The sequence below is a fragment of the Hyaena hyaena genome, unplaced genomic scaffold, assembly GCF_003009895.1.
Source record: "Hyaena hyaena isolate Hyena2069 unplaced genomic scaffold, ASM300989v1 scaffold_251, whole genome shotgun sequence".
Taxonomy (NCBI): Eukaryota; Metazoa; Chordata; class Mammalia; order Carnivora; family Hyaenidae; genus Hyaena; species Hyaena hyaena.
The window spans coordinates 1,200,849-1,272,937 of record NW_024080883.1 but is presented as its reverse complement, the minus strand read 5'-3'; the positions used below and the strand labels follow the sequence as shown (position 1 = coordinate 1,272,937).

General features: G+C 37.8%; 1 protein-coding gene across 1 annotated transcript; it reads right to left on the bottom strand.

Annotated features, from left to right (window-relative positions):
• Positions 1-18,302: 18,302 nt before the first annotated feature.
• On the bottom strand, positions 18,303-71,648 carry IFT57 (intraflagellar transport 57). The gene is made up of 11 exons (XM_039244983.1): positions 71,340-71,648; positions 68,581-68,743; positions 67,677-67,795; positions 64,976-65,066; positions 60,277-60,345; positions 42,947-43,069; positions 23,624-23,695; positions 22,669-22,800; positions 21,250-21,312; positions 19,517-19,583; positions 18,303-18,501 (listed from the first exon to the last, which is right to left on the bottom strand). The coding sequence occupies exons 1-11, from the start codon at positions 71,549-71,551 to the stop codon at positions 18,323-18,325; spliced, it is 1,290 nt and encodes a 429-aa protein (XP_039100914.1). The 5' UTR covers positions 71,552-71,648; the 3' UTR covers positions 18,303-18,322.
• Positions 71,649-72,089: the final 441 nt, after the last annotated feature.

Below are 72,089 nucleotides of genomic sequence, written 5' to 3'. Positions count from 1 at the left end.
ATCCCCAAGCTGGGATAAGTGGGGCCCGCAGGATTCCCTGGAGGCATTTTGCCAGGGATGCTGGAGGTCAACTTGCTGCCAAGAACCCTTTTTATGTTAAGAACCTGTGACCTATAACAGGCATAAATGGTATCAAACTCTTTTAAACACCACTGAGGGACTGAGGAGGATCAGTGTGGGGAAACATCTAGCTGGGCAGTGGGAGGGACGAGTGAGACAGGAGGGACAGGAAGCACGTTGGTATGACTAGGAGCTGGTCTGGAATGTGAAACTCAACACAGAGCACACAGCACAGTGTCATCTCCAGATCTAAGGGGAATGAGAGTCTGAAAACCTGGAGTCAGGGGAAGAACAGGGGTGGGAAGAGATTAATTAACTCTTGTCAGGACTATTTTTGAAAAAACAAAAAAAAGAATTTTTGTTCAGAATGATCATTTTTGGAGGCTTTCTGAAGGAAAGGAGTTTATGGATAAGAATGAAGGTTAAAGGCTGTTGTGGGAGAGGTGAGGCTGGTGTGTCTAGCGGGGCAAGAAGTGGAGCCCTGTGGTTGCTCACTGAAGAAGTTCTCAGACAGTAGACTGAGCAGACGTGCAGGGCTCCGTCTGTGAGAGAACAGCAGCAGCAGCAGACTGCAATAGCCTTTATTTCATATTTCATTAGATAGAAGCATCAAAGACTATCAAAGCAAGGAAAGAGAACACAAAGGATCTTTAGACATTAGCCAGACATAAGTCTGGTGGCTACGTGAAGGCACGAAGGGAGTGCGTGTGGTTTCAAGGACTGTCAGGGAGTTACAGCAGGTGTTGTATCTTAACTGTCCTTTGGGGGATCATGGGGATCTGTGCTCATAGTGCTATCACGTTCGACAGCCTTGCAACCAGAACATTGCTGACATTTCAGCTATTACCCCATTCACCATTTAGGACTTACAATATACTCTCCAGAAATAACTCCACAGAGTCTGGGTCACCTCAGTTGCAAGCAGAGAAGCTGGTATATGTAACTAACAGCATGTAAATAAGGAATTTCTTAGCAAGAATGGGAAGTCTTCAGTGAGAGAAGGCAATAGCAATGGGGGAGATTTCATTAAGGTTTACAGATTAATGAATGATTTGAGAACAATGAACATAAATATGCTCATTTAACCTCAGAATATTAGATAAAAGGGGCATTTTGAAACCAAGAAGGAAATGCCTATAGGATAAACAAAGGGAATGATATTTTATTTAAATTCCACAAGTAAATATATGGAAGAGGCTTACAAAGAAAGTGTAATACTTAGCCTAAATTGGTAAAGAGGTTCAAGACAGGTTTGGATAGTTTAGTGAGTGGATATCCATCTCAAATTAATAGGGAAAGGTGTTTAAGATTTTCCTGTTCATTTTTTTCATTTTCATTTTCATTTGACTTAAATATTTAGAAAATGTAAAAGTCCATACAGTGAAAACTTGCTCTCTTGCACATGTCCCACATCCGTACAGTCCCTTCCTCTCCCAACAGGTAATCACTATTACGGGTTTCTTATATGTCTTTAAAAATATTTCGTAAAGTGCATATAAAAGCAAATACGAATGTCTTTTGATGGCAGGGAGTTTAGTCTGTTTTGTTCAGTGACTGTTGCCCCCCTCCTAGAAAAGTTCCGGGGATATCAAAGGTGTTCAATAAATATATGTTAAATAATCAAATATATTCACCCTCAGAGTTTTTAAACAATAGTAGAATCCTATACTCACTCATTTGTATCACATTTTGCTTTATTATGTCCTCAAGATCTTTCCTTATTGGTACATGAAGACCTCTTTCATCCTTTCTTTTAGAGCCTACTTACGTTCCACTGCATGGATGTACCATAATTTATTCAACCAGTCTCTTTTTAATGGCCACTTAGTCCCACGTTTTTGTTATTACAAACATTATGGTGATGAATAATCCTGTGTGATTTTTGCATTTGTAGGGTAAGTTCCCAGAAGTACAACACCAGTTTTTATGAAGTCATGTCCTCCCCCAAATGTCTCAGATATTAGTGACAAAATTCTCAATCAACTAGAACACTGACCTGCCTGAAAGCAGACATTTCTTCTGTTCTTTTCAGGGTCTCTGGGGTTTACTAATGCCAGGTATCTTTGGTCTGCTTTTTAAAAAACACAGACATTTGTAGAAAGAGAAATAGTGAGCTGTGTTGGAAGCAGTGAAATTGACACATGGATGCTCAGGATGGTGCTGAAAGATCATAGTGGGATCAAATCTAAAATCCTAGAAATCCCACACAAATCTTGTGTGGCCAGTGCTCTAAGCTGGCTGTTTTCACTGTGAGGCATAGGCTATTGTACAATAATACGCATCTGTGGTTTCAATATTCTTCTAAGGACATTTGAGGACCCAGGCCAATACATAATGGTTCTTTGCCAATCTTGCTTCATCATAGCCTTTCGTTTTCATCATAGCCTTGGGGCTTTGATTTTATTATTTTGGTCAGACTGTGACACTGGGGACATCAGGCTGAAATGACAGCTTCCCACTTGCTTTATCTCAGTGTTGTTTCTTACAGGGGAAGTCACTGCCGAATGGGACATGGATGATGGTGCTGTAAGAAAACAGTCTCTGAATCCTTAACCCAGGCACACATGGCTGCGCCTCTTTTCACTGCCATATTTCCATCTGAAATGTGAAGATAATGATAAGTGCCCTTTGAGAATGTGGTGGTGAATATTAATGAGATAAGCTTCAAAATACAGTTTGAGCTCTTCAGGCCTGAGGTCCTTGATAAAATTGGGTTATAGAATTAGGGAGATAAAGGGGCACAGTCCAACCATGACCATTTTTCATTATAGAGTACCTTGACATCTGCTCTATGCCTCTAACTCCAGTACAATACCTGGGAACTTCAGTACAGTGCATATGGATTTTTAATACTTTGCTTTATCTTCTTATGTACTAACTGCCAGGGGCTGTGGGTTGTTTATTCAAGCAGCAGATATGTTTCAAATGTTCACTGGATCCTGACGGAGGTGCCCATCTTGGGAAGAGCCCTGGGTTGTGGGCCAGGAGGCCTGCTTTGCTCAGACTCCACCCCACCCACCTGGATGTTGTGAGCAGCCCACCCCACCTGAGCCTCCATTGCCTTTTCATTAGAGCCAAGAGATGATCTCTGCCATGTTCATCTCTGTGTACAAATGGGAACATTCAGCTAGAATAGAAGTATAAGCTTGTTCAGTAGAATAAAGCCCTTTAAAGATGAGTATGATTATTAATGTCTATACAGGGTGCCTCCTGAAGTTGGAAAGAAAACAGATGTCAGGAAACAAAGACTGTGTCCTTTAAGCCGGAGCTTCCCATCTGCAACTGAACTATAAACCAAGAACATATCCACATTTTATACTGTGTTATTTCAAAATGATATGGGTCTACATATGTGTAAAAATATGTATGGAGGGTATTTGTAAGATATGCATATATGGATTATAAAATATAGAGCTATCAATTCTTCAGTTATGACAATAGCAAAAAGAATCTTTCTTTCAATTGGCTCACATTGAACTGGCCTATAAGGGGGGTTGGTCTTCTGTCCCCTGGAAGAACCAGGAAATGTCAGAGGGGCCAATGCCAAACTCAGAGCCCTGTTAGCATGCATTCCTGCCCTGGCAACATTCCCATGGCCTTGAGATGGCCTTAGGAGCCTGATACAGATTGTATTCCAACAGCTCCAGAGGCTCAGTCAGAGGAAAAATAGCTGTTGATTTTTTTTTTTTTTTCTGAAAGTGGATGGCTAAACGGAAGCTGCTGATGCTGGATGCTGGTGGATGTGTGGTGATTTGAGTCTAGAGGCAGCAAGAATTCATCGCTTCCACTTAAATGCCTGCTGAGCTAGGCGGGCAATGCAGACAAGGGAGGCAGGCAAGGTAAGAATTCTGATAATTCAGTAGCATTATATTTCATATTCAGAACTGCCTCATTTCAGGAATATAGTCGGGAATGGGGAGGACTGAAGTACAATGGAGAGCAACACTCCACTTGCTCTGATTGCCACAGGTGCTAATGCAGGCTTCGGGTTGGGGCATCTTCTACCTTTTGGTTAAGGTCTGTAGTCTGCATCTTTTTTTTTTTAATGTTTATTTTCTTTTTGAGAGAGACAGAGTATGAGCGGGGCAGGGGCAGAGAGAGGGACACACAGAATCTGAAGCAGGTTCTAGGCTTCAAGCTGTCATTACAGAGCTCTGTAAGGGGCTTGAACTCACGAGCTGTGAGATCATGACCTGAGCTAAAGTCGGATGCTCAACAGACTGAGCCATCCAGGCACCCCTATAGTCTGGATCTTTATGCAAAACTCTCATGAATTTTTGAATGTTGTACAGACATACACATACATCCACAGATCATTATGTGGTAGAAACTGGAGTGATCTCCCTGGGTGTCCTTGGAGGAGGAGAGGGGTTCGTCTCTAGAGCAGAGGGTGGTACCAGCCAGGAGGCGCAGACATGATTAGAACCTAGCACTGTGGCAACATTATCGTGTTCTCTCCTGGAGCTCAGCCTGACCACCAAGGTGGGGATGGATAGGCCACAGGGTAAACATCTATCACCTTCCTTAGGGACTGGCAGTTAAGGAAGGCCACTTTTGCACTGTTTTAGATTTCCCATTTGGTTGGTTAAAGTTCATGGGTGTCCCTGGCCATTAGGGAGTTAACATGTGGATCCTGGAACTATGCTCTACAAGCCATGTGAGTGTCTAAGATAAACTACAGGAGCCATATTACAGGAAAGGTGGATCCATGAAGCGGAACTAATGGTGACCCCTATAATCATAAACCAGGCTCCTTCTAATAAGGGGAAAAGGTAACAGGCTGATGATTATCATCTTTGCACTTGTAAAATGGCAGTGCTGAAATCTAATTGCTAAGCAATAGATTTCCTATAAGGTGATTCCTAGGAACTGGTTTCCTCCAGAAATGGAAGGATAAGGATATATAATGCCAAATGAGGGGCGCCTGGGTGGCTCACTCAGTTGAGTCCGACTCTTGGTTTCGGCTCAGGTCACGAGCTCACAGTTTTGTGAGTTGGAGCCCTATGCCGGTCTCTGCATTGATGGCATGGAGCCTGCTAGAGATTTTACCTCTTTCCCTGCCTCTCCCCAACTCACACTCTCTCTGTCTCTGTCTCTCTCTCTCAAAAAAAAAAAAAAAAAAAAAACAAAAAGGCCTTTCTAACAGCTGGGAAAAGAGTTTTTAAAAAATAATATTTTAAAAAATAATAATAATACCAAATGATTCATTTTCTTGCTTCTTTTGACTCCCTGGAATTTCCCAAATGCTAAGCAATGGGTGAGAAAGTGTCTGCCAGGGCATAGGATGCAACTATGAATTTGGAGAGAGCACTTCTGTTCAGCTGATTATTTCAGTTTTCTCTTCCATAAAAGCGGATGGCCAAAGAACACTTTTTCAATACTCTGCAAAAGCTGATTTGGAAACCAAAAGCTTTTTTTTTCTCTCATTGTTAAGCCTCTATGTAGAAATCAACCACATCTAATTTAATCACACGTGCTTTTATTTTGATGATAAGATCAAAGAATTTATAAGCTAAGGAGTAGAAGCCCAAGGAAGGAAGAAGACAGGCCAGAGGTGGTGAGTATGAGCACACATTGAGCACCTAGTAGGTGCACTCACCTACATTATCCCATTTGATACAACCTCCCCAGAGGGAGGAATCATTTACCATCATTGTAACATGGAGTGAGCTTTCTTTTTGAAGGTTTGTTCTAATTAAAAATCAGTGTGTAAAATAAAAGCCATACACAGGAAATGAAGGAGGAAGAGAAAAAGGGAAACATTGGAAAATTGTTCTCCTCACTTGCTTTTAATTTATTTGATTAATCCTTCTTAGTTTCCTTCCTTTGGCCAGTCCTCAAGGGTAAGCATTTCCAATCCTTCCCTTCCCCAGTCTCAGTTTCTAAAAGCTCTTAGCCTCTGCAGGCTTGAGGTACAGCCTCCTGGTAGATAATTCCCATCTCTGGTCCTGATTCTGCCCTACATTCTAGAGCTCTGTCAGCCTTACCCCCTCCCAGCTAGCCACCTGCCACGTAAATGAGTGGGGCTGACCTGCTTGTGGCCAACTGGCGTGTTTTGGGCCAGAGTCACTCCACTCTTGTCCAGAATCCTGGTGAGATTAGGACTAAATATCATCTCCTCAAACCAACAGATAAGAAATCTGACTGAAGGGAGTAGTTTTGGATCAGCAGCACCTTCTGGAAATAATGCTTGGAGGCTTCTGATGGGTTTCTGAAGTCCATGCAGTTTTCTGGTGTCTTGGACTTCGGGGATTCCCATCCAAGGTGTGATCACTGCAAAAAGGATCCCACCCAGTATCCCTACCTCCTTCCACTTTCCCTACCAGCCCAGGCCTGGGGAAGACCAGATTCTACTTTAACTCTCCATGACCTGCCATTACCTAGGTTAGCATTTGGTATCATACCAATTCTCTCTGATCCCTGGCCTGCAGCCCTGGATTGAAACTCCAAAACTGCTGCTTCCTGATTCCAAACTAGACTAAATCTTGACATCCCTGGGCAGACTTGGTCTTTCCTATCTTGGTCCCCTCCAAGAAAATGAGAGCTTGGTCCTTTTCTCATATTCCGTTTTAGTCTCTAGGCAGTTTCCTCCACCATCTCCCATTACAAAATATCCCATGCCAACTTCTGACTGACAGTATTTGCAGCTCTTGTTTTTAGGTTTCTTACTTATCTGAGAGAGATAGAGAGAATTTGTGAGTGGGGGAGGGATAGAAAGAGGGAGAGAGAGAATCCCAAATGGCTCCACAATATCAGCACAGACCTGATGTCACAAACCATGAGATCATGACCTGAGTGGAAATCAAGAGTTGGACGTTTAACCTACTGAGCCACCCAGGCACCCTCTACCAGCTGTCTATTTAAGTGTATCTACATGATGGTTTCTTTTTTTTAAAATTTTTAATGTTTTTAATTTATTTCTGAGAGACAAAGAGAGAGCATGAGCAGGGGAGGGTCAGAGAAAGAGGGAGACACAGAATCTGAAGCAGGCTCCAGGCTCTGAGCTAGCTGTCAGCATAGAGCCCAATGCAGGGCTCAAACCCAAGAACAGTGAGATCATGACCTGAGCCGAAGTTGGATGCTTAACATACTGAGCCACCCAGGCTCACCTCCACATGATGGTTTCAACATGCTTCAAATACAATAGGGTTCAGATCAGCTAGGGTCTCTGTCCTGATCTTGAATCTGGCTCCTCCTTCACATGTATTATGTAAGAAGGGTCAAAGGATGCAGGCACAGAATAATATAGTTGTCAACACCACCGTGCATTTCTCCACTGATGCTTCTCTGCAAAGTCATGCCTGCCATCTTCTCTCCCTGCATTCCTTAGCTCCCTCTGTGCTTTTTGTGTGGCAAGAATTACTAAGTTTGCTACTAACTGAGTCATTTTAGTCCGTTTTTTTCTTCAAGGCACTGTGATGATTTAATCATGTATTAAGTTCCTTGTGACATAGTAGCTGCTCAATACATGGTAATTGTGATTTAAAAAAATTATTACACTGTAACCACCTTGATTTACTATTGCCCTTCAATGTCATGTCAGGTATGGTTATATTTCTCAGATTGCAGGTTTATGGTATAGTGGGTTCAAATCCTGAGTCCACTAGTATGTGACTTTGGGCCTGTTACATGGCTTCTCTGGATCTCAGTTTCATATCTATAAAATGGAAATATTAACTCCCTCACTCAGGTACAAAATAAAATGTGATAATATAGATTAAATGCTTCGCACAGTGATTGGCATTCATAATGATAATGCTGGTCATCATCACTATCTTTGTGCCTTGGCTCATGTTAGCCCCTCTTCCTAGGATTCTGCTTCTCCTCCTTCCCATTTTACAAGATTCTGAAAGACCTGGTTGAAACATCCTTTCCTCTCAGTGGATTCTTGTCTCCTCAACTGTGTTGTACTATATCCAGGTCTATTATTATATTTTATTGTATTATGCCTACTTGATTTACCACTACTCCTGCTTGACTTCTTATCTTGGCATTCAAAGCCTTCCATTCTATCTTCCCATTTTTCCTCCCAGGGTACCTCTACTCCTTCCTCTCTGCTTCCTGATCCCCTAATACCCTTCTGCACTCCCTGACTTTGTGTCTTTCCCTCTTCCTGAAATGGCCATTCCTGTCTGTTTGTTTGTTTTCACATTTATTTATTTTTGAGAGACAGAGAGAGACAGTGTGGTCAGGGGAGGGGCAGAGAAAGAGAAGGAGACACAGAATCTGAAGCAGGCTCCAGGCTCTGAGCTGTCAGCACAGGGCCTGATGCGGGGCTCGAACCCATGAACCATGAGATCATGACCTGAGCTGAAGTTGGTCGTTTCACTGACTGAGCCACCCAGGCACCCCAAGCCATTCCTGTTTTAATTTGCTCCTGGCATCTTACTCATCCATCAAGGACCAACTCTATAAATTCTTCTGTGTTTCCTCCAACCTAGAATTACTTCTTCACCCAACTTCAGTACCATTCAGTGTACTTCTCTATTATGAGACTTACCAGTATAACATTTTAATTAATGCACAGATCTTTCCCATCAGATTGGGAGCTCTTGACGGGAGAGATTATGTCTGATTATTTGTTTCCTTCAGCACCTACTATTATGCCCAAAATATAGTAGTTATCCATTCCATTTTTGTTGTATTTGTATTCCATGAGTGTACTAAATAGCATCTGCCTAAACCAAGTGGTCAGAAATATGAACGAAGGGGGCACTTCCAGATCAGCAACACCTTCTGTAAATTTCAGGGATTGCTGAATGATTTCCGAGAGTCAAATGAATAGGTAGTTTAAAATCTGTCACAATCTATCTGAAATAAAATACCCAGTCATGAGCGTAAGTATAGGCTAACATTTAATGACTCGTGAAGCCCAGGAAGCAGAAGAGAAATCAGGTCATATGCAAGGGAAATATGTCAGTGAAACCAAGAAAACTGTAATAAACTCTGGCTACGATTTTTAGTCTCTGTGTATTATGTAGAATCATTATTGAAATTTATGGTTGTGGAAAACTGGCTAGTTTCAGTTTCAGCATGGTTGAGTCAGGGACATTTCCTGTTATCAATAGGAAGCTGCTATACAATTAAATGGATCAATGATGCAGTGAACTGAATTAGTTGTTTTTTTTATAGCAAGTAATTGGACTAGTTGTGCATTCTACGTTTTTTTTTTTCAGTTGTACAAGCATGATCTTTGAATCTATCGTGAGGGAGGATGCTTGGGCTGCTTTAGCCTATTGATTTGAGAGGCAGTAAAAGGAACTGGGTTTAGTTAGAAAGGCAGTAAAGTTACATCATTAAAATGGTACAGGGGATGCACATTTGACACACTGAGTGGCTTTATGGGGACTTAATGATTTTTTAGAACAATTTGCAAATCTGATCTAATTCAATTAGTACTATAATAATCTACCTTAAAATATGGTGGAACATTCTGTTATATATTTACTGCATTTGGTTCTGGTCTACAGAACATCATAATACTGCCTATCAGTGGTGTGCTGGTAAACCGGCTTTTTGTTTTGTTTTTGTCTTTAAGCCTTAATTTTTAGTGTTTTCCTATTTCCATGGTGTAAATACTCCCATTACGTGCTGGCTTTAAGCTACCAACAGTTTAACAACTGCTCTCAAAGTTTCTAAATATCTGACAATCAGCTCTTAGGAGTTGGTATACTGTTGCAAATTATTTAGTGTAGGAGAGCCTGCTAAAGGTTTAAAATCATGCCATTTTAGGACCAGAATCATTCAGAATATTCTAGTCCTATTCCTACCTTTCCAGGAAAAAAAAAAAAAAGGTATTGACACTGAGGATAAGTGATGTCCTACAAGTCATACAGAAAGGTACTAGCAGACTTGTGGTTGGAATCAAGGTATCTGGATTCCCCATCCAGTATTCTATGCAAAAGTCTTTATATAGGGACTAGAGAAAAACAGTCATTGGACATGAATGGAAATGTGACTGTATACTGTTGCTTTGGGATTCAGATGGAAGGCATTATGTGACAGGAGCTGTGAACATGAAGTTCCCACAGAGCTGCTCCAAGTTCATTGAGAACCGTTTAGGAAACTGAGGTTTGTAATTTTAGTTTGAAAATGGACAGGCCACATAACCTTTTTGGACATTGGTTTTATGATTTTTATAAGTGGCAGTTTTTAATATTCGTATGTCTCAAACTCTAGTATCTTTTAAATAATCTAAGGTACCTATTAAAAATCACCCCAGGCAGGGCTAATGTTAAGATCATCTACAGGCCAAACTTTAAGAAACACTAGTTTGGGGCGTCTGGGTGGCTCAGTTGGTTAAGCGTCAGGCTTCAGCTCAAGTCATGATCTCATAGCTCATGAGTTTGAGCCCTGCATTGGGCTCTCCCTTCTCAGCATAGAGCGTGCTTTGGATCCTCTGCCTCCCTCTCTCTCTGCCCCTCCCCAGCCTGCACGTGCGATCTCTCTCAAAAATAAACAGAAAAAAAAAAGAAACACTAGTTTAGATCTCTTTTAAAGAGCTCTTCACATCCAAGATGCTTTATCTGTTTACTTGCAGGCAGGGACAATTTCTGCAGTGATAGCTCCCCAAAGTGATTTTTCGATTAGCTGAATCAGAGTCATCTGAAGAGACTTGTCTTTTTCTTTTTCTTTAAGATGTTTATTTTTGAGAAAGAGAGAGAGAGAGAGAGAGGGAGAGAGAGAGAGAGAGAGAGAGAGAGCGAGCACAGGGGCAGAGAGAGGGAGTCCAGAAGATCTGAAGCTGACAGCTCACAGCCTGACGCGGGGCAGGAACTCATGAACCATGAGATCATGGTTCGGCCTGAGCCAAAGTTGGGCACTTAACCACAGAGCCACCCAGATGCCCCTCAGAATCTTCTGAGGAGCTTTTTAATATATCTGACTTCTCAGTCTCACCCAAGAACTATCAGGTAAGATTGAGAGGTAAGAAGGCTGAGAAAAAAAAATTAAGTTTGACTTTGATGTCCAAGTAGAGTTAGAAACTTCAGAGGTTGCTAGCCTCAAGAATGCTTTGCAGGGTAAGAAAGTGGTAATTAGCTGTTAACTGCTGATGCATAGAGATGGGGCTATGCTCAGGAGCTTGGAGCCTACCCAGTAGCATCTCAAGCAGGGGACGGGAGCAGGTGATGGATTCTGGGGTACTATCTGATGGGCAATTGGAAAGTGTCCTTGTAGTCCTGAGCAGTACAAGGACAAAGTATGGAGGGGCCCAACACAGTCCTGAAATAAGATGCTGATGGTGAGTCAGGGAATCACAAGTTTGAACTTTGCATGTCTGTATCAAATGGGTACCATTATGTAAATCTAACACTTGAGACGCATTTTTTAGGACACATTTAGATGAGCATGGTTCTTGTTCTCCTGTCTCCTGTATTTTAAAAAAGTCTTGTCAAAACAAATAAACAAACGAGTAAATCCAGACTTGTTTTTACTCTGTAAAATGCCATTTCTCCTTTTAAAATATAAAGTTTTAGGAGTTAGTCTTCGTTGTTAGGCACATTGTTTTAAAAAAGGTAAAGCTATGATAATGGTTACTATTTGACCACAAAATAGAGAAGTACATTCTAACTACTATAATTACATTAAAGACTGCTTTAAAGGAAAAAACAAAAAGCTGTTTTGGCCAGCATAGAAGAGTTTTAAGAAGAAAAGCATTTGGCCATGTAATCCTAGGTTCTCTATAAAGTCTCCCAAATCCTCAAAGTCTACTGACATTCAAAGAGCATTGCATGCATGTTGTCATCCACATAGGAGAGTTACGCACCAGGTGATATGGGTCTCCTCATCTTCCTAACAAAAGGTTGAAAATAATCTTAAATTTGTATACTGATTTTCACGTGTTCATTTACCTATATCTGCATTCTCAAAGAATGTTTTTGGATGAAAAGGTGCTTACATATTTAAAGAAAATAATGGAAATGTATTTGCTATTTGCAGATTCACAATGCAGATGAGAAGTTCTAAAGAAAAGTAAACTTTTTAATTTTTAAAATTTGCAAATTTACTAGTTACAGCAATTTGTTTTTGTGAAAGACTCATGGGAAATGCTGACCTAGATAAGCTAGAGGGCAGGAGAAAAAAAAAAAACTTCCTATGAATCAATGATTATAAAGATATAAGATGTGTTCAGTGGGCCATATAATTTTATTGGGGAGGTCATATTATGTTAAGAAGTTGATTTTCTATTTGATTCAGAGGGAGGCTAACCTCTATATAGAACATATAAATTCTAAGAATCATCATTTCTTAAGCTTTATATTTTGAAATAATTTGAAAAATTGGTAAAAAAAAATACAACGGAAAGGGGTTAATATCCAAAATATATAAAGAACTTAAACAACTCAACTTCATAATCCCCCCAATAATCTGATTAAAAATGGGAAGAGGACCTAAGTAGACATTTTTCCAAAGGAGACATACAGATGGCCAAAAGACACAAGAAGAGATGATTAACATCACTAATTACTAAAGAAATGCAAATGAGATAGATACCACCTTACAGCTGTCAGAATGACTAAAACCAAAAACACATGAAATAACAAGTGTCAGTGAGGATGTAGAGAAAAAGCAATACTCACGTACTGTTGGTGGGAATTCAAACTGGTGCAGCCACTGTGGAAAACAGTATGGATGATCCTCAAAAAATAAAGAACAGTATTACCATATGAGTCAGTAATTCCACTACTGGGTATTCACCCAAAGAATAGGAAAACACTAATTCAAAAAGATATATGATGAGGCACCTGGGTGACTTAGTCAGTTGGGCATCCAACTCTTGATTTTGGCTCAGGTCATGATCTCATGATTCTGGGATCATGCCCTGTGTTGGGCCCATGCTGGGCATGGAGCCTGCTTGAAATTCTCTCTCTCTCTCTCTCTCTCTTTCACTCTCTCTCTCTCTTGCTCAAGAAAAAAAAAAATATATGCACCCCTATGTTTACTGCAACACTATTTACAGTAAGCAAGGTATGGAAGCAACCCAAGTATCCATAGATAAATGAAGGGATAAAGACGACGTAGAATCTCTTTATATATCTATACACATACACACACACACACACACACACACACAGTGGTATATTACTCAGTCATAAGAAATAATGAGATCTGGCTATTTGCAACAACATAGATGGACCTAGAGGGTATTATGCTAAATGAAATAAGTCAGATACAGAAAGACAAATACCTAGGATTTAACTTATATGTGGAATTTAAGAAACAACAACAAAACAAATGAACAAAGAAGAAACTGACTAAAAAATAGTCTCTTAAATACAGAGAACAAACTGGTGGTTGCCACAGGGGGCATGAGAGAGGGGACAGATGAGATAGATAAATGGGATTGAGTACATTTATCTCCATGAGCACTGAGTAATGTGTAGAATTATTGAATCATATTCTACACCTGAAACTAATATAGCACTCTATGTTAATTATACTTCAATAGGGGTGCCTGGGTGGCTTAGTCGGTTAAGCGTCCGACTTTCACTTAGGTCATGGTCTCGCGGTTCGTGGGTTTGAGCCCCGCGTCGGGCTCTGTGCTGACTGCCAGCTCAGAGCCTGGAGCCTATTTCGGAGTCTGTGTCTCCCACTCTCTCTGACCCTCCCCTGCTCACGCTGCCTCTCTCTCTCTCTCTCTCCTAGAAATAGATAAAAATATTTAAAAAACAATTATACTTCAATAAAAAGCTACACCTCCTAAAAAAATACAGTGAATTTCTATATACCCTTCCCTCAGATTTCCAAAATGTTAACAATTCACCCATTTTCTTTATCACCCTCCTTCTATTCATGTGTATGTGAATATACAAATGCACACATAAATTTACACTTTTTTGTCTGAATCATTTGAGAGCAAGTTGCTGACATGATGCTCCTTTACCTCCAAATACTTGTATATATTGGTAAAAACAAGGATATTCCCTTACATAACCATAGTACAAATATAAAAAAATTAACATTAATTCTATTATCTACAAAGCTTATTCAAAATTTACCTGTCTCAATAGTGTTCTTTCCTAACAACACCAATAAAATGTTTTTCCTGGTCCAGGATCCAAATTGGAATCATTTGTTGATGAAAATATGTCTCTTTCTTCTCTAATTTGGAGGAGTTACTCAGTCTTTCTTGTTTGTCATGACCTTATCATTTTTGAATATAGCCAATTTTGTACAGTGTCCCCCCGACTCGATTCCTCTGGTGATTCCTCATGATTAGATTCAAGTTATGCATTTTCAGAAGGAAGTACATAAGTCTGTGCCCTTTTCAGGAGACACAGATGGAGCCAATAGTGATTCCACTACTACTACTGTTCCACTACTACAGATGTTAATTTTTGATCACTTAAAGTGGTGTCTGGTAGGGTTTTTCTTCTATAACGTTACCATATTTTCTCTTCATGGAATAGTTTGAGACTATGCAAATATTCAGATTTTCATTAAACTTTTACCTAGCAATTTTAGCATTTGTCATCTTAAATAAAGAGGTAAACTGAGGCAAACTCAAATAACCAGAAATTGAGTTTATTCAGGAATAGCAGGGGAACTACAATTCAGGACACACGCGCAAGCTACAGGTGAATCTGTTGAGAGTTCAAGGAGGGCTGTACTTTTGAACAGGGAGTGCACAGTGGGGAAGGCCAGAATCTGAGCAGTAAGTTCATTGGCTTAAGGACGGGGAGAGACTCTTGGCATATGTTCATTGCTCAGGAGATAAGACTGGGTCTTCTAAATTTTTTAATGTTTATTCGTTTCTGAGGGAGAGAGAGAGAGAGAGACAGCGCAAGCATGGGAGGGGCAGAGAAAGGAGACACAGAATGCGAAGCAGGCTCCAGGCTCTCAGCTTGTCGGCACAGAGCCTGATATGGGGCTCAAATCCACAAACCATGAGATCATGACCTGAGCCAAAGTTGGACGCTTAACCAACCGAGCCACCCAGGCACTCTAAACCTGGGTCTTCTATAAATCAGGCATTTAGGAGCAGTCAGTCTCTCAGTTCTTAAATTATGTTCTGAGGGTGCATAAGTGAGAGTCTAATTTCATATCCTCTGGTTTTATTTATTTATTCATTCATTCATTCATTCATTTGTTGAGAGTGCATGTGCATCAGTGGGGGAGGGGCCGAGAGAGGGAGAGAGAGTCCCAACCAGGCTCCATGCTATCAGTGCAGAGCCCAACATGGGGCTTGATTTCATCAACCTAAGATCACCACCTGAGCCAATACCAAGAGTCAGAAACTTAACTGACTGAGGCACCCAGCTTCCCCCTTCTGGTTCCATTTTAGATTGAAATCCTTTCACATATCCTTTGATGATTCTTGCCTGAAACAATTACTATGGTAATCGCCAGATGGCAATTTCTAAATGCAATATTCTTTTTACATTAGCTATCATTCTATTGTAAGGAAGACCTCTGTCTTCTTCAATTGATTCATTCATTTTGTCAACACTAAAAATAAAATACCCAGTTATATTACTAGAAAAATGAGTTTATTTGGAAATAGCAGTGGAATTGGGACACGTAAGCTATGGTGAACCACAGGCAAATGTGAAGAGGCAAAGGGAAAGTCAGCTTTTATTAGGCTTTAGGAGAAAGTTGGGGTTGTTTGGAACAAAAGTTCATTACAAAGGTCAAGAGTTTAAGGTTGTAGCAGTTTCTCACTGGCTGCAAACAATAGTTAGTGCTTTGTTCCTGGGCAGGGAAGGATCTTCCCTTTTTTTTTTCTTAAAAGAAGAAAATGAAATTCCTATGTGAAAAAAATATCTTTCCTTATCAAGATAATTCTTATCTTCCTTTTCTCTGCTGGTTATGCAGATTGCAACAGGTGGGATATGCATGAAAGCTCCAGGGCTTTCTGATTCCATTTTAAGTGAGGTTTCCTTCATTAATTTTCATAATTTCCATTTGAATGGACTCATGATTTCTTGTTTTATTACATGGGCCTAGAGTTCATTACTTCATTAATGTTCAACTGTCCCAGATTGGCTGGTGGGACACCCCTCAGTCTGTGTCCTTTAGCCATTTTCTCATCATTCTTTGGGCGCTTCTTTACTTTCTGGCAGAATGAGATATTCCTGGCTCATATTGTGCTTTCCCTGCCCCAGCCCAGGAATCTTAGTTTTTCTAAGAAGTCTGGATTTTTTTGTTTTGTTTTCAGCAGCAAATTTAAAAACCAAGATCTGAGTATGAGGCATTTTCACTGTTACTGAGCTGTCACTGATTCTAGGCCCTCTGAGAGACAGAAATAGTAAATACACTCATATATGTATACATTTGTTTCTATATATTTACATATTTCTGTTAGTCTGTATGTATTAAAAAACCATGAATCCATACTGATGCTTCCAACTCCAATCCAATACCACAGGGTTAAAAAAATTATTTACTGTTATATCTCAGAACTGTGTCAAAACTCATAGACTTGAAGTCATTAAGTTTGCCATGATGTAGAATAGGAATTATGAGACATTCTGGAACTGGGTAACGCCAGTCATCTACCTATTCCTTTATTAACTCCTGCTCTGTGTGCTAGGTCCTTGGGAATAATTATGGAAATGAAAAAGACTTTCTCCCTATCCTCATGCAGATCACTCTATTAGAGAGGGTAGAATAAAATAGATAATTACAATGCAATACAATCAATTCTGTATTATAGGTATTCAGTATTCTAGGGGAACAGGAGGGGTAACCAGCTCAAATTGAGTAAACTGGATTAGTTCAGAGAAGAAAATAAAAATAGGTTACTCACACTACTTATTGGAAGAGTTCTTAGATTACTGCATGTTTACAGAAAGTGAAGAGTGTACTTTGCCTCTGAGTAAAAGTACATTTTATGGAGAGCTCTGATTTATCCAGAAGGGTTCTCTGCATTGATTGAATTCATCAAAAAACTGTGCAGCCATGACAATACCTATGCAAATAAGTTCCAAAGGACTCAGTGTTAGCTTGTGGGACCAAAATTTGGGTTTCCCTCTTTCTTCTAGGCCCCACCCACTAACCATAAAATAAGGGAAGGAAAATTTTGGAGTTTTTCAAACTGCCCATTATCCCAAACTAAAAGAAATGACTTATTTGCCATTGTATTGATTATCACCCTCTTGAGTCATAGAATAGTTTATACATACTCATTTTCTTTCATCTAAACTTAAACTCCAGAAGAGTATGAAGGAAAGAAAAAGATTTGCGTGTGTGTGTTATCTACAAAGCAAAGACTAAGACAAAAAATTGGGGGGACAAAATATTAGGATAAAAACTGAGAAAGGGATTTTATTTTTATTGTCCTATACAAATATAGTATTATTCTTAAAATTCACCACTGGATTTTCTTTTCTTCCATTTAAAACATAAATGCAAGCTATCTTCTGTTTTGTGCTCTCCTCACCAGTTTCCCCCAGATGTTAAGTCTGGTCATGCTAATATTGCTTATTTTAGCAATTTAGCAGTCCCAGACTAGAATGTTCCTTGGTAAGACGTGTAAGGAAAAATCACCGACACTGGGAGGCTGATCTTCATGTCTTGCTGTCTCCTATTCTGCTATAAAATGATTCTTTAGTACAGCCGATACTGCAGAAAAAACTAGAACTGAAACATGAATATACCTTTTTGTCAGTACAGAGTCAAACGTGACTGAAATGTTTGTTTATTTGGTGGCCTTAGATCAGAGAAGATATAAAGTCATCTCAGTCATGAAATACTCGTGATAGTAAACTTCAAATGTTACTAATACACTTAAGTTTTTTCATATGCTTTTTAAAAGAAGTATAATTTTAGGTAACCATAAAGCTGAGGCAAGGGTAGTCTGGGTTCGTAGCAAGAACCCCCAGCGTCAGTAGCTGCTGCTGGGCGCAGAAGCACTTGTGGTCGCTGCAGAGGTGGACCAGACTGAAGGTGCCGGGCTCGTGTCAGAGGTCCATGTGGTGACGGCAGCAGCCGCCCTACAGAAGGCATGGGTCATGGACACTGGCTTACACAAGGAACAGTAAGAAAAACATGCCACCAGGCGGGGGCTTTAACATATGTAACGATTAGCGAAAGCTTCTTTCATAGTGAGAATCTTTAATCACTTTATTAGATACTATATTCAGTTTAAACGCTTTAAGCATCCATAATCACCATGATACAATAGGTATGTGTATATATGTAAAAAAAATACCCACTGAGCATGCTTTAAGAGGTATAACTGTGTTTTGAAAATCTATGCAAAGTGAAATATACTTTGATATAAAAAACAACTAATCAGAAGCATGAAAAACAGTATGTTTTAATAAGAGCCTATTGCAGATTCTGGAATGATTGTCGCATGCATGTCCCTAGTCATGTTGGACTTCTCTTTCAGTTTTGATTGGAGTAATATGTGTTCCACAACACCAATTCTGATGTCCATCTGAACAGTTTCTTGCTTCAGCTTCGTTAAACTCTGTTTAATCTTCACCAAGGGAGCTATAGAATGAAAATAACATGCAATAAAAATGTGTATTTAGAATATCAGTGTATTACAGAATTGTATGACATTTTCTTCACTTTATCTTAAGCCAAATATGGGGTTAAAAACACAGCCAACAATGTACTGACATTCACACAGTTTTGCGGTGGTATTTTAAACACCTGAGATTTTTAGGATGGGAAATGATGCAGCATTTGAGGTACTGAGGCTGAATTTCCTTTCCTTTCTAGGGGAAGAGTTGTTAAAAGGGTATTTGAGGATGTCTTTTAATATTTTTATGGCATAGAATATTTGAAGGAAAGCAGATAAAATGGGAGAAAAAAGAAAGGAACAATTACCTGTGAGATACAGAGAAAGAGTTATTCAAACGTAGCAAAATCTTCATACATCCCCTTCTGAAGGATCCCTCAGTAAATACCATTAGGGCTCCAGAAAATCTTTCTAGAGCACAGAAGGGCCTTAGGCAATCACCCAGGGCCATGTCAAAGTCACCAGCTCACGGTGGAGCATGATTACTAGAGGATTATTAATTCTTCTCTATTTGACCCTTGCCCAGTCAGGTCTACTGTTGGCAGGGGCGGGGGGGGGGGGGGGGGAAAAAAAAAAAGGTCGTCCCATCCCTGCCACTCTGCCATGTGGGCACACACTTAGTGCTCTTTTGCACATCAAATGGAATAATGAAGCTCATTTGATGAAAACAGAAAATATTATTTTCTAAAATCTGGAATAACAAAGTATATATTTAAATATTTCTCACTCTATCTCTAAATAAATGCAGTTTAAATTAAAAAATCTTAAATGAGAATTTTTAAAAATGATCACTCTTCTCAGCTGATTTGTAAGGAGAACAGTCCACTGATTCTCAGACACCATCTCTGCACCACATACTTACCTGTCCTCAAAATCACTTTAAAAAGCAGACTCCCTATTTACTAACACTATGTTGCTAAACAGATTACTTGAAGACATATTCTCCCCTTGCTCCTCTTCCCCTTCGGAGAGTGCACTCACCACCGTCAGTCATGCTGCTGCCTTTTTCTTCCATTTCTTGCTTTACCTTTTCTAGTTCTTCTGTAACCTTTAATTGAAAAAAGAAGTTTTCGAGGCTTCTGAATTTTAATATACTCTCCAAAATTACTGAAGGGGGTGTTAAGAACATTTAGATATAATACATCTGTAAAGGGATATAAAGATCTTAGGACTGTTCTGGACATGATTAGAATAATAAGATAAAGTATGCAGACACACTAGGCTTTTCATCTTCTGAGAGTGCTCCTAACATAAACTTCACCAAATGACTTTCTCAGGATGTCATGTGACAATGCAAATGGTCTCAGTTGTTTTAGGCATCAGGCACACATAAAGCTTGCCGTTATCTCCTTGCATCCTCCATGCCAGTCATTAGTAACCAGTTACTAATTAAAATAGTAAACACATCCTGAGAAGATTTTGGATTTTTGACGTTTACTAGGTATCTTAATATTATAGTTTTATAAGAGAAGATGCCACTTTTTCCTCTATAGGACACTAAAAATAATGTTTATACCATATGGCTGCATATAAAAATATTCTAACCGCTCTATCCAAACCAAGAACTCCAAGAGGCACATCATGCTGTCATTTGGCTCTTATCTGTACTCTACGTCATACTCAAAATTATACTACTATAACCGCTATTAGCAAAATTCTGTTCTAGCACATTATCTTTAAAAAAATCGAAAAACTTTTAAATGACTAGAACTAAACCATAATTATTGTAACTTAGCAGGCTTTATTTTTATCATACTGGTGAGTAAAAACTTCCCTGGGAATAAAGTGCTCATCCAAGTAAAGCAAATTAATTTTTTTTAGGCACCTGCAATGTTACAACTGGGGATAACTACCTCCTGCAAAAGAACTAAATGGTTCCCACGACTCCCTTCAAGTGTTAATTTACCTAACGTTAAGTGAGCACTTTACTTCTACATAACGTTTTATTTGCCTAGAAGCACCACAGGACTAGAGTCTAAATATTTCTAAAGTTATATTTTTAGTATTTTAAAATAACTATTTATCCCTCAAATAATCTCTATAGAAGAAGCTTAATTCTATTATACAGAAAAAGTCCATGACAATTACACTGAACTGTAACCAAAGATAATCCTGTACATTGGCTATTGATCGTAAGATTTTTTTCCCTCCCAGCTCTTCAGTAAAAAAATTGAAATATATATTAGATCTTACTCTCTTGCAAGATAATGAAAATAAATACAACAATATATGCAAATACTTCACAAGTTCCTAAAAGGAAAAGGTTACAAGCCACATCTAGTATGTGGGCAGAGAAATATTCAGGGTCACACACATCAGGAGCAATCACTAAAAACAAATCTATCTTGCAGACTAACATTAAAACTTAGTATAAGCCATTTAAGCCGATGCTTTACCTAGTCTTCTATATATTATAATTCTTATATTTTTAAAAAGATTAAGGAGGGTTATAAATATGCTAATATTATCAGCAGGTTCTATGTTGAAGCGAATAAAACAACTTCAGGCATTTTATGGAAACAAGCAGTACATAAATACATCATTGATTCATTGATAAGAAAACTAGGGATTTTCTCCTAAAAAAAGGACTTAAGACCACAGGAAGCAGTTACTGAAATAAACAACACACGGTTGTAGCAGTATTAAACCACTGATGGCTCTGAACAGCCAGGGCTCGGCTGACGGTGGGAAAAGGGCAAGGGCACAGTGTGTACCTCAGACAGGAGCCTGGTCCTCTCCGTTACTCCGCCATTACCCTGCTGGTATCGCTCCCTTGCCTAAGGGAGAAAACATTTTGTTTAATGACAAATTCAAAACAGAAGCAGATTACTTAAATACGACCTCTTTGTGTTTTCAATTTCTGCATATCATTTTATGACACCCCCTCCCATTTGTGAATACATTTATGAAAGTGACATTTAACTGTAGCTATTTTATGTCCCTAATAGGCACCGTGTATTTAAACTAAAGCACTTATAAAATGATGAACGACCTTAACCTTCATATACTGACTGTGTAACTCACATGGGCATGGTGCACAATAAAAACTGTCCGCAGCTATTTCTAAACAGTTTAGGAGAGCAGCTCTTGGTCGATCTAATTTGCATGCTATGCAGAGAAAACCAGTTCTAAAAAATCAATCATAATAGAGCATCAGGATGAGCAATTAATAAGGATTAACAAATGGTATGACAGTATGGAATATGTTCTTGGGAGCTAATCTAACAATTATTTAATATCAATGCTTGACAGATAACACAGTGGTTTTAATCAGAGACTTTTACAGCATTTTGAAAGTAAAAACATCCATGAGTAGATGTATATATGAGGGAATCATTTGTTAAATAACATAAAAAAAAGTGAAGATTATTTTCTGTTTGGCCTTTGAGAACTTCTGAAAGTACAGAAGTATCTCAAGTTTATTTCCATTTTTTTCTCCTTTTCTATCCTTATTTGCTGAAAGAAAAAAATGTCTTCAACTGACATTTGCAAGTATTCTTAGTAGTCCCCTTCAACAACAGAAAAGAGGGGCATAACTCCCAAGGAAAGCCTTTAGATCCCTACTGGGGTACCAAGAAATGCTGCTTTCAAAGGCTGAAGGTTTTATTTTATTTTTTTGGTGGAAATTCTAAAACCTTGAAAGGCTTAAAAAATTTGCTCATTAAATTAATTAAACTGCTTGTCTTTGAACGTGTCTTGCTTTCATATTCCTTATTATGTGGCTGTAAGCCATTAAGGCAAGGATGTCTTTTCCCTCTGACACATGTAAATGCATACTATTCTCCTTCCTCCTACTCATATGGTAAATTAACAGTAGATTTAGAAACAAAACCAGGTGTCCTGACACTCTGTTCCTGTTCTAAGCAATGTTCCCCAACAATACGTGCCTTCATTTATTTAAATCAAATGAAGAAACACATTTAAAGACTTCCAGGAGATAGTTTCTTTTTCACGTAACATGGAGATGACAAATTCTATTGCCTCACGTGGCCTCCTAAAGTAGGCAGAGAATCCATGTGTTGCTATTTGTGAAAAGCATTTCACGATTCTCAAATGAAAAGTGCTGCATCAAGTTTGGGAATCAGGGTCACCAACTGAAATAAATTCATGAGTATCTATCCTTCCTAAGTTACCTCACTCAGCTGGGCTTGAGCTGCACGATATTCTTGAACCAGATGCTCAAGTTGATTGTTGATGTACTTTTCTCGGCTGCCAATCTTTTCCAAGGTCCTACTAATTTCATTATGAAGTTTATCCAAAAATCCCTAGAAATTCCATAGGATTTTAGTAGATACAAAAAATCACAAATATATTTTTCAAAAACAGTATGAGACGGGCGAAGTCTCCTTCAATCCATCCCACAAATTCTCAACCACTTGTGAAAAACATAGTTTGGAATTTTCAATAGCAAAAGAAGTCTGTAATGAGAAATATTTTAGTCACACATGGCAGAATGTTAAAATAAAAAGGCACATGGTAGTGTTAGTCAATTCATTAGTCCTTACGTGTATCTAAATCATATGTGAGTGAAATCTGCTTTATAGTTCACAAAGTGGGTGATGGAATCACATGACTTTTTTATAGCACGGTTCAAAGATGACTAGAATGTTCCAGTTGGAGGTAGGTGATTAAATTTATAGCTCTAACTATATAACTTCTCATTCCAACTTTGCTTCTTTGTGGCATCCTCCAAAAAGTCCTTATTTCTGGCCAGAGCAGCCATAAATCTAGGGAAGTTGAGGGTTCTAAGCATTGCTGGCCTGGTATTCTGTTATCCCTTGGGATTCAGAGAGCAAAGAATGATGAAATGCTTTATATATGTACCATATATATGTGTGTGTGTGTGTGTGTGTGTTAGATATATCTCTAATATGTAATATAGTAGATATATATTTTACCTCTTTTACATAAAGTTACCTTTCTTTCTTTAGTTAGTTTAAGTGTTAGGGCTGTTGAAATGTAATATGGTAATCTGTAAGCTCCTCTAAGGCAAGGATTGTGTCTTTTTTTTTTCTTTCATGTTCTCCTTTAGTAAGTATTCAACAGATGATTAAATGTACATTGATTCACCTGAAGTAATTCACATACCTTGGTCTCCTTTAGAGCAGATTCAATTCCACTTTTATGTTGGTGCATTTGGTCAACATGAATCCTCCAATCCTATGGGCACAAAAGCAGAGTAAGAACAAGTAAAATATATATTTCCTTTTTTCCTCTAGTTTTTTTGTAGTCATATCCTTTATTTTAATTACTTTGGTTGTTGCCCTATTTCAGGTAGCAGAGTCCTATATATAACTTTCAATCAGATTATAAAGAAGTATGAGTAGAGCACTTTAGGATAAAAGGCTCTAAATAAATGTAAATTATTTTATGTGTTCACAGAGTGATGTCTGACAATTGGAATATAAATTATTCCTGCACTGCTGGTGGTTAATATTTATGACTACCCATCAAAATGGAAAAGAAAATCTAATTACTAGAAAAGAAATACTTGTTTAAATAGTAACAATTGCCAGAGGTAACTCTGGAACCAAGTATCATATATCAAGTATTAGTTTGTCCCCTGAAAATTAAGCGGGGGCCCTCTTCAGGAAGACTTTTCTTTCTTAAAAAAAGGAAATCTATAATGATTATTAGAATTCATATATTTTGAGATAGATCAGAGTAGTACTAGGCTGATCCAAATTAGTGTGCACATTTGAAATCTATGCCAGTATTTTAATTTCTTACAAGATATTTTCCAAATTTTTGGTTTACATTACTAAAGGTAATAATTTTAAGACTAGAGAAACACCCATGGTGAGAAAAAAAAATAATATTATGGTATAGGTTGAAATGATGGAACCAGGAAATTCCTCAATTACACATACCTGTTTGCATACCCTGATGCCCCACCTTGCTCTCTACCCTATTTTGTGAAGAGAAAAATATATTGTGAATTGCCCTATTCTACTGATTTCTTAACTTTCAAACATGGGCTAGTGACTGTAGGGTAAAAAAAATCTTTAAGGGTAAAAAAAATCTTTAGATACTTCACACATACCTATTACACAATTACAAAATGTTAGAAAACCTCAAAGAGAATCTAGTGTCACCTTGACCATGTCACAGATAAGCACAAAGAGTCCCAGTGACAGAAGGAGACACAGCCCAGGCCCCACAGGTAGTGGTGCTCCTGGATCAGAAGCCGATGCACTCATTCCCACACAACACATTTTGGCAGCTGAGTTAATAAAAAGGAGCAACTGGCTACTTGACACCAGTGAGGGTGCTAGAGCAGAGAACAAATCAGCACTCCTTTGTCCTGGAGCACTTTTCTATCTCATGAGCGAAATGTATCTCAGAATGTGAGAGCTGGAAAGAACCTTAAAGATCATCTACTCATCCATTTAACAGTCATCTGGTGCAACGTTTTCATTTTACAGTTGAGGGGACTGTTCATCACCCGTGACTATGACTAGTCAGATTTGGCTAGGAAACAGACCTCTCCAACTCGGCCAGTCAACAGTGGGTTGAACAGGGAGGGGAGGCACTGGCTGGCCTGCTGCACTGGACCAAATATGGCTAAGCCTCAAAATGGAAACCTGTTTAAGCCCAAACAAGAATCCTTATGAAAGAAAATGAACCTAAGAAGTGATTATATTAGTAATTTTTTCTAAAAAGGCACTCCTTCTGCCTGATTCCAAAAAAAAAAAAATTTCATAAACTTAATAAACACCAAGTTTAAGTATTCCTTCAGTCTTGGTAGATACATATATATATGGCTAAAAAACACATATCTACCTATACATACTTTACATATATAACTTTATTTATAGCAATTGATGTGTTTCATATAGTTTATATTTTGCTTTTTCTACTCAGTATTCTTTTTTTACCCAGAAAATGTAAAAACTATATTTTTTTTCCTGTTCTGACAAAGTATTTTGAGAGAAGCAAACATGCCTTGCTCATCGACGGAGAACTACGATGGCTTACATTGATGTTAAACTCCATAGAGGAGCTGGCATTTCAGTGGAACCCTGAAGCATGAATGAGTAGCATTTCAAATGGCGGGAAAGGAGTGGGAGAGGAAGGGTATTTTAGGTTGAGGGAGTAACAAGGACAAGAAAACACAGGAAAATAAATAGGGAACAAGTAACCCAGGCTGGCTAGAATATAAAACACAAAGTTCTTGGGGTGCGGTGGGGAGGATGAATCATGAGGAAGCAAAGCTGGAGAGGAGGCTAAGTTAGATGGAGGGCTTCAACTGACGAGTGTGGATTCTATCATGTGGACAGTGGAGAGTTGTTAAAGATTTCTGGTTTTAGTTTTAAAGAGAGGTTTGTGTTTTGAGAAGAAATTACAGAGGGAAGGACTGATTAGACAGGCAAGAGGCTGAAGGCAGGCAGGCAGCCAGGGAAGAGGCCATGTAATGGTCCCCACGACAGGTTAGCAGGGTTTGCGGTAAAACAGGGCCTGTTAGAAGGAAAGAGGAGGGATGAATTCATGGGACATCGTAGAGACAGAGCTAGCAGGACCTGAGGTCTCAGGGCAAGTGTGCGGTGGCTGAAGTGGGCGTGGGGTAGTAGACAGAACGTGTCTTTAAGCTTTCCAGCCTTAGGAACTAAGAGAATAGTAATAGCACAGTGTGACAAGAACAGAGTCGGTTTTAGGGAGTCAGAAATGCTTAGGAATTTACTTTTGGACTTTTTAATATGTAAGCCACTGGGGCATTTGTGTATTCTGCCTTTTAAAGTGGGAAGCTAGTAATGATTTGTATTATCTGCCACACAAATCTGAATGTCTGTTTTATTAAAATCTAGATGGACACATTTCCTGATGTACAGTTATAAAAAAAAAGCCTTAAAAATGTTCCAACCTTTTAACCCAGCAATTTCACCTCTAGAAATTATTCTCAAGGAAATAACTGGGGATACACACAAAGATGAATGTAGAAGTTCTTTGCAAAACAGCTCTCTAAATATTTAACTTTCTATATATTTGACAGTAGAAGTCATTTTAAACTAATTTTGTAATTTTTGTAAACTAAAACTCATACCATATGATACCATTTTTATAAAGCTCAACACGAAGCAAAGCTCAATGATACACTGTGTGGAGATATACACATATGTGAAAATACTTAAAAAAGGAAGAGGCAGAAGAAGAGCAAGCAGCAGCAGCAGCAGCTAATGACAATACACAAGACACAAGTTTGACGACCCTAGTTACATGAGGACACGTAGGAGGGAAAGGGCAGTAGCATAGTAGCACACAGGTGACTTCAAAGGCGTTATAACAGTCTTGTTCTCAAGCTGAGTAGTGGATTCATGAGTGTTTGATATATTGTTGGGCTTCATATTATATATGCAGCGTATACCAAAATGCTAAGTTCATGTTTTCAAAAAAATTTACTCAGCAAAAGTACATGCTAACAACATACAGTGAAGTGGAAAAACATTCCCCAAAGAATATACTATTAGGTGTCCAATTTAGTAAAAAGTAGTATTTGTGTATTTGTGTGTGTGTGTTAAGCCAGGAATCTGAATACTGATGTTTATGATTTCTTCTTTATCCTTCCAAAATTTTCCCAATTTCCTACAAGACAATTTTTAATCATCAGGGAAAAATAAAGTAAAAACCTCCTGGATACCCAAGTAGTTCTTGAAAGGAGTTTAATATAGCAGAAAATATAAGCGATTATACTTATAACATTTTAAAATCATGATTATAAAAAGACAAAATATGTAGCTTTTAAAAACCACAACTGTGATGGTTAAGTTCACAAAGGCTTGTGGTAAGAATGAAGACCTGATGGGTTTTAATGGTATATAGGGATTTGATCCCCAAGGAAACCGTTCAATAATGACAGCAATTCTTAGATTGGTAGCGAATCCATTAGGTCACAGTGCTCTTGTCTGTGCCTTTTCTTATTTGAGACTCACGCAGGTTTGGAGTGCTATGTAGACGTCTCATCCCTTCTTGTTCAATTCTACGCTTCCCTGTAAGAGGGTTCTGTGATCTGTTAGCTGGTTGTGGGAGGAGTATACCTCCCTGCTCCAGTGATCCTGGCCTTGGCCTTTTGATTCTTCAGCCAGTGTAACAGTGGTGGATGTGGCCTATGCCAGGACTGTGCAGATGCTATAAGAGCATCCATCAGCTCTCTTACCCTTTCTTTCAACCATGATAATAGACATGTCCCACAGAGGGGTTATACTTTCGGCTTAGGTCTGGGAATAACAAACACAGAACGCAGCAGGAGAACCACAGCTGAGCCACACGTGTGCAGACGTGCATCTTGAGTGACGGTAAATGTATTATTATTACTGTAAACCACTGTCACCTGAGCTTGTTTCTGATACTGACTATATATACATTTGTATAGGAGGAAACCCAAGAATCAGGTAAGTTAAACAACCTTTCTAAAGTTTCATGTCTGGAAACTGGAAAGCCCTCCCAAACCAGTGCATTTTCCACATACCATACATATGATGAGGGAAACAAAGGTGAGAAAAATGTAGTTTAAATTAAATCTCCTTACAGCATGCAGCTCACTGACAGAAACCAGAGACAGGCAGCGTGTAACATTCCTCAAGGAGTTTATGGCTGCCTTAATGCCTTAGTGTTTACATTTCATTAAAACTAAAAGCAGCCTTATCTTGACAATAGCTGCATCTCTAGGGTCCTGTAAGACCCTGCTTTCAGCATATAGAGATTCCTTAGAAAACTACTTGTTATCTTTATCCCCTTCCCTCCACAAACTTAAAAATACATAATCAGTCACTCCTCACAATCTTGCTGCAGCTCTTTCTGCCCATGGGTCCCGTTCCCGTGCTATAATAAAATCACTTTTGCAACAAAAACGTCTCAAGAATTCTTTCTTAGCCATGTGCTCAAAAACCCCACTTCAAATTTCATCACTATATACTGCTTTTATTTGTGATGAAATGAACTACAGAAGAGTATCTAAGGTAAACCAGTATTTCTTTTTGTTACATATCAAGTGGGACCACATGAGCTGCTGGAGTTTACTGGTCACCTGTTCCGAAGCGCTCTAAGTGTGTTCATTAAGTTCGTTCCTCTTCTCTATTGAAGCTGAGTTTTCACTAATCCAGCACATTTCCCCTCTCTGAGAAAATGAGAAGACTAATAATGCTGCAGTATATCATTTCTTTAGACTTTCTATTTTTTAAAATCCCTTCATATAAAATCTCGAACACTTCTACTCTTCTCACTTGTGAGGTAGACAGAACTATAACCTCCTCCCCACTCCAAATTCTTTCATGCCAAATTATACATCTCCCCTTTCAAAACCTGGAGAATTACGATGACATCCTTGCAGATGGCGAGTCATAGGATACCATAAAATCAAAATGTAGGAGATCTAGTTGCAGCCGCTAAGGTGACTGACAAGACTATATAGATCTCTGGGTTTCACTTCAACAGACAGCGCCTGAATGATTTCCTTCCCATACACACAGACATTTTGTTTCTTTGGGTCTCCAACTCCACGCGTAAAGCTCCTCTCTGAAATGGCTGCTGAGAGAGAACCGAACGAACCACCAGCTAGGGATGGCAAATGCATTTCACTAATTTACAACTTGTGAAATGCCAAACTCAGTTTTTTCCCCAAATTTGAGCTTCTCTGTGTGTGGAGAGGCAGAGTGCCAAAGGACTCTTGATACTAAAAAGCTGAGGAAGGCACCTTGATGTCTTTTCCTGGGTTGTGGAGAAGTCCACGCCCCAGCACAGCTGAGGCTCACATCCCAGGCTCTAGGGGCTTCCAACCGCTCCCCCCACCCCCGCCCCAGCTAGAGCAGGGCCCCAGGGCTCTGATGTATTCTGATTCGCTCTCCATCACAAAAACGTTACTTCTGCCATCTACCCACCCTCCTTTTTCCCTCTGTTCCCACTGGTTCTTCCTCAGTTCTGTTATGAATCATTACCAATGGAATCTTAATTTAATGTTCTGTTTTTCACTTTTGTTCTAGTAAATATAAAAATAGTTACGAGGGTTTTTATGGGTTTTTGCATATGCACAGACACTTTGGGCTCCCTCCATTTAAGATGCCTCACCGCATTTTTCTCATTAGGCCTCTGTTTCAACTCTGAATTCATTTTCTCTGTGGATTTTCGAGATCACTCTGGGGAAGAAATCCTGTACCTCCATTTCACAGATTGGATAACAAATTGATATTGTATGATTTTTACCATGTCAATTACAAAATGAATAGGAAACCAAATGTCCTTTCTCTCACTTACAGATTTTCCATTACACTGAGCTACTTCTTTCATTTCCTTGCTTTGTCACCCAATTTCAATAAGGAACACAAGAAACTGACAACTTTCAATCCAAGTTTGCACATAAAAATAAATGTTTCTTAGCTTGGTTGTTTTGCTAAAGCATATATGCTACAGGAGATTTCCTGCTTCTAATCTGCTATGGATGAACAGTCTATTTAACCAACCTTGTTAGGATAATCTCTGAAACATACTATATGTAAGTTCCAAAGAAAGATTTATCAGACTCTCCTATAAATAAATAGTTTTATGTGATTTCTATTTTGGCTACTTAGAAACCTTTTTCTACTTCCTTTGGAGTAGAGTAGTGGTTCCCCAATAGTCATATCTGGTCCAAGATCTTTTTATGTTCAATAGTAGCTTCAGCATTAACATTCAAGTAATATCTAGTATGTATCAGGCACTATGTTAATCACTATCCCTACATCATCACATATAACTCTCTTAAAAACTCTAGTAAGATGAGGAAATTGAGACGGAGCTACTTTAAAGTTGCTCACAGGCAAATCAGTGCTAGAGCCCAAACTTGCAAAGGCACTAGATCATCCCTTATCATTTCCCTGATGAAATGTAGTAAAGTAGAACTACAAACTTTTAAGGGGGTAATGGTGAAAGGAGACTTTAGCTTTACCTGTAATATTTTAATATCTCCAAGAATGTATTTATATATCAACTGTATAATGAGAAAATGAGCTTAAAATGGTTGTAGGGTAAACATATGCAACTGAAATCTTTTTCACAAAGAAATACCCAGATCCTGACAGCTTCGTCAGTGAATTTTCTCAGACATTTAAGGAATAACAACTTTATAGAAATACCAGAGAACAGGGGTGGTGGGAGGGGGAAGGGAGCAACTGCCCACTTGTTTTATGAGGCCTGCATAGCATGACACTAACACCTGACAAAGACATCTAAAAAACACGAAAAATTACAGATCAGTATCTTTTGTAAACATAAATATAAAAATTCTCAACAAAATATCAGCAAATCAAATCCAGTAATATATAAAAAGGATAATACATCATGATTCAATTGCTTTTAATCCAGAATGCAAGGTTAGTTTAATACTCAGAAATCAATGAATATAATCCACCATAACAAAAGAGGAAAAAAAGAGATAAATCCTATCATCTTCATAGGTGAAAAAAAAACTGAACATCCATGCATAATAACAACTCTCAGCAAACTAGGAATGAAAGGGAAATTCCTCAATCCAATAAAGGACAGTTATAAAAGTCAAAGTTAACAACATCATACTTACTGGTAACATGGAAATATTTAAAGTTTTCTCCCTGCTAATACCACTTATATCCAATATTATATCAGGCAAGATAAAAGAAATAAAAGGGATAAGCCTTGTAAAGAAAGAAATAAGATTGATGTTAATTGCCGATGATATAATTATATACACTGAAAATCCAAAACAGCCGATAGGCCTATTGTTAGAATAAATAAGTGATTGTAGCACATTTGCTGGAGATGTGTGTATATACATACATACACAGAATTATATTTTTATATACCAGCAACAGATAGAAAATAAAAAATAAAGGATACCATTTCCAATAGTATGAAAGAACAGATAAAACAGTGTCCAAATACAGACCTACACATACATGCTCACTTTTTATGACAAAGCAGTGCACTGGGGTCAGATGCATATATATATATATATATATATATGAAAACCAAATACATAATTGAGTTCTACTTCACGCCATACATTAAGAATCAATGCTAGGTGAATTGCAGATCTCAGTGCAAAATGTAAAATAATAAGGCTTCAGAAAGAAAACACAGAATACCTTCATAGCACTGGGGTAAGCAATGAGTCTTAAATAAAACCTAAGTGTTAGCCATACTCCCTTCTTCCAAAAAAGGATCATTTTGAGTATATTCAAATTAGGTCACTGTTTATCATCATACACCAATAAGAATGAAAAGGAAAGCTAAAAAGCACATATTTGTAATACAAACATCTGACAAAGGATTCATATCCAGAGTATAAAAATAATTTGTATAAGTCAAAAGAAAAAACAGATAACCCAATAGTAAAAGACAAAAGAGGATATCCAAATGCCAAGTAGACATATGGAAAAGGGCTTAACTTCAGCAGTCATTGGGGAAATGCAAATTAAAATGACAGTGAGCCCACAACATATCTACTATGACAAAAATGAAATAAACTCTATAGTGAATGTTGATAAAGATATGGAGCAACTGGAACTTTCACACACTGCTGGGAGGAATATAAATTTTTAGTAACTTTCAAACACTATTTGGCATAGATATGCACTGTGACCTAGCAATTCTACTCCTAGTGGAATTTCTACTGGAAATGTGCACATATGTTTACCAAATGACATTGTACAAGAGTTTTCAAAGCAGTATTATGTATAATACTATAAACAACTCACAGAAACCCAGATGTGGGATACTCTGGAAGGGCATGACCTGGGCTAGGCAGCCACGCTCTCTGTGGCTGAGCAGCAAGGCAATGCTTATAAGGGGATCTGGACATGTCACCTCTGTTTCCACCACGGGGAGAGATAGTTATTAACGTTATAACTGTAGCTGTAGAGGTTGAGAGAGGTAGGGCCAAGTCTGAGCGGCAGTCCAAAAGTGACTGGTCTCAAGATTTCAAAGTGGAGTAGTGAAGTTCCTGTGGCATGTTTAATACCCCATCTATGGCCAATGACTAAATTCTTTGGGAATGCAATGGCAGGAAACCATGTGACATGGAAAAGGCTTCACAGAGGTGGCTGCATATGCCTAAGTTCACTGTAGCAAATGTTGCTGGGGCGGGATGATAACTCATCATGCTTTCAAAGCAGGGATAAGAGCAGCAGATCTCCATCCTCCACCCAGAACACTCCCTTCCGTAATAACACAGCATTAACTAAATACTTTTTTTGCCACTTTGCACAAATAAGTTCGCAGTCTCTGCTTCTTGCTCTAATCATTAATTTTTCAGCTTCATCACAGCTCACATTTGTGTACGTATTTGTGTATGTGTGACAGAGAAAGAGAGAGACTGTCCATTAAATATTTTTTTTCATGAGACTCACTGACTTTCTTTTTAAATTCTTAAAAAATGTTTATTTTTGAGAGACGGGGTGAGGGGAAGTGAGCACAAGCTGGGGAGGGGCAGAGAGAGAAGGGGACAGAGGACCCCGGGTGGGCACTGAGCTGGGCACTGAGCTGACAGCCTGATGCAGGGCTTGAACTCACCAACTGGAAGATCATGACCTAAGCTGACACTGGACACTTAACCGCCTGAGCCACCCAGGCACCCCAAAACTGAATGAAAAATGTCCATCAGGTTGTGATTTTCTTAATACAAAATGCCGATCAGGTTGTGCGATAATTACAAAATGTAGCTTTGCTGAATTTTTAAATGTGCCATTTTTCTTTAACTCCCAGAGCTTCAAGTCTTCTGTGGTATACCCTTGTAGTATGAAAACATGCTTTTTCTTTATAAGTAGTCAAAGAACTAAACATAGGACTTAAGAGGAATGGAGTATGTATATATGGGATAGAAGTGGAGTATGTATGTATGGGATGTTGTACATGTATATTTGCTGCAGGGAGTGGGAATATTTCCACTATTGCTGGAAATATGTGTTTCCTCAGGAAAGTTCCTGCTTTCTAGATATTCCTCCTGTTGTAGAGAAAAGTAAGACAGGATACACAGAGGGTTAGTGAAGGTTATCATAACAGTCACTAGTATTCTCACACCTGCCTGTAATTGAACTGAAACTGGAGATCTATAATCTCTAAATAAAATACCTTGTTAAATAATTGCCTTTCTAATGTGTGCTCAGAGATTATTATCTGTACTGACTACCATCTGTTACTAAAGTGTTTTCATATGTTGAATCTGACTTATTTTTTCATGCTTATTCCGTCCTCACCCCTTTTAGATGACCATAAAAATCTCCTGAGTGAGGGTTTCCAGACTTGAGAAGGAGCTGGAAGGCCAAAGAAGAGATCTGGCAAGGCAGACTGGGAGTGAATGGGGCCCTTCTGAGAATACAGACAGACACACTCTTATGCCAAATCAGAATGTAATTATTTCATTGCGAGTAACACAATAGATAGCCAGAAGACATAACCTTGACAGTCCCTCTCAACTTCAAGGATCTACTGATCAAAAACTTTGATCCCCTATTATACTCAAAAAACAAAACAAAACAAAACAAAAAACCTGAAAAATAAATAGAGCCGTCTGCATATTTGTAGAACCAAGAAACATAAAAGATTGCCTTGGCTTAAGGAAGACAGAATCAAATGTAATGGGATAAAGACTATGGGAACAAAATGTTAGTGGTAGTGAGAACTACTCCAATATCATTGATTGGAAAAATGAATCAACCCAATTAAAAATTACATTTCATAGGGAGGTCCATATGACAAGTGGTTTCTGTTTCAATTCATATTCTACATTAAGTAATTTAAAGGAAACATTAAATCATACTTTGCAATAATGAAATATTTAGGAAGTCTAGAAATTTTAATTATAATCAATATGTATTAATTTACTGCTCTCAATCACAAATGCCTACTTGAGGTATACCTGCTGTGAGGCATTAGTAACTTTCCTCTGCAGTGTTTACATAACAAACAGTCTTTATTAGTTATTTCCTTAAAATCTGCTACCACTGTTGAAGCTCCTTAGTTAGAGCTGATGGTAATCTCTAAAGCATAAACATCTGTTCTCCTATTTCAACTTGTGATAAATGAAGCTTTTCTCCCGATCCGGTTGAAACATTTATCACACTGAGGGTAAATAGGAAGGAAGGCATCATCAACTATCTTTAAACAGAATATCCTGAACGTTCAACAAGACCATGACAGAAGCAGTTAAAAATCTCCAGTTGCTTAACGATGGCCGGGTTTTTCTCCACCCCTATGCAGTAGTTTTACATATATAATTTTAAGCACAGTATTCTTTTCCACAACCCTGATATCTGTCCGTGACCCATATGCTAAAAAGAAAAAAAAAAACATTTGATCAGCTTAAGGAAAAAAAAGAGAAATAGCAAAAACAACTTTACGTCCACAAAATAACACCATGTTTTAAAAATAACACAAAAATCCAAAGCAATATTCTGGGTTTTGGGGTTTTTTTTGTAGTCTCCTTTAAAGAAAGCCTGCCTGTAAAAGTCCATCAGTGAATATTCCCCCTCATTCTCTGAGACAACGTGGCAGTTGAGTAATCATGCAAGCTGCTCTAAAAATGTATGTGTCTAGTTAATTTAGGCAGTTTATTTTGATAGCATTCACCTCTTTTTGATTATAGCAGGTGTTTCAAGGATAAATTTGCTGAAAATTGTATTTTGTTTAAACAACAGCAGCATGTACATTTATGGCCTTACTATATTAAAAAGCATTTATTGTCTGGCAGCAACAGATACGATTACAAACATTTGTGACAGTAATTGGAGCTATTACTCCTGCATGGAGCCTCATGGAGACCAACTTATTGCCACCTGTATTTACATTTGTTACTGGTAAATGTAAAAGCTGGGTTTTTTTATTTGGTGCCTTATTTTTTTAAATTATGTGACTATTTCTCAATAAATGGTCTGTCTATCAGAAAATCTTTAAATTGTAAATTAATTTCTCTATTATTCAAATAACAGGCAGAACCTCATCTTAATGACTAATCTGTACATAAAATGTATTCTTGTATCCCAGCCCATAGAATATATTCTACCTGTGTGCTCATGGATCCAAGAAACCTATCAATACAGCCTTATCCAGCAACTAGAGTACAAGTTTTAAGAAATGCTCTTTATTTCCAAACTATAACAATTCATAAATCCCTGCAGGTCAGAAACATTTAGAAAGCTCAATTTTATTAACATTCTTCTTTTAGTGCATCCAAACACTGCACTGGCAGAGGTCAAAGCAAGTTACTCTCTCCACTGCTCTGGAATGAGAAAAATACCCCTCTTCTCTTGCTTCCAGATACAGATTCCTCTATAAGGGTAAAAAGAGAAAGCCTACTATTGTACATTTTCTGCAGGATTTGGCTTCCAATTTAAAGAGACTTAGATCTAATATAGTAATTCTGTGGTCCCTCCAGGTTCATTTAAATGGAATTCCACCTGCTGATTAATAAAGGCTCTCTCCTCCCTCTTAGGTTTTAGCTCTCACAATGACTAGAGAGCCCAAGGGCTCAAGACTATTGCAAGGATTCCATCCTTAGCACAATGACTCTTCCCGAAAGGTTTCTTGCTGTGAATTACCCAAGGCAACACCTTATGGTTTATTTACGTTAAAAGAAAATCCAATTGTTTGGAGTTGAAATTTAAAGTTTATGGTTTTTTGAGATTTTTTTGTTTGTTTTTTACAACTGTACTCTGGGAAAGTTAGACACTGAAAAACAGGTAAGGATGTAAAAAAGCAGTTCAGCAAATGAATCAAAGACTTGAAATAATTGGAAACACATGCTGTAGTACTTCCAAAGCCTTTCAAAAAATATATAATCTCTTTATCTAAATTCTTGTAAAGAACCTAAAGATTTACATAATCAGTAGGAGACATTTTGGAGGAATGAAGGGGGTACTTAGCCAACTATCTTTTAAAACAACAAAGTAGGAAACATTTAATTATAATTTGGAAAAAAATCAATTTAAGTCATTAAAATTTTAATTATAATATCCACAGGGCATTAAAGCATGATAGAACATTTGATCATTGCATTAAATACCTCATATTAAATCATTATAATATATAATTGTTTAGGAATAAATACCGTATAATTGAAGAAAAGGGCCTATGTAAGGTTTAACTGAAAACCGATTTCACACTTTCTGCTCTTCCTGATTTCTGGGGAACAGGAATAAATATTATTAATGTTTACTTGGTTTCTATTATGGTAAAAACCCTTGACTTGAACAAAGTCATTCTGATAAAGATAGAGAAGACTGATCACTAAAGCCATTTTCCCTCAGTTCAATGGATGACGCTGAGAAACTGAAAATACAAATGAACAACAGACAAAGGCCTGATTGTTATACTAAAGAGAGTTCTAGGGGCACCTGGGTGGCTCAATCGGTTAGGCTGCGACTTGGGCTCAGGTCATGATCTCGCAGTCCGTGGGTTTGAGCCCCGCATCGGGCTCTGTGCGACAGCTCAGAGCCTGGAGCCTTTTTCAGATTCTGTGTCTCCCTCTCTCTCTGCCCCTCCCCAGCTCGTGCTCTGTCTCTGTCTCAAAAATAAATAAACTTAAAAAAAAAAAAAAAAAGAGAGAGAGAGAGAGAGTTCTGACCCACATTCTGCAACGACTAGTCCAGGAAGTCAAACCATAACCTTCTTGTGAAATGAGTCTAAGGGGTCAGCTCTTAGTAGCGGCCAGCTTCTCAAATGTTTCTCCCCACCCACTTGCTTCCAATACAGGACCAACCAGACAAAGCCACACATCACCCTACCCAGTCACCTCGGAGGCTCTGCTTCTAGTTAGTCTGCCCCCAAATCTCCAGTCATATCTGAACGTTTCTGAAACCTTTCCTTTTTCCCACCGTATATCTTTTAAATTCTCCTGCCTGCCTTTAAGTCTCTGCCAAATGCAAGCGACGGTGGCTAACTCCCTTACCATATAAAGCTCTGAATAAACAGTCTTTGTTCTTGTTTAGATGGTCTGTTTATTTCCACAAAGTCACGTATGGGCTTGTACTTTATAATAACAAGAAGAAAACTAAAAAATGATAGGTGGATTGTCTTCAAGAAACAGCATTAAATACTGACTCAAAATTAATAATACAGAAAATGAATTTATATGAATATGCAACTACATCTTCTAATTCCCCAGAAATTATGGGACATGAAGAATTCTCTGGCAGTTCATTCTTAACGCTATTATTAGTCCACTCAGCAACTGTCAACTGATTCACTTAAAAGTTTTTTTTTAAAAATTACTATTATGGAATTAAAAATGTTTCAGTCATGAAGGAAAATACTATCCTTCAATAAATGTCACAAAGTGTTTCCACCTGCAATAACCACTTGTTTCTCTAAAATGGCTCACTGGCAGATTCAATTTCTTGCTATTGGTCAGTAATCTCATATCTCACAGTCCTTATGCTTGCCCATACTCTAACCATCAGCTTTGGCATGACTCTCTCTGGTCATTCCTCCACCCAGATCTTAGACCTGGCTGGACCCCAACCTGCTGGGCTTGGCCAAGCCATCTCTGCTACCTGCCACTCAGCTAAAGTTATGCTTATAATTTTAAAGGATGTTTGGAACTGCTCATGATATACCATTATGTTTTTAATAGGTATTATCTAAGGGCACCTGGGTGGCTCAGTTGGTTAAGCATCCGACTTCGGCTCAGGTCATGATCTTGTGGTCTGTGGGTCTGTGAGTTTGAACCCACATCAGGCTTTGTGCTGACAGCTCAGAGCATGGAGCCTGCTTCAGATTCTTAATCTCCCTCCCTCTCTGCCCCTCCCCCATTTATGCTCTGTCTCTCTCCATCTTTCAAAAATGAATAAAAGTTAAAAAAAATTTAAAGAAGGTATAATCTCAACTATATACATAAAAGCACATGGAAATAGTGGTCAATATATATTAAGTGAGTCTTTTGGCACCATTCTAAGTGCTTAAGATATGTTAATCTATTTAATCCTTTCGATAACTCTTTGAGGTATGTTTTATAATGAACTCTATTTTACAGATGAGGAAACTGAGGCACAGAGTGGTTGAAACTTGCCCACAGGGTCCAATAGATAGTAAGTATTAGAGCCAGGATTTGTACTCAAGCAACCTGGATTCAGAATTTGTGCTTTTAACCAGTATGCTATATTATCACTTATCGGACAGGTAAGAGCCTAGGTTGTAGGTTCAAATATCCCATGTGCGACTTACTAGACAAAGGCAAGTTAACCTCACTTCACTGTATATTAGTTCCTCCCCTAGAGTGAAAGGTACCTGTATCTAATAAGGCAGTGGAAAGGATTAAATGAGTTAATATATGTGAAATGTTAAGAATTGCACTTGGCACATGGTGAACACTTAGTAAATGTCAGTTATTATCATTTTATATTTAACTTTACTAAGGAAAAAAAAAAAAAACCCTGAAATTATTTACCGAAGTGACACTTAAATGAAACTGATTACATCCCCATGTAAGAATATAAGGCTGATGTTTTAAAATATTCCCTTACATGATGGAAGCATTAGTGCAGATATTTTGTAAATTCTTCCTGAATGCTGATATAGGAACTGAATACAAGACCAGCATGGCAGATCACAATAATATTATAACAATACTGTAATTTAATAATAATTAACATTTATTATTAGGCATTAATTTTGTCTCAGACACTGTTCTTGGTGCTTTACAACAGCTTTGTGAGTTGAGAAATATAATTAGTCCCATTTTAGCAATTAGGAAAAGGAGGGACAGAGAGGTTTAGTAGCTTGCCCTGGAACGCACATCTAATAAGCGGTAGAAATATGAATTCTAGGTGCCAAGGGAAGATGTGTGAGATAGGCTCTATCTTCTCGTATTCGTGGCTGCCATAGCTCCACTCAGCTTCTGAAACTTTGGCTCAGTAAATCAGGAATTGATAGTGAAACTGAACATGGGATTGCTAGCCTCTAATTCACAGCACACTGCCTAGGCCCTTTCCCCTTGAATTGTTCCCGTATTATTCTTATAATGAAAAACAAAAGTGTATTTGGAAAAGACTCAGTTTAAGACAATTCTTGACCAGTTACAGATTTAAATTTAGTCTGATTATAGTCACAGATGTTTGCTCTTAGTTTTAAATTCCACCGGAGTACTTATGTAACACGTGTGGTCACCACTACTGGGTCTAATAAAAAAAAATAAAAGAGATAAAAACACAGAAGAAGAAAGGGAAAGAGATATAAAGAGAAAACAACTATGGAGGGAAAGAACAAAAAGTACAGGATATACAGTCTTAGTGTACTAACAACACTCGTAGACAAGTTGGTTAGGTGGCACTGATGTCTCCTCTAGTCTGGCTGTCCTCACACTGCCCTTCTAAGGAATGGACTCCAGAGCCTTCCTCACCTGGTCATAACTGAGGCATTAACTAGAATGGAATGACTCAGGACCTGGTTGACTTTATTGACTTTCTTGGCAGAACTTCTGACCATGTCTTTAGACACATTATTCCGAGTTGGGGCAAATCTGATTTGGTCTCTGGGTATTGATTACTCTAGAATTAATCACCAGGAGCATTCTCTAAACCAACTCTAAAAGGGAACTACTAATATAGTCCATTCAAGTTAACATACGACAAAAGTCCTTCACCTTCAATTGTGGAACATACTATTTGCATTTTTGGCAACATTTATCTTCCCAGTTGTAATTTGTTTAAGCTAATATTAAAATTGGTTTGCATTCTTTGAAAACTGGCAATAGTAACAAGTGTGCCAGAAAAAAGAATCATCTAGTCTTGCAATAAAAATCTAATTTCAACATTATGGAGAATATAAAATAAATATTAGTATATGAGAGCATCTCATCAAAACAACAACAAAAAAAAGAAATCGAGATTTACTTTTTTCTGCGGGGGGTGGGGGGTAATTACCTGTTATCAGTAAACACATTGATAACTGTTAACAGTTATCAGTAAAACACATTGATCTGAAAACAGCTCATTTTCCCTTCAAACACAAAGTTGAAATCTCTCAATGTCCTCAATAGCCTGTGTTGAGTGAAAGGTAATTATTTTGGCCAAAAGTAAAGGGGAGGGTTTGGTTTCTGTCAAGTCAGGAGTGGAAGAAGAATGGGATGTACCATGAAGCTGGAGTCAACCTCTTCTGATAAGGAGGTTGGTGAGCAGAAGAAACCTCACACATGACCAGATTACTTTTATTTACGAGACATGAAAAATATCTTACTAGCCCTTTATTTTCTCAAATCAATTTATAATTTCATTTTTCTTAAGTAAGCTGAATAAATTGGCCCAAGACCCATATTTCCTATTTGATACCTCTGATATACTTAGAAGAGTTTGTGAAATACTAAGCACAAAGACCAAATGATCTGGCAAAGAATTCTGAAAAAACAATCAGATGTAACTTTAGGTCAGCATATTTTACCACAAAAATCTAAATTCAGGGGTGTGTGGGTGGCTCAGTCAGTTAAGCATCCAACTCTTGATTTTGGCTCAGGTCATGATCTCATGGTTCCTGAGATGGAGCCCCGTGAGCCCTGTATCAGACAGCATGAAGCCTGCTTGGGATTCTCTCTCTCCCTTCCTGCCCTTTCCCAGGTCATGCATATGCTCATGTTCTACTTCTCTCTGTCTCAAAATAAATAAATTAAATTAAAAATAAGATAAAACTACCAGTGCTATCGAACAGAAAAAAATGGAAGAAAATAAATTATTTTTAGAAAGTTTAAATTCAAAATGATATTCATTATCAAGAAAAAAAAACTCTCACAACTTTATCTATCTGACATTTTGGAATGTTGCTGGTAAAGTCTGACTTTTAATTTGCCACAATATATACTCAAAAGATCAAGGCTGGTTAATGTATGGCACTAGACTGAGTCCAACTTTCACCTAGTTCATTCTTCTCCAAATCAAGAGATCACTGACTCTCTAAGAACCCAGGATTCTGATTACTACAATATTGGTTTGTAGTAAAATTTGAACAGTACTTAGTTTTGCAAAACTGTATGTGTTAGCAGTTATATTTATATTCTTCCTTTATTCTGTTACTCCTGTTATGTAGAAATCAATGACCATGCTTTAAAAAACACTCCTGTGTGATCCTATTAGGTTCTAAATGAGATGCTGGATTTCAAGAGTTACTTAGCTTGAAAATTAAATAAATTAAATTGGTTTCCTTATGGGATTAAGATGTACCTGAAAGTTCCTAACTACACAGTTATTTTAACATGTCATTCTAACTAGAATCACAATAATAGTAATTTTTAATTGTATGAAGTCTGTTCTTATAAAACCAAAGAATTAGAAATTACATTTTTACCAAAAAAAATCACATTTTTGCAAATTGTGACTTTTAGCAGAGATCAAATCAGTGAAGAAATCTGATTCTTTGTTGGCATATCCCATATGTAAATACATATTAATACATATTTATATATGAGATATGCCAGCAAACAATTTGTCCCTAATGTAGTCAAATAATGGCTACATACTAATGTCTGGATAAATACATGATAAACAGGATGCACGATTTGCCCACTTTTCTTTAAGTTAGTTCCACAGCTGTTCAGTCTAGCAAAACCTTTACTGCCTTTGTCCTATTCTAGGACTATCCTAGGAGTCTAGGCTACCTCTTACCTTCTCCAGGACACAATTTTACAAGCCCAAATCCAGACAATCTAAGAATAAATTTGTTTCTAAGGCCCTCTGAAAACAGCAATCTTTGGGGGTAGATTCAGGTTCATATTCTCAGAGTAACAAGCTTCCCTAGAACCTTGTTTCATAATGCTGATGCTCTTCTCCTGCCTCCAGGGATGGAAACTCTTTAGTTTCTTTACCTAGATGTCTCTCTGCAGTCCTTTTGTAGACGTTATTATAGTACTAATGAGAACAGTATTGTCTAGTCACCCAATAGATTTTTCTGAAGTTCTCGTAAAAGGAACCAGAAATTTGATTAAATGGGCCGATTCATTCAACTGACCCAGTCTCTGAATCTTAATGCAAATGCTTTGATTATTTTCTTACTATCTGACTTTTAATCGTATGTACTGATCAGATTATGTAAGGCAACTTCCGGGATATCTTCCGTTCTGCCATCCAGCAGCTCCCAAACCATTTTCTAACTATAATCAGTTGCTACAGAGTAATGAAATTCTAATTTCATTCACTGTTTACCTAAACAAAATATGATTTCTAAGAAAATACATCAAAGTATATTATGAAAATACCCCTCAATCCCAGGGAAACATGATGTGTTCCAAATCACTTTAAAGATCTAGTCCTCTCCTTTTTCCTTCTTTAATATTATGTAATGTGTTCATTCAACAATTTACTAAATCTGTTAAGACAAAACACTGAAAACGGAATCCTACCCCCTTAAGTCATCTGTATGATGGGAGTGCCTCAGACCCTGAAACTGCCTTATGAAGATCCATATGAACCAAACGCGTTCTGTCTTCTGTACCTTATTGTCAGTCCTAATCGTGACTTTCAGTTGTGGTAGTACACGTTCCACTTCGAGACTCCATTCCGCAGCATCTGTTGTGGATTCCAAAATATCTTCTTGTTTGGCAGACTCGTTCATATCCTAAGAAAGGAAAGATATCACAAGATTGAGAGTTTATAAAAAGAAATGGTAAAATTTTGAGGCATTTTAGCAGGACTGCACAATTTATATCAAGCATGGTAGTGTTAAAATTACAGTGGCAGAAGAAGTTCTTATCTGTCCTCCTATCCATGATGAAAGAAAACAATGCCCAGACCTGGTAGAATAACAAAATAAGTATTTTCAGAAAGAAGCAAATATATAATTCAACCATTCTGACAAAAAACAATGCTTTTGAGATATCAGAGTCAACTCAAGGGGAATATTATCAAATCAACAAGTATGTTAATTGGTAACCATAAAAGAGATACAAACATTCACACGTTTGGTAAGAAAACATTGCCTCAGTTTGAATTTTTTTAAGCTTATTTATTTATTTTGAGAGAGAGCGCAACATGAGCAGGGGAGGGGCAGACACAGGGGCAAGAGAGAGGATCCCAAACAGGCTCCGTGCACTGTGGCACTCTGAGCCAGATGCGGGGCTTGATGCCGGGAACCAGGAGATCATGACCTGAGCTGAAGTCAACAGCCAGTACACTTAACCTGCTGAGCCACCCGGGCCCCGCTGTATCTTCCATACTGAAATATACACCCCAAATCTGAACGACAAAAAAGATAAGATCCCTGAAGCCAAGAGGTCCTTACTTAGAAATTTTTTTATTCATAATTAAAGTGATATTTTGGTTAGGTCAAACTACCATGTTGCTTAAAACTGTAACTTAATACAGATCTATTTGAACTCAGATAGGATGGGGCCACATTTCTGCATTTGGTTTCTGCTGTTGAGTGATAAAATCAATTCGTGTCGTTTTTGAATTACAAAAGGAAAGCTTTTTTTTTTCATTTTCCTAGGCTTTCACATTTCAGCATTAAGTATGTATAGATATGAAAACGTAAAGAATGTACAAATTAATGATTTAAAGATAAAACTTTGGGTGCCTGGGTGGCTCAGTCGGTTAAGCAACCAGCTCTTGATTTCAGCTCAGGTCATGATCTCACGGTTCATGGGATGATCGAGCCTTGCTTCGGGCTCCTGCACTGACAGTGAGGAACCTGGTTGTGATTCTCTATCTCCTCTGCCTCTGCGCCTTCCCTGCTCACGCACGCAAAGATAAAGCCTAACACATTAATTTTGGTAGCAACTTTTCCTTTAAGCTTCCTTGATAAGTTGTAAGAAAATGTAAGGGAAACATATAAAAATTTATTACCATAGGAAAAAAAAAAAAAGAGACCTGAGAGACATAAACAGCCAAATACAATGTATAAACCTTATATGGATTCTAGTTTGAACAATCTGTAAAAAGATGCTTTTGAGACAATCAGGGAAATCTGAACGTGGAAGAGTATTAGAGGATATAAAGAATTATTAGAGATTTTATAGGTATTATAATAGCATGATGGTTATGCTTAAAAACAAGGCCCTATAAATAGAGATAAATGCTTAACTATTTATAGGTAAGTGGACATGATGTCTGAAACTTACTTAAGATACTTTTGATAGGGACGCCTGGGTGGCTCAGTCGGATAAGCGTCCAGCTTCGGCTCAGGTCATGATCTCATGGTTTGTGGGTTCAAGCTCCGTGTCGGGCTCTGTGCTGACAGCCAGCTCAGAGCACGGAGCATGGAGCCTGCTTCAGATCCTGTACCTCCCTCTCTCTCTCTGATCTTCCCCTGTTCATGCTGTCTCTCTCTCTCTCTCAGAAATAAATAAAACATTTAAAAAAGTTTTTAAGATAGTTTTGATACTTATTAAGGGTAAAGGAAAAAAGGCGGGGGGGCTGTCATGGCTGACAAACTATTAACTGTGGAAGCTGGGTAATGTTACATAAGAGTTCACTATCTTGCACTTCTGTGTATGTTTGAAATTTCTCCTAATGCAAAACTTAAAAGTGAAAGATTATATAAATAACCTCATAGTGAAATTACATGCTTAATGTGAATTTATGTCACTTAAAGACATTTCTTAAAACGAAAGCTCATTAGACAAGTCTTTCCAATCCAGTCTAACACTAAGTATAAGAATAACCTTATATCAGGATTTGTATTTTGGTGGGAGATTGAGGTCTTTAGGGTCTTTGGAGTCCTGACTGAGTCTCTAGAGCACTGCTGGCATAAGAAAGTCTCTCTCTCCTTCCTCCTAGATCATGTTAGCAAGTCCTGAACAGATTCCGAGTCTTAAAAGGAGCATGTGTTGCTTTTTGTTCAGAAATTCAGGGGGCTATATGGTTCTAACCACACAACTAGAGGATGGATGACTAATACATGCTTTTACATTTTACAGTATATGGTATATTCTACTTAGAAAACCCAGAACTATAAAAAATATTAGCATTACTTTAGGTAAAATGTGGAAAGTGAAAAATGTTCAAGATTCTGTTTTAAACATTAGAGTGCTCACTTTAATACAGAAACATTGTATAATTTTGAGTACTAGCAGAATGCTACCTCCATCTACATAAATTGAACGTGGGTAGCACGAGAGCACCAGAGCTGGAGAGGGACTGGCAGCATTCACAAAGCAGACAGGTATGAAGTTTTCTCAGACTATGTGACAGCAGGAGCAGAGACACTGAGTCTCCCGGTTGAAACGTTAAGCCATGGGGAAGTTCTCCATCCTGTATCTCCACCCTAGCACCCACAGCAAGCATATACTCGGAGGAGCCAGGGGCTTGCTCACTCACTGGCATACCCCAGTGCCTGTGCCTGGCTCTAGGTAGACGGATGGGAATGGGGGTGGGGTGGGCGGATGTGTGCACCGCCAGTGGTGCATGAGCTCTGACGTTTGGGGTATGCGTGTGGTATATACACAGGCTCGCTCCTGCCAGGGCTATGGGTTCCCACATCCCAAGCCCAGTGAGCCAGGCTGAGCCAAAGGGGCATCACCTCTCAGCAGCAGTGTTGTATGATTCATAATAGAATGTAGATGTTCTGATCACTGATTTAAAAATAAGCCTGCTTTAAAGAACCACTATTTGGTGAACTGAAGCTGGGTACTCCTGATTAAATCCCAGAGCCAGTGTTCCTCAACTCAATTCCCCTCACTCTTCCTTCCCTTCCCTACAGGAGGGTGGAGTCCCAAATCACCAGACAAGGCTGGAGAAGGTACGCATCCATAGCCCCACTTTCTTCAAGCCTGAACTCAGAGGGTTATTCAAGTTGTCCATAACATACTCAAAAATGTTCCTCAAGGAAGGGCACATTTTTCTCATTTTAGCCAAGGTGAATGGGTGGCAGTGGCCCTGTCTGAATCAGACTGGAATCATAAGAGTTAGTAAGATACAGGGCTACACTTACAAACACTGCATTAAGGCATCCCAGTGCATAAACTACTATTTGCTTTATATTGAGCCCTTTAGAAAGTTGCATTTATTCTTAAGTTATTATTTGGTTCCCTTAAGCAATGATTTGCAAACTCCTACTTCCAAAATCTTAAAATTTTAATATAGCAGCTCAAATGTCTTCACTGCCTCCTAGGCCGCAGTTAATATATTGAGGGGAAATGGCCTAGTTACTAAATGAAGAAAGGGCAAAAAGAGAACATTAGGCTTGGTAGAGTGGCATTAACTTATTCAAACTATACAGTCTCCTTCTATTTCCATATTTGCACATCTATTTCATAACCTCATTCCTCAAATTTTCCTAATGCCTAATAAGTGGATACATTAACCGAGCAAGCCCTACATATGAAATAGAAATCATTTTAAAACTATACCATGCCTTTGTTAATAACTTGAGAAAAACTTTCCTTTCCAACTGTACTTCTATTTAACAAATGGTATTTTATGTGGAGATATTAGTAAAAAGAGAAATAAACTGTTTTCATTTAATCAAAATTTTATATCATCATGACAAATTTGCAATCCCTGTCTGAAAAACATTAACTAAGATAAAGCATACCTCTTGGGAAATTGCATTTTCTAGTTAATGCTGAAGAAATAATTAGAAGCTCAGTAAGACACAGGCTACCCAGAAATCTCATTTATAATTAATTAATTTACCAATAAGCCATTTGTAAAGCTCCTACAACAGGCAATGCAAGAATTCAGGTACTGTGTTTGGCGTGGGAAGATAAAAGGATTTAATCCCTGCCTACAAAGAGTTTACAGCCTGTTAGGGAGTCTCAGTCTAGTTTATAGAGGTAATAAATGGTCCCAAGGGAAAGAAAAACTTACAAAAATTGATCCTAAGACTGCCAATGGAAGAATTGAAGACATCAGTCCAAACCATCCTACAACATAAACTTGGGCTCCAAGAGTGGGCATATCACCAAAGTCAGTTCAAGGATCAAACATGCAATGTTAAAAGCCTGTTCAGAATCCTGTTCTAAGAAAGTAGTCTCTCCTTCCAATAATATTAATGGGATGGTTAAGCATCTGAAAAAATACTATATTCTGTATATCTATTTATATATAACCCTTATATATCAATGAGGGAGGGTAAAGAAAGCCTTTGCAGCCTGAGCTGCTGGATAACCTATGTAGTGCTGCAAAGCTGTTCTGTCACACTAGGTTAAGTGGAACACAAAAGTTGATATACCTTCAAAATATTTTCACCTTTTAATTAACCCTGGGGACTCCGGGTAGATAGACCCTAACAACCAGCATTGGAAGTAATGGATCTGATACTAACAGAGGGGGATGGGCCATTAACAAGTCTTTTTTTTTTTTTTTAATTTTTTTTTTAATGGTTTTTATTTATCTCTAGGAGAGAGAGAGAGAGACAGCGTGAGCAGGGGAGGGTCAGAGAGAGAGGGAGTCACAGACTGAAACAGGCTCCAGGCTCTGAGCTGGCAGTCAGCCCAGGGCCCGACGCGGGGCTCGAACCCACGAACCGCGAGATCATGACCTAAGCGAAAGTTGGTTGCTTAACCGACTAAGCCACCCAGGCGCCCCCATTAACAAGTCTTAATACAGAAAATGTTACAGGTGATACAGTAGAAGCACTGATTACATTTTTGGTATACCTAATGGATGAATTACGATCTTGAGCAAGGAACTTAAAAAAAATCTCTTCAGGGTGAAACTATTTCTAATATGTAGTGTATACTCATTATTGGAAACCCCTATAAAAGAAAGGGGACTAAACATTACTGGACAAAGCAATGTTGACTAGGATTTCCTGATTCCAGCAGCATATACCCATTCTTTTCATCTCTGCTATAGTAACAAAAATCTGGTAATATAGGATCTTTTTGATCGCAAGTGTCCAAATTAGGTTGGGCAGTTAGCTCTGGTTAAAACATTCTAATAGGAATGAAGAAGGAAGAAAACTATGAGTAGGGTAAAATAGAATTTCTAAAACTCGACTAATCATAGATACTCTACAGTACTTCCCTTAATCATTGACTAAGAAACACCTAGTCTAGTAAAGGGAACATATATGGCTGGACGGGCACATCCAAGAGTGAAACTCAAGACTCCAGCATCCATGAGATGTTTCCTTGGAAATGGAGACCCCGCATCAGTAGTTACAGAGAAACCATAAGTTCAGATGAGAGCCTGGCCAAGAGAACCTAGATCATGAGGGCCTGGGCAGAAACTGGATTCACAGACTTCCAGGTGAAAATGTGAGATAAAAAGGAGGGTCAGAAAATCCTAACATTTATCTAATGAAGCAAGAGCAAGTGGAGGCACGTGAATCTTCAAGGATCAAGCCCAAACCCCTACTTCTTATAAGAATGAGGCACCACTGTCAGACTGAATACTGGAGACTGGTAAATGCTGACATTTACTGACTGTAATTTCATCTTTTCATGATGCTTATTATATTAATTCTGTAATACAATGGTTCTCTCAGGGCTGAGAAAACTGGATATGACTGATCCTACATTAAATGACCCCAGATAGCTATAATTTTTGTATTCTAATGTCTGCTTTCAAAGTTCTCCCGTAGCCTCTCTTGTTATCAGATGCCAGTGATCACCTCTGGCTGTCTGCTTGATTGCCTATAGCACCTCTTCCTCCTCCTAAACTTCTGTAGACGTAGAAACCTAGCATCCAAGCATGTTAGAATCTAGGAAAAATAACAAAACAAGGAAATACGTGAGAGCTAGTGAGGGTGGTGGTAGTGGTGGTGAGGTTGGGACTCTTCATAGATTTTTTTTTTTAATGGAGGTGGTTAGAATTATTTTGGTTGCTCAGAGGCCTTCTTTGCAACCTAATTTGATGCTTTGATCCAGATAAGAAACAGTGGTGGTGGACAAGCTAAGTATTAAATATAATATTTATTATACATTATACATTATTATGTATTAAGCAAGGTTTCTCTTAAGGGTATTTAGTGTCCCTCTTTCTTTATCATTGATCAGTAAAAAGCTAGAGGGATAAATAAGGTATTTCAATCAAGAAAAGTGTTCCCTGGAAATCCAGTAATTTTAAGAAATCATACTTAAGGCATAGAGCTAAAACCTTTCATGTCCCTATAAGTCAATTCTTCTTCATGATTAAAGAAACATAAATCATGAGTCTGATTCACTATTTTCTGTTCAAATTAGGTTTTAAATGATTTAACACTATATTACTATGAAGAAAAATGTTTAATACCATACAAAAAGTATTTTCAGATTGTTCTGAATAACTAGATTAAACCTTGGCTGTAATCCATCAAAAGAAAGAGAGAGATGGTAGCCTCTGTCTTTAAATATATGTAGTTCATAAGAGTTTTCAATTCAATTTTAAGACTATCAAAAGAAACTTTACTCTGTTATAATGTGAACTGAAATTTGAATAAATTATGCTCACAAATCAAAAAAAGTTAAAAAGCTCCCTAAATATAAAAAAAAATCAATTTAACTTCCTAATAAGAAATCTGAAATTACTTTTGAATGAAAATGCAACTTCCAGTATTATTTCTGTTTAATATCTCAAATATCTGTCTTTGCTACTACCTTAGCTAGTTTAATGTTCACTAAGTGTGAGGGTAAAGTCATTCCTGATTTTTTATTTTCTCAAGATAAAACTGAAAGAAAGTACCCCAACAAGTATGTTAGGCAAAACTACCATAGACATTATAGTTGGTGTTATAGAGTATACCAAGGAAAGTCTAATTCTTTATGTAATGAATTTCTATAAGGCTTCTTTTCTCTGAGATGGCAACCTTATACATTTGAAGAGCTAAATTCATACATCTACTGAGAGGGGCGTGAAAGTCTAATTAACTGTCAAGGTTAAACAGTCTCAAGACCTAAGGAAAAGAAAGCTAAGATGTCTTGAGAATTGCCACAGTGTGGTATAAATAAATGTCAAGAGGATGGGTCTGGAATCCCATCTCTGCTCAAATCCTACCTCCACTGCTTCTTAGCTAGTGGTCAGATTGTAGAGCCTCTCTAAATCTCAGGGTTCTCATCTATAAGATGCGGTAATAGTACTCTCCTCATTGGAAGGGTTGCTGTGATGATTAAATTACATATTTAAAAAGGCTTGCACAATGCCTGGCACATAGTAAGCCTCAATATATTTTAGCAGTTACTATTACTATTATTATTATTATATGCCAAGCATGGCACTAGATGCCTTTACCAATTTAAATGCCCAATAATAGCACCATTAATCAAGGGAGGTTTATTCCCACTTTTGCAAATAAGATAAGGTATAGAGCAGTTAGCTAATTTCCCCAATGTCACATCATGTGTAGAGTGGCAGGGCCCAGGGAATGTTACTCTAGAGCACAAGCTCTTAGATACCTTACCAAATGTCTATCAATCCTTTTGTCATATAGGTTACAACTATGTTTCCCCAGTTTATCACTTGTCTTTTAACTTTATGGTGCTCCCCATCCCACCCTTTCATAAATAGCCTTTAATTTTTATGCATTCAGATTTATTAGTGCTTTTATGGTTTTTAGTGTTCTTACCAGGCTTTATCATGTCAATTTCAACCCGTGAGTATAACACTTGTCACTCCTGTTTTTGTACCTCATCATTTTCTAATGTGTGATCCATGTGGGGTTATTAGAGTGTATGATATAAGGAAAGAGCCCAAGTTTTTTCACCATATCCACAGCCTATTATTCTATCACCAGTTAACTGAACAGCCCATGTATTTATATTGTTTCCTATATTATTAATATCACCATATACTTGGATTATTTTATGAACTCTGTACATCAATCTATTTCTGAGTCAGTATGATTTTTTTAGACTTCCTGATAAATTATACAAATAGTACAAAGAATTCCCATATACCCTTCATCCAGATTCACCAAATACTAGCATCTGACATAACCTGAGGACAATTATGCATAAAGTGATACAGTGTTTATATCTGGATGCTAAGATTTGGGGATGTTTTCAAATATTCCACTGCACTTTTTTGTGCCTTCATTAAAACAAACAAACAAACAAACCCAAGGAATATATTTCACTTTTAAAAAGAATAAAGTGTTTTTAATAAAAGCAGGTAAAAATAATAAGTTTGATTAACTTCCAGAAACTAGCTGGTAGGTGTAAATGCTTTAGGAATTTGAATGAGAGAAAGAAGCATTTTAATAGAGATGATGAGATCTAAGTTTAACCTTATAAGGATGTATGGAATGCAAATAGGCAGAAAAGAGACAAGCCAAGTGTTTATAGTCAGGAAAGCATCATAAGCCAAGATACTGAAATAGAAATGCACATGGCTGTGAACATCACATCAAGAGCAACTGGGGACTTAGAAAGGCGAATACTGGGGAGCCAAAAAAAGAGTTAAATACTTTGTGAAAGACCTTAGAAGTGAGGCTGAGGAATATGAATTTTGTCCTCTCAGCCTGAAGGGAGGCCACAAAGAGTTACAAGCAAGGTAAAACAACTTTATTTATCCAACAAATCTTTTTTTTTAATGATTTTTTAAAAATGTTTATTTATTTTGAGAGAGAATGCATATGTGCATAAGTGCTAGTGGGGGGGGGGAGAGAGAGAGAGAGATTGAGAGAATCCCAAGCAGGCTCCGCTCTGTCAGTGTACAGTCCAACACGGGGTTCAGTCTCACAAACCTTGAGATCATGACCTGAGCAAAAATCAAGAGTCAGATGCTTAACCAACTGGACCACCTATATCCAACAAATCTTTGGCACCTACTATATGCCAGGTACTATTCTGTTTTCAGGGACAGTAATAAAATGGTAAAAATCCTCATGAAAGAATATTCTAGAATGTTCTAAATATATTTTATGAATAGTCATGGGTTGTAGATTTGTGGGCCATAGAATTGAATGGGACTGGGGTAATTGGTAAAGTTTCACTAAAAAGGCAGAATCTGAGCTGAACTTTGAAGGTTTAAGAGTCAGGTAGAGAGATGACAAGAAGGTATTTTAGATAGGAGTCAAAGACGAGAGCAGATATGCTCATGAGGTGTTTGAAAACCTATCAGAAGATCCATTTGCCTGGAAAAAGGTTATTCTGGCAGAAGAAAATAAGGTTGGCTATACGGACAGTTGTCAAACTGCTAAGAGTCTGGAAATCCAGACCAAAAATTATTGTTTTTATAATCTCTATAAATTGACCTAGAGGCACTGAAAAGCCATCAAGTTTCTGAACTCAAAATGACCTGATAAAAGTCGCTTAGGTAAGCAAGATGGAAGAGTAGGGCGAAAAAAATTTTGCAAAAGGGTGAGGGTGGGATTGAAGGATAAGGATCAAAGACAATTCAGGTCATTATTGTTACATAATCCAGACAGGAGATGAAGAGGACTTAGCCTCGAAGGAGAGCTGAAGGGGCACATATGAGGGAGATTTCAAAGACAGCACCTTGCAGGTCTTAGTGACTAACTAGATGTCCTGGGTAAAATGAAGCATTAGACGAACATCAAAGCACTAACACTGCTAGAGATGGATGGGTGGAGCTGGGTGGATTTAAAGAATATAGGTTTACAGAGGACTGAAAAAAGCACACATTCCTGGTACCCATCTAATATACTGAATTACATAATAAATATCTGCTACTGGCATTGACTCGGGAAATATAATCTCTCCATTTATAAAATGACAGCTCTCAAATGAATCCTGAAAAACATCCTATTACTTTTCATCAAATTCCCCTTAGTCATTTCTGTAGGGGAAACCTCGCGTGATAGAAGACTTAGTCTCATGGAACTAAATAAGAATCCATGTGACAGATTATGAAAATAAAGACATGACATCACCAAGGCTTCCCAATTTACAGAAAAATGCAAACTTCTTGGTAACTTATATCCTATGTAAGCTTCTTACTCAAAAATACTTGTGGTAATCTAGAAACTTATTTGTATTGAGAGATGGGGGATTTTTCTACTCTCCTATAGCACATAAGAATGTTGGTAATATGCCAATCTCTTAGTTCCAACCTCTAGGAAGGGTGAAAACTTATATAAAATAAGAAATGCATCCAGCTAGTTAGGTTGTATTAATCTCAAAACAACCCTGGGAAGAATTATGTCACCACTGCACAGATAAGAAAGCAGAGTCACAGGTTAATTACTAAGGCTATGTGTCTAGTGACATGTAGTCAGAATTTTTTTTTTTTTTTGAGAGCATGTGAGCGAGCAGTGGAGGGATGGGGAGGGAGGCAGAGAGACGGAGACAGAGAGACAGAGACAGAGAGAGAGACAGAGAGAGAGAGAGAGAGAGAGAGAGAGAGAGAATCTTAAGCAGGCTCCATGTCCAGCACAGAGCCCAATATGGGGCTTGATCTCACGACCTTGAGATCATGACCTGAGCCAAAATCAAGAGTCAGATGCTCAACGGATCTGCAGTCAGAATTTTAGCCAAGACTTATTTTTCACCATGGTGTCAACATTGAAGGTATGGACAACTTAGATCTCGAAAGGACCTTGAAAAGTCCTTGCTTCCTTTCTACTTCTTTTTAGGTTCACAATAAAACTAGGATGGAAGGAAGAATCTTTCCAATTCCAAGAGTGAATTCAAAAGCTACACTAAAGATCAAGGAAAACTCTGTTTTACACCCAGCAAGAACTGCCATTTGAGCTCCTTCTGAGCAGTGTGGAGTACAGCTTTTTTTTCTCTAACCTACATTTTCTATTCACTTCCAGATGTAAAGCTGATGGGGTGGTACAGGTTAGTTACCAGAGATATAAAAGCATTTACTCAGTCATAAGGCATTCCATCACGCTCAGACATGTGGTGCTCTAATTGTTTCTCCTGTGAAATACCAACCACAGACTTCTTACAGTCACAGCACAGAAGGACAAACACTCAAATGTTTTAGGAAAGGAGAAGAAAAACCATTTTCTTCAAGCAAGAATCAGAACCAGTGGAAACCCAGGGAGGCAAGTTATACTGCAGAACAATGCTCTTTTCCTATATTACTCAGAAGGGACATTGTTTCAAGAAGTGAAATGTAAATCCAATGTAAAATGAAGAAAATTTAAAGTATTTAAGATATTAACCAAAGTAGAACCATCTTCCTCCCTTTTTTGATTACAATATTGCAAGCTTGCCACAATGACACTCAAAAACTGAGATGACATTTTTATTCTAAGCCCAGATTTTTGCTTCCTTACAGCTTTTGCTTTTTAAGCTAAAAATTCTCTCATTCTTGGTACAATGAATTTTTTTGCTAAGTAATTAAAAACCAATTGTGTTTAAACCTTTTGAGATAGTTGGTTTTATGCTGTCTAACTCAGAATTTGGTTTCTAAAACCTCAAATTTAGCATCTCAAGGAAGAATGGTATCTATGGCATGTTTGAAAAACTGTTTTGAAATGAAGTGATGGACATTTAAAAATAGAACGCCGAGCGCACAGCTTCCCTCCCATCTTTTTTCCACTGGGGGAGGAGAATGACACATCTGCGTTATGCTGCCACAACACTGCTGCTATCACTCCACCGAGCTTCAGAATGGAGGGGAGCTACAAAGACCACTGGTAATTACAGTGTAGCTGCCACAATGGTCCAGGTGGTTTCCAATGAACACACTCGAGACAGAACTAGAAATGGCCTAAACACCTGCCTAACACCTTGCCCCCAGAGCCTTCCTTTCCTGCTCCCACCCCTCGCATCTCTGAAATTCTACTGTCCCCCTACCCAGCAGGGGCTCTGCCCACCGGTAAGATCTTTAATACAGCACCAGTGTCTTCCCTCATGACCACCCCCAAGGAGTTTTTGGCTAAATTTTGATTTCAAGACACTTCAGGAAATCAGAGGGACAGAGAGAATGTAGAACTTTATGGGCCAGCCTTGAAGACTAATATTTATCTAGATCTTTTTTTCTTCTAAGGAAACATACATATGTGGTGCCTGGGTGGCTCAGTCAGTTAAGTTTCCGACTTCAGCTCATGTCATGATCTCACGGTTTGTGGGTTTGAGCCTCGCGTCAGGCTCTGTGCTGACAGCTAGCTCAGAGCCTGGAGCCTGTATTCAGATTCTGTGTCTTCCTCTCTCTCTGACCCTCCCCTGCTCATGCTGTCTCTCTCTCTCTCAAAAAAAATCAAAACATTAAAAAACATTAAAAAAAAAGAAAAGCTATATCAAAATTCAAATAACTAACCTACAAATAAAACTTTGGAAGACAAGGTAATACCTTGCTAATTGCAAAAGTTATTTTCTTACAAAGTATTATATTTGGCAACATCATAAAGGGGGTAAGAGGACTAGAGGGGAGAGCACACAATAAAATGACTTTAAAATGTACATTCCATCCATGTTGCTACACATGAGGGGGTTATGCTGAGCGAAATAAGTCAGGCAGAGAAGGACAAATATCATATGTTTGCACGTATAGGAGGATTAGGAGGAACTTGACGGAGGAACAAGGGGGAGAAGAAGGGCGGAAATGGTGGGGGAAAGGGAGAGAGGCAAACCATGAGAGACTCTTGAATGCTGACAAAAACTGAGGACTGATGGGTGTGGGGGGGAGGGGGGGATGGGCATGGAGGAGGGCACTTTGGGGATGAGCACTGAGTGTTATGTAGAAACTAATTTGACAATAAACTATTTGTAAAAAAAAAAAAAAAATAAAATGTACATTCCAAACCTGAGAGAAAATAAATGTTCTGAAAAACAAGTGCTTCCAAAACAAACCAGCTTCATCACTGTAAGCGTTCACCATTGATAGGAGGAACCATTTTCTCAGAACACCATTTTCAGGGCTCATGAAACACTACAGCTATGTCATGATCCAAGTAGACACTTCAGAGTTTAGTCACTGGGCACATAGTATCACTCTATAAATTCTTCAAATTAGCAGCTGCAGGATTCAAATACTGTCATGGAGTCAGGAAGATGGACCACCAGGTCCCCTTTCAAGGAAAGACCTGCTGCAACGTGGCCGGCAGACAGCTTCCTGCCGTCAGCGGCCTCAGGCTGTCTGACCTGCAGAGAGCCACCTCGACCTGGCCTGGCAGTACGTCCTTCCCAGGCCAGCCTGCCTGGAGTGATGGGCCACGCAGGCAGCACTTGGTCCAGAGCTCTTCAGCAGGTCGCCCTGGGCTTGGTCAGGCCTGAATCATATCTAGGCTTCTCCCTAGCCCAAATTTCCCCCCTTCCTTTCACAATCAACATCTTGTACCCCAAACTCTGTCTCAGTGTCCACTTCCAGAGAACATCATCTGCAACATGTCTTTTCCATTTACATTCTCACTCCATTTAGCACAAATCTCAAGAAGATACTGTGTAGGCTCATCTCTTGCATTATCATGATACTTAAGAGCAAGCGCCCTTTTTAGGATCTAGATATCACTTTCTTTAGTGAAAGAAGGGAATATAAATAGATTTCTCCCTGCATTATCCCACCTGGTACATAGAAGGGGAAGTAATTATTATTGAGCAGTTCTTTTCTCTATGAAGATTAAACTATACCTTGCCTATAAAATTGTAAATGTAAAATAGCATTCATTCGGGCATGTATTCCTTCAATATTATTCAATACTGAGAAGTTTCTACACACCAGGCACAGGTGAAAAAGTACTAAAGAAAGTTCCCACTCAGAGGAGAGAGCATTCTAGTGACTGAGATAGACAAAAAATGGAAATCAGTATACTGCCAGGGTCTGTAAAGAAAAATAACGCAAAGTGAGAGAACAGAGAATGCCTGGAGAAGCATCTATTATTTCAAAACCACAGGTAGAGAGGATTGCTATAATCCATAAGTGGCTGGGGTGACACAGTCACATCTACATTTAGTATATCAATTTCCTAGAGAGTATATGTCATTTTTGTTCTAATAAAACTCATTATATGCAACTTTGCTAAAATAATATTTTCTCTGTATTGTGAGTCCACCTGCTGCAATGAAACATAAAATCTTCAATCTATGTTACTGACCTATATAGCAGGTCTGTCTTGGGGAAAGAGCAGCTAAGCCATCATAAGCTAGAGTCAGATACAGCTGTCTCAGGCAGATGGCTTTAGCGGGCAACACCATAAGCTTGCCAGATTTTTTAAAATATGAAAGGGTTTTCTGCCTCATTAGAACTTCGTGGCTGACCATCCACAAACACCTGGTGTCCAGACTTCTTCCTCTTGTGAAAATACAACCACACATAGCCTTAGCTTATGTTATATAATATTTGTCTAAAGAATCTAGTTCCTAGATAATTTACAAAGACACAGGTAGGGGAAAACTTATATACTTTAAAGTGAAAACCGAAATCTGGACAAACAGGAACTTAAAGTAGTGATAGAGGCAAATTAAATTTCTTCATCCCTTCCCAATTCTCAAACTACTTTATCCAGAGGGAATCCCAGGTGGCCTTTAGAAGTTCTATTTACACCATCAATGGAAGAATGAATAACACAAATGACAGTTTCGTTCTGATTATAACTATATGTTCATCACTTTTGGTTTCTTTCTCCTCATACTTTAGGAGAACTGTCGTCATCATCTTCAACTCATTTAGGAACATCAAACATAGTGTCCTTGCTGAAAGTAGGAATCAAACCATACCTACCTGCTGAATTCTTATAGGAGGTAAAGAGAAAAAAGTAATAGACTCGGGAATTTAGAACAAACTTAATTCAAATTCAGCTATTGCAATTTTATTAGTTTTTTAAAAGAGTAAACTGTCCCAAGATTATAAATTTCAGTTTTTGTATCTGTACAATGAGGATAACAACATCTACCCAAATGCTTCACAAGGCTAATAAAGGATGTATTTTAAAGTGCAGTTGAAAAAAAAAAATAAAGTGCAGTTGACCTTTGAACAATGCTAGAGTTAGGGGGCTGTTGACCCCTACATAACCAAAGATCTGGGTATATAACCTTTGACTCCTCAAAACCGTAACTTGTAATAGCCTACTATTGACTGGAAGCCTTACTGATGACATAGTCAATTCATGCACATTTTGTACGTTATATGCATTATATACTGCATTCTTATAATAAAGACAAAAGAAAATGCTATGGAGAAAATCATAAGGAAAATACACTTATGGTATTGCACTGTATTTATCCAGAAAAAAAATCCGTGTAAGTGCACCTGTGCAGTTCAAACCGGTGTTGTTCAAGGGTCAACTGTACTTTGAAACCTACAAAGTACTACAAATGGACTGTTACAACTGGAGTTTGTTTGGATTTAAATGTTAACATATTAATCTGATATACTGTATCAGAGTATATTATATTCTGAATTTTCAATTGAGCAATAAAAATACATTCATTTAAAAATCAATGAATGAATTCATGTTTTTGGCATCTTCTGTGTTATGGAGAATATAAAAATTGATAGTTTTCTCCTATAATCAAGGAGCTTATACAAATCAGATTTGAGAAGGGGAATGTGGGAAGAAGATGAGGTTTTGGTTTTTGCTAACACTTATTGAGCACTTTTATATGCCACACATCATGATAAATGCTGTACATGTAATAATTCTTTTATTCTTTAAAAACCCTATGAAAAAGATAACATTTTTATCCTCATTTTATAAATGAGAAAGAGAAGGTGCAAAAATTTTGGAAACCTGCTCAAGGTCAGATATCTAGTAAGCACTAAATGTATTAAAGTCAACTCACACAGGCAAGTTAGCTACAATGTTATACGTTTTATTGCATCTCAAGTTGAGCAGAGAACAACACACATACCTAATGATATAAGATAATAATAAATAATGCTGACTAATAGTACTAATGCAGTAAACAATAAATGAAGAGATCATCCTGGGGTGGGATGGCCAAGGAAGTTTCAAACTCATTTGTAGAATTTAGACAAGAAAAATTAAATAAAGGGCAAATAAGAATATTACATTCCAGGGGTGCCTGGGTGGCTCAGTTAGTTAAGTATCCAACTCTTGATTTCAGTTCAGGTTGTGATCTCATAGTTCGTGGGATTGAGATCTTCATTGGGCTCTATGCTGACAGCACATGGCCTGCTTGGGATTCTCTCTCTCCCTGTCCCTACCCTGCTCAGTCTGTTACTGTCTCTCTCAAAAATAAATAAACTTTAAAAAAAAGTTAAAACATTTAAAAAGAAAATTATATTCCATATATACCTTTGTGAGCAAGTAATTAAGTATAAAATTATTGAAATATACATATAGTAAAATATAAAAATCCTATATGTACTTTTGAAATAGCTCATTGAGGGGAGCCTGGGTGGCTTTGTCGGTTAAAGCCAACTTTGGCTCAGGTCGTGATCTCGTGGCTTGTGAATTAGAGCCCCAAGTCTGGCTCTGTGCTGACAGCTCAGAGCCTGAGGCCTGCCTTGGACTCTGTGTCTCCCTCTCTCTCTGCCCCTCTCCTGTTCCCGTGCGTGCTCACCCTCTCTCAAAACTAAACATTAAAAATTTTTTAAAAAACATTTCACTGAGGGTTCTCATTTATAGACTAGACTTCCTAATTAAAACAAGCCAACACTGACTTAAAACAATGTTTGACTACCTATCGATATACCAGTCTTACAATAACCCACTTTAATTTCAAAGAATTACCATTTAAGTATTTTCCTATAATCAAGACCATTCAATACTAGCCAGTTATAATGGAAAATAACTTGAAATCAAATAATGTCTTTCTTTAATAAAAAATGACAAATTATTTCCAGTTTATAAGAGAAGCAGTATGTTGATTTTCCATGGTACAGATAGGAGGCTGTCCCACTTGGCCCTCTGGATTTTTTATTTGCTCTAATTATAACATTTTATATATAGGAAACAACTTTTCAGAGCTACATTTCACAGGATGCACAAAACAATGGCAAACAATGGTTTCTACTTGTTTCAGCTTTCAGCAGAAAAAGTATACTGATTGCTTGCTGGTCCTGTGTGTATCCCATGTAACTTACCATGCGATATGTCTGGGCCTTTAAAACGTTGAGATCAATAAAGTTTTCTTCATTGTCTGTCTCCTCTTCCTTAGAAAAATAAAAGTTTTAAAAGTTAATAATTACAAAAAGTTACAATTTAAAAAATGTTACTTCCAGTTTTTACATACATAATATACTAAGCTGGATATAAAGACCAATGCAGAAAAGGGCATTTCAAAGTCTAGTAGTGTGTGTAATGTAGGGCGTAATGTTATTAGCAGCTCTTCTGTTCTTACAGGTTTTGACGGTGCCTTTTAAAATAGGGCCTTTTTATAGTCACTGAAAAAAGAAAAACAAAGGAGAAGGAAGAGCCATTGCTATAAAACTAAGGGTAAATAAACATATGAATAAAATAAGAAACCGTGCAGAGTGGCATGTATGAAATAGATAATGGAAGGAGTTAATGTCAATTTTGAGGAACATGACTAAAATGGGCAAAAATGAGGTTGATAAGACACAGAATATTCTCACCAGTTCTGGGGACCAATCCCGTTAATGCATATTTTTGACATCTCATCTCTTATATGTTTGAGTTTAATAAATTACTAAGTTTAGTCATCAGTACTCCTTGGCCCATGTATTTAAAGATATTAAAATATTAAATCTATTTAAAGATATAAATATGTATTTAAGATATTAACCTTGTATCTTAGATATTAAGGATCTTAAAGGATGGTGTATGTAAATTCAAAGTTGGTTCTGACCCCTGGGCCACTTGCTGTGGGCAGCAGGGTCAGAAGTGACCCTCTGTGAGGCAGTCTCTTTCCCAACAGTAACTATGGAGCCTGAGCAGCTTCTAAAGCATGTAGGTCAAAAAATTAGCTCCCCTTTCTCTTCAAATGTCTCTGTGGTGAAAGTGACATAATGGGTGAAGGAAATTTAACAACAATAGCCCAGGCTTAAGGACATGGTAATCTAGCAAACGGAGCTTGATCCTCAAAGGAAAAAAAAACCTGAAGTATGTGTCATTTGATGGACACTTCCACATGTACAGTTCTACAAAGCTGCAGTGGTAGATTTCAAAGATAATCCTGATCTTTAAGAATTTAGAAGGACGTGGGGTGCTCAGTCGGTTAAACGTCCGACTTCAGCTCAGGTCATGATCTCATGGTTTGTGAGTTCGAGCCCTGCATCAGATTCTGTGCTGACAGTAAAGGGCCTGGAGCCTGCTTCAGATTCTGTGTCTGCCTCTCTCTACTCCTTTCCTACTCACGCTCTGTCTCTCTCTCTCTCTCTCTCAAACATAAATAAACATTAAAAAATTTTAAAAAAGAATTTAGAAGGATGGAAGACAACGGTTCTCAAAATGTGGTTCTGAGACGCCAGCATCAGTATCACCTGGGAACTTGTTAGGATGCAAATTCTAAGGTCCCATCGCAGGTCTACTCTGAAACTCTGGAGGTGAGGCCACTAAGGTAAGCTATGAGAATTAATCTTTGGGGAATTGGAAAGATTTTTGTAAAATATGAAGCAATATAAGTGCAAAGTATAAATATACTAAAGTGACATTTACTTTATGTTTACATTTTTTTACATTTACTTTTTTAGGGAGGAGGAGCAGTGGAGCTTAGAGATGTACACAAAATTGATGTGACTGTTTACAGCTTAAATCCTAACCGTAAATGCAGATGCACACCTTTGAGATACGGCTCAGTTTATTCTGTGTTTGCACTAATGATGACCTATTTAACAACCAGAGTAAATGATTGAAACGCCAATGACTCGATGCCCATGGGAGAAGAGACAAGTTTATTATGCTTTTACAATAACCTAATCAGTCCAGTTTACATAGGGATCAATAAATACTTGTTGAATTAGTACTGGACTAAACACAAATAGGTAAGAAGCTTTAATAGTAGGCAGTCAAAAAAGGATTTAGGTTACTAAATATTAAGACAGCATTCAAAAGGAATTCAAATATAAAAGACTTACCAAAAAAAAAGCTTTAAAGTTGAGTATTCTGATTTTGGTTATTTAGAAGACACTCAACAATTGCGTACCACTTCTTTGCCTAACATGTACCCTTTTAATTATCTGTCAATTACTAAATATATGATTATATACAGCAGGTGAAAATATTGTTTTGTGACCAATACTTGTTTTACCTTTTTGTTTTAACAGGTATCAATGTGTCCTACCTTGATTTGACAAGTCTAAAACTGAAGGATTCTAGTTTCTACAGGACTATAGCAGAACTTTACTCTGTCAGAAATTATCTTTTCCATCCTTGAGCTGTCCCAAACTCTGGCAACAAAGTAATGTAACATCCCACTGTACAAATGCTTTTTGGCACTGATCTCCTTAACAAGAGGAATGAGAGAGGTAACTGAGGGTTCCTTAGAATATGATAACAGTAAGAAAGGAAGAAAAGGAAAAAATTCAAGAGACTTGACGTAAGGAAACAGCCTCAGGCCTTTGAAGAAGGCCTTCGGTTTGGTCTTATGACAGAAGAAGGACCTTACCTTATAGCTGGGAAGAAATGTGCAAAGAGGCTGCTTTCTAGTTTGTTTCTCTAATTTATATACCTAGTGATGCTGCTTTGGACTTTAAAGGGTTCTCAGAAAAAAAAAAATCAGCTATACTTTCTCTAAAAGTTACACAGCAATTTACTGACAGCTGATTTTGTAGTCAAATATTTAATGAACATCCACTTTGCACCAAACAATGCACAATAACCGAGATACAAAAAAACAAGTGTAAAATTGGTTTCCACCTTCACAGAGTTTTCTTTCTGGCTATTAGGTTTTTGTAACTTTTTTTTTCCTGACCGGTAGGTTTGAGTTATATCTCTGAAGCTAAATGTTGATGTGTGAGGACCAGGTTTCTGTTGATAAACCATTAACTAATAAACAGTTACTAAAAAGACAAGATGAGGAAAATACCTGAGTAAAGGGGTGAACAACTGGGAATATGTGAGAACTTAACATTTTCTGAGGCTGAATGAAAAGATCTGTTAGAAAGAATAAAGTCTAAACTCCTTAAAAATGGCCAAAATGATCTGGACTTGGTCTGTCTTCCTTGTTAATCTTAAACCACACACACACACAAACCCGCCTCATTTAGGAGGTATGCCCCCAGTGGTCTTCTCTCAGCTCCTTGATTAAGCTAGGCTACTGCCTGCCTCAGAGCTTTTGTACATACAGTTCCACCAGCGTCTTACCCAACAGGTGCTCAATAAAACACAAGCAGAATGAATGTATATTTACCTTAACTTTTTAAATGTATCATATTTAAAAAGAATGTATATTTACCTTAACTTTTTAAATGTATCATATTTAAAAAGATATCTATTAAATTGATTAGTTTTACAATGGTCTTTTTCCCCTCTATAAATAACCAAATGATCTTTTTTATATTCATATTTTAAAATATTTATACTCTGGGGTGCCTGGGTGGCTCAGTCAGTTAAGCGTCCGACTTCGGCTCAGGTCTTGATCTCACGGTTTGTAGGTTCGAGCCCTGCATCAGGCTCTGTGCTGACAGCCAGCTCAGAGCCTGGAGACTGCTTCAGATTCTGTGTCTCCCTCTCTCTCTGACCCTTCCCTGCTCATGTTCTCTCTTTCTCCCTCTCTCTCAGAAATAAATAAAACATTTAAAAAATAAAACAAAATAAAATATTTATACTCTGATAAAACACATTAAAACTTTAATACAAAGAAGCCTAGAAAAGAAAATAATCATCCATAATCTTTCTATCCATAGGTAACTAATGTTGACATATTGTTATTTTTTCTTTTTTGTATGTTACATGCTTGAATTTATGCATACAGCATAAGTTATCATCCCTATGTCAATAACATTTCTTTGTAAACAATCTTAATGGCTACATAACATTCTACTATTTGGATAGAGTCTAATTTATTTAGTGGTTATTTTCAACATTTGCTATAAAATGATGCAGTGATTAATATCTTTGTAGTATATAGTAGCATAATAAATTAAGCTGAAATATAGAATATATTATCTATTGATTTAGAAATTCATCTTGAAAACGTAATTGGTTTATGACAGTAAAGTACAGTTTAAAAAAGGGTTTTTTCCTGCTATTTCAATTTCAGATATTATACTTCCTAAAACACCATCATCAGTCTATCTCTAGTTACGAGAAAGTGTTCTCTGTTTCTACCATTTTAGTAGTCTAATCTGTTATAGACTTATTTAGTTTCACAATATGACCAGGATGTTGAGAATGGTAAAGGCCTAGATGCTGCCCAACAATTTAAATAATGTTGGTATTTATAAATACTTTTTAAAATTCCTAAAGGGTAGTACTTATTCTAATTTTAGAAGCATACAGAAATCCCTGAGAAATGAATACTGTTCTTATGGAGTAGAATATATTAATCCTAAACCCTACTGTTCTTTTTTAAGTTCTGTAGTATTTATGGCCCATTTAAAATCAAGAATGGTTAAAATATTTACTCATATAACTAGCAGTTCACTATTTCCTGTCTATAGTTTAAGAACCCTGACTGTAATTCAGAGCTCAGCCATTAGAAAACATGAGCATTAACTTAACCAAAGGTCGAAACAACTGATACTGGGTATGCTATTTAAAAGCTTTTCTTCTCTAGAAACAATGAAACAACATATATTCCTGAAAATGGAAATCTGGGGGAATTAACAGAAGGGAAAGAAACCCAAAGGATAAAAAAAAAAAGCTCAGCAACACACATACCACAAATTCTTCATCCACTTTATTTAACGTTAATTCTGCATCATCTTCTGGGACAGTTTCTTCTTCTAATTCTTCCACTGGGTATGTTGGTCTAAAATAATAAAGATTAGTATGAAAGGAGAGTTAAAAACAAAACATTTTAGCATGAAAAAGGTATAATATGAATACTAAGAATCCCCTCTATGCCAGATATTATTATCCTTTTCTGCCTTCCATAATCACCATGTTTGATGTATTCTGTCAGAAACTTTCTATGTAAAGAAGCAAAAATGTTTACCTCCAAATTTAAAAAATAAATTTACACAATTAGAATGATACCATGCATATTGTTACCCAATACACTTTTTCCCACTTACTAACATACCACATTTAAGTGCATATACATTTTTCTCTTTTTCCCCTCACCTGCACTATATTCCATTGAACTATTAAACAGAACCATAATTAATTTAATTAGCAACCTGTGGATGAACATTGAGGTGGTTTCTATTTTTTACCAATTTTACAAAGATCATCCTTGTACATTTATCATTATGTCTATCAATTATAATAAATTTATACAAGTAGAATAGGTGGGTCAACAACTTTGTACATTGTATTCTTTTGCTGTATATCACCAAAAACCAGCTTCCAAAATGTTACCCTAATTCACACTCCCAAAAACAGGGACTCCATTTTCACATATTCACCAATACTGTAAATAAACGTTAATCTTTGCCAATCATATACATGAAAAATCTCTTGTTTTATTGCATTTAATGCATTTATTGCATTTCTTTCACAGGAGAGTGATTAAACACTTTTTCAGGTTTTGATCGGTTATCGGTGTTTATTTTTCAGTAAAATGTCTATTTATGCCCTTTGCCCTTTTGTATATTAAGAAAATTGATGCTTTGCTTAATTTGTGTTAAAAAGATTTTTTCTAGTTTATTACTTATAATCTTGGCTATTCAGGATTGTACAATTCTTGTTACATAGACTTGGCAACCTTTTCTTGCATGGATCCTAGCTTTTTCCTGTATATGACACATCCCAACCACCTTTGACCTTTTAGTACTCCTATAGTCTCATTTTTCACATTTACATCTTTGATCAATCTGAAATTTATTTTGATGGAATAAGATGGGCTCCAGCTTTCCTATTTCCAAAATCTAATTAGTGGTCCTAACACTAAGTATTGAACAATTATTTCTCCATCAAGATTAATGACATGTATTTCCCATATTAAAAATACCCAAAAGTATTTAGGTTTATTTCTAGAAACTTATTTAAAAAATCTATACCTCGGACAGGTTAACAAAGTATAAAAATTAACATTTAAAAAATAAATGTCCAATGTTTTTATTAACTAGAATTAGATAATACCTAAAAAGCAATGTTCTTCTAGGATTTATTTTGACATATTTAATAAATAAAAGTCACCTACAAATATGTAACTTCTGTGTAAATTACACATTACATAGCTGAAATATTCTCTGATACCTATTTTCAATATTTTCCCCTTTTCTTTCCCCGTACATTTACAGTCCTTATAAATTATCAGAATCACAATACATGGCCAGGAATTAGATATGCCTATGAATAAAGGAAGTACAAAGTTGAATAATGGTTGAGAAACTGATCAGGTGAACTTAGAACACATTGGACAATAAATTTAGTAATGTTTAAAAATACCAAATGGAGTAGCACATCTCATAACTTTTGTTGGAGTCCAATAAAGAAGTAATCTCAGTCATATAGTTATTCCTTATAGTGCACTAACTCATAATATTTAGGTTGAAGCATAAAATTGCCCTTTTTTAGTTCAATGCTAGATGAATATCAGTAATTTCATATGGTTTAAAATGATGTGGTCATCTGTGCTATGCTAACTGCCATACAGAACATATGAAGAGTTCATAGTTCCTGGCAAGAAAGGCTGACCTGAAAACAAAGGAGTTTAAAACCAAGGGATAAATACAATCATAGAAATATAAATACATCACTGTCAAGTCAAATAATGAAGCAATGATGAAGAACTAAGAGTGTCAGGTGGCTTCTTCAGATAGCTATTATTCTTGTCCAGTATCTATAAGGGAAAATCCCATTTACTTTTTCTTAATTTTTAAAAATATTTTATTTATTTTTGAGACAGAGAGAGACAGAACACAAGCAGGGAGGGGCAAAGAGAGAGGGAGACACAGAATTGGAAGCAGTTTCCAGGCTCTGAAGTGTCTGCACAGAGCCTGACATGGGGCTCGAACTCACAAACCACAAGATCATGACCTGAGCCATAGTTGGACGCTTAACCAACTGAGCCACGCAGGTGACCCACAAAATCCCATTTTAAAGTATTATATTAATTTCCATTTTTTCCTTAAATCTACAGCTATCAGTTACCCCATGTATGTACCATCTTTGTATATATAAATAAAGAGACAGTAAAAAAATTTCCTACGTTGATAAAGATATTGAGTTACAGTTGAACGTTTAATAATTATTTAAATTTGAATTGGGCAGGAGCATGATAAAATCAGAACTGATTTTGAATATACCAGATATTCCAGTGTGTCTATACAGAAATTTTTAATCACTTGTGGCATTTTCAGTTTAGAATATTCAAGAGGAAATACTCCTTGTCAGTTCAGTTAAACAGCTCTGATCCCACAGAGGAAAAAGCCATCCACATAAAATTACTATTGTCAGGTTGGGTAATGTTTACCTTTTCCAGGTGAAACCAATATATTTTAATGCTTCTTCAGCTAGACAGTCAAGAACATAGCATACATGTTCTCCATATCCTGACTTTAATTTTGAAGGAGGAAAATCTGCAGTTCTACCCTAAAATACAAAAGACAGTGTCTTATTTGTTATTTATATTCCATATGTCAAAATATTTTAAGCAAAGTACTGCTGAATAAATGTATTACTTCTCTGTTTCAAATATGATTTAAAATAATGAATTATATTGCTTCTTAGAAATCCGTCTTTTCTATCCATTAATACATAAACTAAGGGAAAATGAAGATGTTTTATTGTCAAAGGTATCAGATTGAAAGGCAATAACCTCATAACAGAACAAGTAACTGATCCTGTAGGATGAAAAATACCAGTAAAACTACTAGCTTGGCATCCTATTGTTAAACAGCCATAGGAAGGACAAAGTGACTCACTTGTCAAAAGTTAATAACATTTATGCCAAAAATTCTTACTGGATGTCCCCCAGGACAAGTCAGAAATGAAAAGTACAGCTGCTATCATGGTCTATTAAATCAAAGTTCCCTTTCAAAATACAATGTTTTAGCTTCCTACTAGCATTTATTAGAAGGAGATCTAAGTATCCATAAATTTACCTCTGAGACATAACCAGATTAAGAAAAATATTATTACTTCGGGCTACAAAGAGTACACTGAACATTTTTAGAAGTGGCATTAACATTGTAATACCAACCATTCTGAGGTTTTATCTGAAAAAAATCCAGATTTAATTTTACATACGTAAGTATTGAGTGTGTATATTGTCATTCATAGACAATTCATCTAAAAGGGTAGCACCTATGTTGTTGAATTGCCAATATTAAAATTCATAACTTGACATCTGAAAGAAGACAGTTGTTCATACTTACCAATGATCGAAGCTCAGATAATATGTTAGATATAGTTGCATTAGGGTCATCATATTCTTGAGGTTGCTCAAAGGGGTGTCCTGCTTTGTTAATCAACCAAGCAGCAAGAGTGCAAAACATGTAGAACTGTTCACCAGGGTTGGTAGGCAGTGCGAAATAGTGTCTGTTTCAAAACAAGGGGGAAGGATGGAATATGAAATATTTTTAATGGCTTTAATTTTGATTTAACATTTTTAAATTTTAAAACCATTTTATTGCTTTAAAAATGGCTTTAAAATTTTTTAAAATTCTACAATTCACTCTTTGAAGTTTCCAGTAACTTCACTCATATTAAGGTTTCCACTCATATTAAAGTTTTTAATCAACAGGACTAGGGCAATTACTACTGTACACAAAATATTAGTCAAAGAACATACACCCAAGTAAATGCAGGCCACATTAAAAAACTAATCACGTGCAACTTTTGCCAAAATCATTTATATGTCAGGAATAATTACTAAGAGAGTATCTCTTGAAAAAGTGACACACAACCTAAAATCCTATTTAACTCGTAACAAACACAAGAGGAGACAAGCCGTAACAAGGTAAGAATGGTAATTTGGAATAAAGAGAATTTCAGAGTTTTAAAAAAAAGACCTTAATGATTATTCATTATGCATTTTTAAATTTTTTTTTTTTTTTTTTTTTTTTTACAATGTCCCTGGTATCTTTACATACTGTTCCTAACCTATCAGGTATGTTAAACAGTTGTTCTCATCTTGGCTGCATAGTTGGATCCCCTGGGAAGCTTGTCAAACTATAGCTGCTGGGCCAAACAATGCTTATTCCCTCCTGAATTAAATCAGAACTTCTGGGAGTAGAGCCCCAGTACAAGTATGTTTCGAAAGGTTGGTAGATGGTTTTAAGGTGCAGCCAGGCTTAAGAACCACTAAGTAGCACACCCACAGTCTAACAAACATTTATTGACTTTTGCTAAATCCCTTAGCCCAGTAATAACAGCCCTGTGAGGGTCAATATGATGTATACATAAATAGGTTAAGAATAAAACTAGCTAACAACATTTGAGTCAGTTAATCAAAGACCTAAGTTTGCTTTTTTTGTGTGTCGTTATTACTATTATGTTCATAATTGTATTTATGGCTATTATAACTACTTTACATAAGAATCAACAGTCTACTCTCTCATATTTCCCAAACTTTTTCCTGTAGGGTGAGTGTAAATGTTCTTAAAGAGAAGAGAGAGCTGGGAAGGAAAAGATAATCAAGTCCTTCCAGGGATACGTTCACAACCCCTTCAAAGTACCCACTGCTAAAAACTCAGCTTTTCCTTACTGGGTGATAACAACTCCAGGAAAGCCTCCAGACCTCGTAGAGCAGTTCGCAAACTTCAGGATGCAGCGGAATCACCTGAAAGGCTTGTTAAACACAGACTTCAGGCTCCACCCCTGAAATTTCTGATACAGCCGACCTGGGGAAAGGCCCGTGGAATTGCAGTTCTAATAAGTTCCCAAGTGATGCTGCTTTTGGTCTGATTACCACACTCTCGAGAAACATTAAATTAGGATACTGCCACTCAAATCCATAATTTAAAATATACTGCTGAACTCCTGAGGAAATAGTACTGAGGTTATACCCCTAGAGCCTTAAGGCCATTTCCTTTTAGTTTGAAAAATATACTTGGGGACAAAAATGCATTTTTATCATAGAAAATGTCGGTTGCTTATATTATCCTGATTAATTCATTTAAGTAACAACTCCTAATCCCACAGTTTCCATCATGGATAAAGCAACACAACTTTTTCCTCTAACTTTTCTCTTATTATGGACTGACTTAGCAATATGGACAGTTTACATAGAGCCTATCTTAAAATTCAAGTTACTGGAAGAGGGCAATGAATAAGATCAAAACTGTCAAGGGAAATTATTTTAGCCAACCTATACGCATTAAAAGAAAGCACTATAGATTTTTAATCCAAATTGCATTTTACACAATAAGCAAATCTAAGTATTATCTTATTTATCTGGCTATCACTAAACTACACTAGCTGGAAGAGAAAATACTAGCTGTGCATTACCCTCAACAACTGATGGCACTGACTTGAGGACATGAGGGACTGTTCCCCACCACAACACGGGCAGAATTTTAGGCTGTATGATAGACACAGTTCCAAAAGCTGTCATTTCATTTGTCTTTTCCACTTCTTAGTTTCTGAGAGTACTGTTACTGCAAAGGCAGGGGTCGTTTAAACCACAGCAATTAATCAACAAGTTTGCTTACTGCATAGAAAGTCGAGCAAGGTCCTAAGTTACCACTTGTGGAGACAAATTATCTCAGAAGAAAACAAAAACTAGAAGCAGCTAAAATGATAATCATCTTTGAAGACGACATTATGGGTGATTTCAGTATTTTTTCTACACATTTTCTCGTGTTGAGTCCTCTACAATAGGTACTTTTATAACTTTTATAATCAGAAAAAAACACAGTTTGCATTTTGTGGAGGTGTGTGGGTGCTTTAAAGACTAGGCAAGCCGTCTTCCAGTCTTTTCTGCGGTTCTGAAACGTTACCCTCTCTGAAAAAACACCAAGTCTAAACTCGGTGAACTCCACGGACTGTGTCGCCAAGTTCGGGGAAAGTGCCCCTTCCTGCCTAGGAAGATGGAAGCAAGTGCCAACCCCCGTTCAAGGGTCCCCAGAAGGCCGGAGGAGGGATCTCCCCGGGCCTGGCCCGCACCCAGGCGCTGGAGAACGAGGGCACCCACCTGGACGGGGGCTTCAGGTTGTTCTTCCGGAGGAGTTCCTCCTCGTAGTGGAGTAGCTTCAGCTTCTCCACCAGGTCCTCCATCACCACGAACATGTGGTAGGCCGCACCAGGCCCCCGCTCCACGACCACCTCCCCGGCCCCTTCTCCTCGGGACCGAGACACCCCATCCTCCAAACCTGACGGCGTGACCACTGCCGCCGCAGCCGCCATCACAGGGCAGGCAGAAAGAGCCCCGCGTGGGCTCCGGCCCACACACCTCGGCGGCCTCAGCCGCCTGCGCTGCCGCAGCCGGGACCGCCGCGACCGGTTACCAAGCGACCGCCGAGCAACCCGTCTCCAAGGAAACTAGACTCCGCCTCCTTCCCGCCCTGTTGTCTTCTAAACTCCCTCCAACCAGGACGGGCTTTCTGAATGACGTCACGCCGGGATGGCTCACCTCCCCCCGCCCCCACCAGCTTCGCCTCTGGAGAGACGGCTGAGAGGCGGTCCCGTCCTTCGTGGGGGCGTGGCGTCCCGCCCCCCGTCGGGACACGCCTCCTGGCGGGAGAGGGGCGGAGCCGGATGCTGCAGAGCTCTCCCTGTGGCTCTGAGCGGCTGGGGGCGGGTTGGGCCTGGTGGTTACAGACCGCTGCAGGCCGGGAGTCAGTTAGCAGCGGGTAGCACGGAAAAAAAACAGCAAGACGCGCGCTGTTGAAGGCTAAGCCAGCACACTGCTATGTTTTCATTTTTCTTGTCAAAATTGGAAGTT

Bases quoted from the DNA above. Each gene is read 5' to 3' on its own strand.
- IFT57 (XM_039244983.1), bottom strand. From the start codon at position 71,551: ATGGCGGCTGCGGCGGCAGTGGTCACGCCGTCAGGTTTGGAGGATGGG. The intron at 60,346-64,975 runs GTATGTGTGTTG...TATTTTTCTAAG, and splicing joins AAGTGGATGAAGAATTTGTG to GAAGAGGAGACAGACAATGA. The intron at 43,070-60,276 runs GTAAGTTACATG...TTCCTTTCTTAG, and splicing joins AGGCCCAGACATATCGCATG to GATATGAACGAGTCTGCCAA.